The 60,948-nt window shown below is 39.6% G+C and overlaps 2 protein-coding genes across 3 annotated transcripts; both read left to right on the plus strand.

The window, feature by feature from the left end:
• Window positions 1-23,755: 23,755 nt before the first annotated feature.
• Window positions 23,756-42,654, plus strand: LOC128780244 (tumor necrosis factor-inducible gene 6 protein-like). Of its 2 annotated transcripts, none has more exons than XM_053918659.2 (7): window positions 23,756-23,945; window positions 27,107-27,244; window positions 29,043-29,204; window positions 34,167-34,392; window positions 36,198-36,238; window positions 39,250-39,339; window positions 42,371-42,654. In XM_053918659.2, the coding sequence occupies exons 1-6, from the start codon at window positions 23,852-23,854 to the stop codon at window positions 39,315-39,317; spliced, it is 729 nt and encodes a 242-aa protein (XP_053774634.1). In that variant the 5' UTR covers window positions 23,756-23,851; the 3' UTR covers window positions 39,318-39,339; window positions 42,371-42,654. The 2 variants fall into 2 exon arrangements, with proteins under 2 accessions (XP_053774634.1, XP_053774633.1); XM_053918658.2 differs by having other exon boundaries at window positions 23,757-23,945; window positions 42,375-42,654.
• A 5,055-nt stretch (window positions 42,655-47,709) lies between these two features.
• Window positions 47,710-60,452, plus strand: TNFAIP6 (TNF alpha induced protein 6). The gene is made up of 6 exons (XM_053918657.2): window positions 47,710-48,032; window positions 51,213-51,350; window positions 52,934-53,095; window positions 56,172-56,400; window positions 58,162-58,202; window positions 59,757-60,452. The coding sequence occupies exons 1-6, from the start codon at window positions 47,939-47,941 to the stop codon at window positions 59,924-59,926; spliced, it is 834 nt and encodes a 277-aa protein (XP_053774632.1). The 5' UTR covers window positions 47,710-47,938; the 3' UTR covers window positions 59,927-60,452.
• The last annotated feature ends 496 nt before the right edge of the window (window positions 60,453-60,948 follow it).

Genomic DNA, 60,948 nt, shown 5'->3' on the forward strand with positions numbered 1-60,948 from the left:
TCAAAAGAAGCAACTCAGTGAAGTTTCACAATACCAGGGACCAAAAGAAGACTTAACAAGATTCTGAGGGTGAGGAGACACAAATTCAGGAATCAAAATATCATCGGACTTTTCAACAGCAACACTGGAAACTTGAAGCGATGAAGCAATGCCATTAAAATTCTGAGGACGATTATAACTGAGAATTCTATAAATTATCAACCCAGCAAATCAGCCAGAATCCTAGCAGGAAAAAGATGGTGCACTCTGGGGAGCAATGGAGTAACGGAGGTGGTTTAACAAAAAGACTGGTTGTAAAGGTTTGGGTAGAGCATCATTACCTCTGAGGCACAAGGGAGAAATGAGTCACTAGCACCCAGGAGCTGGACACAGTGCCACAAGACAAGATCTGTGTCCTTCAGTAGAGTTGTCGAAAAGGAGGCCAGCAAACATTTTCCCCAACCCCCCTCCTCCTGCCTTCCTCCCATCTCCTGCCCGCGGTTGACCAGGCACCTTGAAGGCCAGATTGCCAGCAACTCCAACAACATTGTCTACAAACCTCTGCCTACCAGGAAACTGAGTAAGGTAGCAACTGGTAGAGTAAGTTACAGACTAAATTTGTTAAAATGTATAAAACCTTCAGAAAAATGCCCATCGCCTTTTCAACATTCAAAATATCTCAGCTATTATTATTGTTAATTTTATCATCATTATTGTCATTAAGAGGAAACTATAAAAGTTCACACTGAACATTGACAAACTTTCTAGTCATTTTCTAAATCTTTGTCTTTTTTCTTTAATAAGATTCTTCAACACAAGTATATAAAATGTATTGTAAAATTCTATTAATGTAAAAAAAAAATCTTTCCGCTGACTCCCAGGGAATTTTTTAATTTTCTCCAGATTTACTAGTGACACATCATTTGGAAGAAGCTTTTATTGGACTTACTGGTAGTGATGTGTAATTCAGAAGTACTGTGACTGGATAGAGAAATGATTTTCCAAGAAAATGTTATGTCCTTAAGAGTATCTTCCCGTGAAGTAACTTAATCAGATTACCATAGTGCAATACTTTGCAAAATAAACACCATAATCCCCAGAACTGCTGAATAGGATGAGTTAAGAAGATGGGGTGGATGGGGCACATATCATAACATAACAGAACTGAATCAGTCTCAACATATGATTAGTTCAAAACACAAATAGCTATTACTGTACAAAACATACAGTTCAATATTTCCTCTCAAAAGTAATCAGTGAGACATAAGTTTAAATAATAATGGTATGCTAATTTTGGTGGACCAAATTAGCAAAAATTTCTAAAATTATGCTCTCTGGTGTTTGTTGGAGTAGAGAAAAATGGTGCTCCTGCTGAAGGTGGAGTGTACATTAGTGCAATCCTTTCAGGGGGCAAGCTGGTATCACAGTCTAGTGCAGGACACAGGTATGGTACAAGGTATCATCCTATGCATAGCAGAGATGTGTCCCGTGTGCTATAGGAACACAGAGGCAGAAATAATTCAAGCAATTACTTGCTCAAGAGAAGCAAAGATCACTTCACAACAGAGATGCCATTTGGATAGATTTTGGAGAAATAATAGAAATTCACCTGGCAGAGAGAAAAATTTCAGGAGTAGCCACACTTCTTGTGAATTACACATCACTATGCAAAAGTACAGAGGCATGGGAAGCTCAGGCATTTCATCGACACTGAAACTTTTGATATGGCTAGAAAGGTGGGAGATAGTGTCTAAAGCCAAAATGTCATCATTTGACAACCAATGGACAATGAAGAAAGGAAAAGCATGTGCCTTTCTAATTAGATGAATATTGTTTTTAAAATAAAAATAAAAAGTACAAACAGTAAAATGACAACCAACAACCAAAGTTAAAAGAAACAAAAACAAAAATGAACTAAGCAAAAACTAGAACAGGAACAGATTCACAGAAATGGAGATCACATGGAGGCCTATCAGTGGGGAGGGAGAGGGGGGAGAATGGGGGGAAAAGGTACAGGGAACAAGTAGCATAAATGGTAGGTACAAAATAGACAGGGGGAGGTTAAGAATAGTATGGGAAATGGAGAATCCAAAGAACTTATATGTACGACCATGGACATGAACTAAGGTGGGGCAGGATGCTGATGGGAAGGGGTACAAAGCAGAGGGGAATAAAGGGGAGAAAAAAATGGGACACCTGTAATAGCATAATCAATAAAATATATTTTAAAAATAAAATAAAATCACAATGTAGAGAGAAGTAGCAATTGCCCATCTGCAACATCCCCTCCCCACAACCAGCAAAAACTCCCAATCTGGCCAAAAAGAAAACAAGAAGTCTGACATACAAAAAAATATTTAGGAAGCTAAAGTAGAGTTTGTTCCATGCAAAAAAGCAACCAGATTAGGAAGGACTGAAAGAGCAGGCATGAAATGGTCAGTGGCAAGTAACCTGAGATGCCACACTACCACTTAAAATTATATTATGTTTTTAAGACAAAAATAATTGTTTATTTTATAATTATATTGACTGTTTTGAGAAAAACTTCCATTTTACTAAAGAAGTAATATGTTGTGTACATAACACATAGACACAGACAGCAGTGTGGTGATGTCCAGGGGGAAATGGGGGCAAAGGGGGCAAAGGGGGGCGATGGAGGTGAGCAAAGGGGGGATGGGGATATCGACATCTGTAATAGTGTCAGCAATACAAATAACATTTAAAAAAACAAAGTCCGGCAGGTGGTTTGGTTGGTTAAAGTATCATCCCAATATGCCAAGGTAGCACGTCTGATCCTGGTCAGCCCATGCAAGCATCAATCCACGACCGCATAAATAAGGACAACAAATCGATGTTTCTCTCTCTCCCTCCCCTCCTCTCTCCTGTTCCTCTCTTTCTCTAAAATCAATGAAAAAAAAAGCCTTTAAAAGTTTTAAAGAAGTATTTGCCACTTTTACAAGTGAACTTTTATAGACATTCATCCATAAGCATACCCAGAGGGGTACCTGACATACATCAGAAGAATGTGAAAGAGATTTAAAAAAAATGCCCAGCAAGATCTAAATGCAGCAGAGAGCAGTTGGTAATAACTGGTAACTAAGAGAAAAAAGAGCAGCAGAGATCTGTCGGCTGAGTTTCCTTTCTTCTTCTTTCCTGATTTACAGTGATATTCTGTCTCCTCCCTCAAAAATCTCCCTTCCGTCTCCCCCTGTCTTCTCATTTGGGAAATCCCTGATAAGGAGGGTTTGGGCCAGAAGTAAAGAGCAGTGTCCTTCAGGACACCCCTGCCCCTCACATTCTTCCCTGCACATTTTCTCTGACACAGTGGGATGGACAGAAAACAGGAGTGGAAAGAAAGAAAGGAAATTCCACTTGAAGAATCCTAAATGCATTACTATCTCCAGAATGTCTCGCTTCTCCTTATTTTCTCAGGCAACCTGTGTGTGTTTGTGTGTGTGTGTGAGAGAGAGAGATGGGGAGAAGGAGGAGGGAGGGATGAAGAGGGAATTTGAAGTTTTTCAGTTGCCGAATGGTTTGCAATCCTGCTGCCATCTCCACCCTGCTCTTTTGGTGAGGAGGAAAAATATAAGGAGAATTGCTAGCTATGGGTTTGGGTTCTTGTCTCTTGATATAAAAGAATTTAAACCAGGGACACTGATAAAAGCAAAGGCAGATTTACTGAATGAAGCCCTGCAGACAGCAAGAACACTTGAGATGGGGTCCCAGGTTCTTTGTGCCAAATGTGGGGCTTAGGAGTTTTTATTGCTTGGAAACAAAGATGTTGCTGGGGTTAACCAATCAAGGAATAGGTTAGCAGGCTTCTCCTTTTTCGGAACACTGATGTCTGGGTATATGTCAGCAAAGCGAAGCATTGTGGGATTGTGCAGCACATATTATGGGACTCAGGAAGGAACTTTCCCAACCTGATATCGAGTTTGTCTCTGGGATCTGTGGCTTGGGTTTAGATCTGAAAAACAAACTTAAAAGAAGTCAGGATAGTTCCTGGACCATTGCTTTACAGCTACCTATGGATAAGTGCCATAGTTCCAGCAGGGCTTGACTCAGTGAGCAATTTGTTCTGGTAGGGCTTGACTTGATGGAGCAATTTGGGGAAACACTTTACTCTATGTTACAGAATGACAACTTAAATGGAAAGCCTTTTAAAATAAGGACTCATGTTTTATTCTAATTTGCAAATGAAATATTCAGAGACTAGTTGTCATGTACCATAACTACCGGTAGTTTTCCAAAACTAAGAATGTTAGATGAATTGTGATTCTCCAGTGAAATACTTGATGAGGACTTTGAAAAATGTGTCCTAAAGCACCCAGGAATCAGCATTCCCTACGTGGCTGTTGTATAACATATCTAGTACCGGAAGGACTTAGCTCACTTTTTAGCTCACTTAAGTCTCAAAAACTGTGCAAAGCATGTACAGGATGGAGCATAAGTAGGTTTATAGTTGTTCATATAGAAAATAATGCAATATTTACTAAATAATAGTACAAGAATAAACTCGGTGTTCTTGGTACTCACACCTATAAACCTACTTTTGCCCCACCTATCTTTTACAGACAAGAAAAGTGAAGTTCAATGAGATTAAAATAACAAGTTCACACCCTAGTTGGTGTGGCTCCATGGGTTCAGCGCCAGCCTGTGAATCAAAAGGTTACCAGTTTGATTTCAGGTCCAGGCACACGCCAGGGTGGCAGGCCAGGTCCCCAGCTGAGGGCACGCGAGAGGCGACAGATCATTGTTTCTCTCACACATCATGTTTCTCTCCTTCTCTTTCTCCCTCCCTTCCCCTCTCTCTGAAAATAAATAAAATCTTTTTTTCTTTTTTCAATTTTTAAATTATTTTATCATTGTTCAATTACAGTTGTCTGCATTTTCTCCCCACCTTTCTACCCCACCCCAACCAAACCCACCTCCATACCCTGCTTCCACCTTCCCCCTTGGTTTTGTCCATGTGTCCTTTATAGTAGTTCCTGAAATCCCTTCTCCCCACTATCCCTCCCCTTCTCCCCTCTGGCTATTGTTAGATTGTTCTTAACTTCAGTGTCTCTGGTTATATTTTGTTTGCTTTTTTCTTCTGTTGATTATGTTCCAGTTAAAGGTGAGATCATATGATATTTGTCCCTCACCACCTGGTTTATTTCACTTAGCATAATGCTCTCCAGTTCCATCCATGCTGTTGCAAAGGGTATAAGCTCCTTCTTTCTCTCTGCTGCATAGAATTCCATTGTGTAAATGTACCATAGTTTTTGGATCCACTCATTTGCTGATGGGCACTTCGGTTGCTTCCAGTACTTGGCTATTGTAAATTGCGCTGCTATGAACATTGGGGTGCACAGATTCTTTTGGATTGGTGTTTCAGTGTTCTTAGGGTATAATCCCAGCAGCGGAATTACTGGGTCAAAGGGCAGTTCCATTTTTAGTTTTCTGAGGAAATTCCATACTGTTTTCCACAGTGGCCTCACCAGTCTGCATTCCCACCAACAGTGCACGAGGGTTCCCTTTTCTCCACATCCTCTCCAACATTTGTTTGTGGATTTGTTTATGTTGGCCATTCTGACTGGTGTGAGATGATACCTCATTGTGGTTTTAATTTGCATCTCTCTGATGGCTAGTGATGCTGAGCATCTTTTCATATGTCTCTGGGCCCTCTGTATGTCTTCCTTGGAGAAGTGTCTGTTCAAGTCCTTTACCCATTTTTTAATTGGGTTGTTTGTCTTCCTGGAGTGGAGTCGTGTGAGTTCTTTATATATTTTGGAGATCAGGCCCTTGTCTGAGGTATCATTGGCAAATATGTTTTCCCATACTGTTGGTTCTCTTTGTAATTTGGTGCTGTTTTCTTTAGCCCTGCAGAAGCTTTTTATTTTGATGAGGTCCCATTTGTTTATTCTTTCCTTTATGTCCCTTGCTTTAGGGGATGTGTCTGTGAGGATGTTGCTGCGTGGAATGTCTGAGATTTTTCTGCCAATGTTTTCCTCAAGGACTTTTATGGTGTTATGACTTATATTTAAGTCTTTTATCCATCTTGAGTTTATTTTCGTGTATGGCGTAAGTTGGTGATCGAGTTTCATTTTTTTGCACGTAGCTGTCCAGATCTCCCAACACCATCTGTTGAAGAGACTGTTTTTGCTCCATTTTATGCTCCTGCCTCCTTTGTCAAATCTTAATTGATCGTATAGGTTTGAGTTTATTTCTGGTCTCTCTATTCTGTTCCATTGGTCTATGTGCCTGTTTTTATGCCAGTACCAGGCTGTTTTGATTACAGTGGCCTTGTAATACAGTTTGATATCAGGTATTGTGACCCCTCCTGCTTTGTTCTTCTTTCTCAAAATTGCTGCTGCTATTCGAGGTCGTTTATGGTTCCATATGAATTTCTGCAATGTTTGTTCTATATCTGTGAAATATGTCATGGGTACTCTAATAGGGATTGCATTGAATCTATAAATTGCTTTGGGTAGTATGGCCATTTTGATGATGTTAATTCTTCCAATCCATGAACATGGTACATGCTTCCATTTGTTTGTATCTTCCTTAATTTCTTTCTTCAGTGTTGTGTAGTTTTCTGAGTACAGGTCTTTTACCTCCTTGGTTAGGTTTATTCCTAGGTACTTTATTTTTCTTGTTGCTATATCGAATGGGATTTTTTTCCTGATTTCTGTTTCTGCAGTTTTGTTGTTGGTGTACAGGAATGCCTTTGATTTCTGGGTATTGACTCTGTATCCAGCTATTTGCCAAATTCATTTATTAGGTCTAGTTTTTGAGTGGAGTCTATAGGGTTTTCCATGTACACTATCATGTTGTCTGCAAACAGTGACAGTTTCATTTCCTCCTTTCCAATTTGGATGCCTTTTATTGCTTTTTCTTGTCTGATTGCTGTGGCTAGGACTTCCAATACTATGTTGAATAGGAGTGGTGAGAGAGGGCATCCTTGTCTAGTTCCTGATCTTAGTGGGAAAGATTTTAGTTTTTGCCCATTGAGTGTGATGTTGGCTGTAGGTCTCTCATATATGGCCTTAATTATGTTGAGGACTGCTCCCTTTATTCCCACTTTGCTGAGTGTTTTTATCAGAAATGGATGCTGTATCTTATCGAATGCTTTTTCCGCATCTATTGATATGATCATGTGATTTTTGTCTTTGCTGTTGTTGATGTGATGTATTATGTTTATTGATTTGCGAATATTGTACCATCCTTGCATCCCTGGGATGAGTCCCACTTGGTCATGGTGGATGATCTTTTTAATATATTGCTGGATGCGGTTTGCCAATATTTTGTTGAGAATTTTAGCGTCTATGTTCATCAGCGATATTGGCCTGAAGTTTTCTTTCTTCGTTGTGTCTTTATCTGGTTTTGGGATTAGGATGATGTTGGCTTCATAAAAAGAGTTTGGGAGTCTTCCATCAGTTTGGATTTTTTCGAATAGTCTGTGAAGGATAGGGGTTAGTTCTTCCTTAAATGCTTTGTAGAAATCTGTGAAGCCATCTGGTCCAGGGCTTTTGTGTGATGGGAGTTTCTTGATGACTGCTTCAATTTCCTTTGCTGATATTGGTCTGTTCAGGTTTTCTGCTTCTTCTTCAGTCAGTTTTGGAAGATTATATTTTTCTAGAAATGTGTCCATTTCATCTAGGTTTTCAAATTTCTTAGCATACAGGTCTTCATAGTAATTTCTTACGATCCTTTGTATTTCTGTGGTATCAGTTGTAATCTCTCCACTTTCATTTCTAATTCTGTTTATTTGGATCCTCTCTCTTTTCTTCTTGATAAGCCTACTTAAAGGCTTGTCGATTTTGTTTATCTTTTCAAAGAACCAGCTTCTGGATTCATTGATCCTTACAATTGTGCTTTTAGTCTCTATGTCATTTAGTTCTGCTCTGATCTTGGTTATTTCCTTCCTTCTGCTTGCTCTGGGCTGTCTTTGTTGTTGTTCCTCCAGTTCTTGTAGGCATAGGGTTAGGTTGTTTGTTTGAACTGTTTCTAACTTCTTAAGGTAGGCCTGTATTGCTATGAACTTCCCTCTCAGGACTGCCTTTGCTGTGTCCCATAGGTTTTGGACTGTTGTGAGTTCATTTTCATTTGTTTCCAGAAACTTTTTGATTTCTTCCCTAATCTCATTCTTCACCCAATCATTGTTTCATAGCATGCTATTCAATCTCCATGTTTTTTTAGTGTTTTGGGTTTTTTCCTTGAGGTTTGTTTCTAATTTCAGTCCCTCATAGTCAGAGAAAATGCTTGATATGATTTCAATTTTCTTGAACTTGTTGAGGCTTGTTTTGTGTCCTATCATGTGGTCTATCTTTGAAAATGTTCCATGTGCATTTGAAAAGAATGTGTATTTTGCTTCTTTGGGGTGAAAGGCTCTCTATATATATCAGTTAAGTCCATTTCACCTGGGGCATTGTTCAATGCCACAATATCTTTGTTGATATTTTGTTTGGAAGATCTGTCCATCTTTGACAGTGGGGTGTTAAGATCCCCTACTATAATTGTGTTGCTGTCAATATCTTTCTTGAAGTCCTTCAAGATTTTCTTTATGTATCTGGGTGCTCCTATGGTGGGTGCATATGTATTTACAATGTTTATGTCTTCTTGGTGGATTCTTCCTTTGAATATTATGAAGTGACCTTCTGGATCTCTCTTTATGGCCCTTTTTTTGAAGTCTGTTTTGTCTGATATGAGTATTGCTACCCCTGCTTTTTTTTCCTGTCCATTTGCTTGGAAAATTTGTTTCCAGCCCTTCACTTTCAGTCTGTGTAGGTCTTTTGTCCTGAGGTGAGTCTCTTGTAGGCAGCATATGTGTGGGTCATGTTTTCTTATCCATTCAGCTATTCTATGTCTTTTGATTGGAGCATTTAATCCATTTACATTTAAGGTTATTATTGATAGGTACTTATTCATTGCTGATTTTTTGTACCTATGTTCCTCTCTTTCTCTCTCTTTTCCTTCCTTTCCTTAAAGCAGTCCCTTTAGCATCTCTTGTAGAGCTGGTTTGGTGGAGGTGTATTCTTTTAGACTTCTTTTGTATGGGAAACTCCTTATTTGGCCTTCTATCTTGATTGAGAGCCTTGCTGGTTAAAGTAGTCTTGATTGCAGGCCTCTGGTTCTCATTACTTGGAATATTTTTTGCCATTCTTTTCTGGCTTGGAGCATTTCCATTGAGAAGTCAGTTGCTAACCTTATCAGGGCTCCCTTGTATGTTACTTCCTGTTTCTCCCTTGCTGCCTTTAGGATTCTTTCTTTGTCTTGGAATTTTGCCATTTTAATTATGATGTGTCTTGCAGTGGGCCTCTTTGGGTTACTCTTAATTGGGACTCTCTGTGATTCCTGGATTTGTGTGACTTTTTCTCTCCTCAGATTAGGGAAGTTTTCCATCGTTACTTTTTCAAACAGGTTTTCTATCCCTTGCTCTTCCTCTTCTCCTTCTGGTATCCCTATTATACGGATATTATTACATTTCATGTTGTCCTGCATTTCCCTTAACCCCTCTTCATTTTTTCTGAGCCTCTTTTCCTTTTCTTGCTCATTATGGGTGTTTTTTTCTACCTTGTCCTCCAGTTCACTGATCCAGTCCTCTGCTTCATTGAGCCTGCTTTTGATTCCTTCTACTGTGTTCTTCAGTTCAGAAATTGTATTCTTCATTTCCTCTTGTCCCTTGTTGATAGTTTCTACTTCCTTTTTCATGTTGATATAGTTTGCAGTGAGTTCATTGTAGTTTCCCTGTAGTTTTTGGTAATTCTGTGTGAGCTCATTAAGCTTCCTTATAACCACTTCTTTGAACTCAACATCTGATAGTTGATTTGCCTCTTTTTCATTTAGCATTGTTTCTGAGACTTCCTCCTTTCCTTTCATTTGGGGATTGTTTCTTTGTCTTTCCATTGTTTGTGTGACTCTTCCTGTTAGCCTCTGCTTCTTAAGCTGCTCTGTTCTGACCCCCTGGATTTATGGTGTAAACTTCTGTGGTAGAATACCTGTGAGAGTCAGTGGTACAGTCTCCTTGATCTCCCGATCTTACTGATTTTGGGCTGTGGTTTATGTTGGCTCTGTGTATGTCTTTGATTTTTGGTTGTTGTTCGGTCTTTCTTTGGTGGGTCCTTCCCACCAGCTGGTTACCTGAGGGTCAGTCTGTACCCACCTCTTGTTTTCTGTTGTGCAGATGTGGGCAGGTTGTGTTGGAGCTGGTTCTTCTGTGTGTACAAGGTTTTGAGGCTTTTCTCTTGCTCTTGTTCAGTTGTTTGTTCTGAGTAATTTCTTCACTATTTAGTTGTATTTCCAGATAGGTTCTGGGTTGAGTTAGTGTGACTTCCACTCCCTCCTTCACCTTCTTCTGTTCTTAACTGTTGGGTTTCCTCTTCCAGGAGGTATCCTGGTTTTCACAGCTTCTACCTACTCTTTTTTTGTGATAGGTTGTAGGGGGAAGGTGAAATGGTTTAAGACAGGAGGAGTGTATTATATGATATTTAAAGTACCAGCCCTTAGAGAAGAGATAGGAGATCCTTTGGATATGTATTGTGTTAACCGTGATAATTCACCCACCTAGCCACTTTTTAGAAAGGGTGGAAAGAAGATAAGACTCTTGTTGTGTGTGTGGGGGGGGGGGGGTAGGATTGTGAGTTGGATCTAGAAAGGTATGAGCTTGTGAGAGGTCAGATTATGAGGTAAAGTGAGAGTAAAGGGTAGAAAATAGGTGTAATATGTGAGAGAATAGAGTTAACCACACCAGTAATATTCAGGAAACAGTGAAGTGGTCCGAGATCTGGGAGGGGTTCTGTGTAGTATTTACAAATGTATGGAACAGCTATTATTTAAAGTAATGGAGCAACAGTCATATGACAGAATCTATGTGATCTGGAAACTGGAATAGGGAGTATAGGTCCTAGAATAGTGTGCTAATGGAACACAAGTGAAGTGAAAGACAGTTAATTAACAATACACTGTGAGAGAGAGAACAAGGGGAAACCAGTCACACAATGCAAATTAACCAGTCAAGCAAAGAAGACTAAACAGAAAGATACAAAAATACTAATAAAATGAGTGATGTAAGAATAATGAAAAAATAATAATAGAAATATACAATAACTTGCAAGTTCTCTGGAGTAGCAAAGTGAAATTTGTCTCACTGTCTCAGCTGTTGGGATGCCCCCTCTTTGGGTCCAACTCTGGTCTTTTCACAATTCCAGGTTTTATTGTCTCACTTGTGGGGATTAAAAAAAAAAAGATGGAAGGAAGAGATATAAAGGGAGAGAAAGAAGGAGTAGGACAAGAAAGGAGGAAAGAGAGGAAGAAGGTGTTAAAAGAAAGAAAAAATAATAAAGAATTACTTTAAAAAAGAAAAAAAGCAAGCCTGCTGGTTTCAAACTGGCCAAGCCAGTTTTGCTGGTCTTTTTGTCTGTAGCCAACTCAGGGGCCCTAGCCCAGCGCTTCTCTGAGCAGCACTTGGGCAGCCTCAGGCCCAGCTCTCCAGGGCTCCCAGACCCATAGATTCAGGCACCCATCCTCCTCGGGTCTATGGGTGTGTGCAAAGTAGGCCTTCCTTGATTCGCACTCTCCCCGGTGCTTGTGGTCTCAGCTCCCCTTGCCCCCGTGAGCACTCGCCCCGGTGCTTTGGATTTGGGCTCAATACCCACCACAGCCCCCAGGGAGAGCCGTGTGGGCAGCAGGGTGGAGAGGAGACTGGAGATGTTGCTGCAGGGGTGTTCCCCAAAGTGCCCCCCAGGGTCTTTTTCTTTTTGGGAAAATCCTCCTGCTCAATCCTACGGCTCCCTCCTACAAGGAAGGGCCTGTCCTCTAGCACAGCCCACCTCTCCAGCTAGACCGGGGACTGTCCTGGTCAGGGTCTCACACGGCCCAACTCTCCACTCTCCCCAGCCCGTGCCCACAGTCTCCGTGGGTTTACCACTTCTTCCTTATTCCCCTCCCTGCGACCTCAAGCAACCAGGTCTCTCTTGGTGCTGCTCAAGCCTTGTTTGGCAGGGGAGGGAGCCATTAGCTCAGCTCTCTCCCAGGAGTCCTGCAGCAGGCCCGGGCAGGCCTGGGGCTGCAGTCGCTCTGGTCCCTGCGCTGGTCCCAGGGACCTTTTTGTCCTGAAGCTATCCCCTTACCATCTGTTTTTTCAGTGTTCTCTATACTTTTTGGTCTCCTATCTTCATAAACGCTGGGGTGCTGTTGGCTGTTCGCTTTGTTCCTTAGTAGATTGGCTAGGTGTTTCACCCATGTGGGTGAAGTGGACTCCACTTCCCACCTATCTCACTGGCATCTTAAGAATCAGAAATAAATAAAATCTTAAAAAAAAAAAATGACAGCTTCAGGATCACAAAGCGAATTCATCTAACCAGAGATCTGTTCTCTTCCCAGAACTGTATAGTCTCTCTCTCTTATAAATGATCGCTATTATGATTGGTAAGTCTCTCAGGGTGAGAGCGTTATTTTTCAAGCCACACCTATGAATTCAATGGAATAACTGCTATGCTGTGGCAGGGCTTTTCCAAACAGTGTTATTTTCAAAGAATATTTTTCATTCACTCAACAAACCTTATCATGCGTCATGATGTGCCTGACTGCACTTTTGATTCAGAAAATACTGTTATCATAAGAATGAACTCTTTTTAAGAAAGTCTGAAACAAATTCTTTCTACCTGGGGAGGATAAAGGAAGGTTTCAGAAAGGATAAGGAGCAAAATTTTGCATAGTAAATAGATTTTTTCTGATGAAAGGAGGGGAAACATAGATGCATATGGTATGCTTGGAAGCAGCAAATAGCAATACCCCAGAGGGAAAAGGCAAAAGTCACTTGAGAAGCAATGTGCAGGCCTCCGGGTCCAATGGCATGAAAAAATGAAATGTGGAAATATGTCAGTGTGAGACCTGAAATCCCTTTTATGTTCTTAAGGTAGATTCATGAGGGCTGACACTCGTGACCTTCATTTCCTCCTCCCCAGGCCAAAAAGAGATAAAGAGCGCACAGTTCTGGGAGTTCCTGATTGGAGGGATTCCACCTTCTTACAGGAAGCAGAGATTACCAAACTTTAGATATGTTTTCATGATAACTATGAGATACAGTAGAAAGCTCCCCGCCTTGCAACATTGTGTCCTTGACCTTCTGCAAAGATAACCTCAGATGACTTGCACAATGACTTGTGCAAGTGTGAGTCCTTATTCTTGTCAATTCTTACAGCCTGATCGGCTTTAGTGGTTCAACCTAACATAAGGTAGGGAGGGGAGGAGGGACAACCCAGAAAACTGTACTCGAACAACAATAAAAAAAATGTTAAAAAAAAAGAAGTTCCAGGGCTAGAAATACAAATGATCAACAAACATATGAGACTATATTCAGCCTCATTGTTGTATATCTACCTAAATACATATGAAAACTATGGACCTATAAAGTCAGGACTCAACATTTCTCCTACTTTTCATGTTTCTATCCTTTTTATTAGGCCTTGACATAACTCCTCTTTTAATTCCCCAGCTCTTATTCAGTCTTCAGTTGCCTACATTCTGCTATTCAGCTCATTTACTGAGTTTTTGTTTCACTAATTACATTTTTTCATTGCCATCACTGTTCATTATTCTCTTTCATAATATTCTGTTCTTGTTTCATGGTTATTAGTTGAGTTTGCACTTTCCTTTCATGGTTGTGATTTTTCCTTTAATGGCTGATGATACCTGGTTTTCATTTCATCTGTGTCTTTGAGATCCCATGTTTTCCTGTCTGAGAATTATGCTTCTGTTCCAGAGTCTGCACAAGTTATTGTTGGGAAGGGGTAGAATCTGATGCCTAATCTGATGTTACAGTAGCTTATCCTTTGGAAATGCCAGTTCCCCTTCCTTTCTGAGGGTAAACGATCTCCCAAGGTATCGTCCTGCCTCTGGCCAACTGCTCACCTTCGCTGCTCCACGTGGGGGTAACGAGTTCTGTTGTCTTCCTCCTGCCAGGACAGTGCTGACTCAATAGACCATTTCACAAGCTGCCCCAATCACCAGAATGATTGCTGGGGGCATCCTTTTCAACCCTGAGAGGCAGTGTTGTGCACTCAGAGCAAACTTGGACTTAACCCACCTTCAATAGAACTACACTCCTTATATATTCTCCTTTTCCTGACTAACCACGTCTGTTTCTCTTTAGAATTTTTCAAAATTTATGCTTGATGATAGCATTATTCCTAGTTCTTAGTCATTTTATGGATGTATTCTTTTTGAACTTTTTCTTAAATGGCAGCTGTGGAATTTCTATATAAGAGAGATTTAAGGGCTAAGAAGGGGACTTTTAAATCCAATGGTATGCATTGGATGCTGTTGAAGCATAGGTAAATAAATAATTCCTTTAAAATATAAACATGTTTTTCCTTGATTATATTTTTATTTATTTGTTGCTTTGTTGGTTTATTTATTTATTTATTCATTCATTCTCCCAACAGGGATGGCAAGGTATACCAATATATGGTAACATGCACACACCCACACACTTTTCCATTGCATTGACAATTCTCTCCCTTTCAAACACTGCAGTCCTTTGCCTGGCCAGGTGGTTCAGTTGGTTAGAACATTGTCCCATACTCCAAACGATTGCAGGTTTGATCTCCAGTCAGGGCACATACCTCGGCTGCAGATTTGATCCCCAATAGGAGTGTACACAAGAAGCAACCAATCAATGTTTATCTTTCACATCCATGTTTCTCCCTCGCTCCCTCTCTGTCTCTATCTCTCTGTGTCTCTCTCTGTTAAATCTCAAATAAATGTATAAAAGTGGTCCAAAGAGCCACAGGAGTTCATGAACAAGAAAGGACTCTTGAAAACAGGAGTCTGGCAGGTTGAATTAAGGAAAGAAACCTGTTGTAGACAGTTTCTTGACCCCTAAGAGGTGCCCTGTAACTTCCAGGATAATTTCAGACCCCTTAAGTTTGCAAAGACTTGGCTTGTGCTTCTATTGTGCCCTGTTCCCCAGCTCTGCTGAAGAGCTTGCTGCCCCTCAAAGCAGTCAGCTGTTTCAGTCTCCAAACCTCCATGTGTGTTTCCCTTGGCTGGGAACTTTCTGGCCCTGGCAAGTTTATGTCATCCAAATAGTCACAATGTTTAAAGATAATTCCTTGTTTAAAAATGTAATTGCTGGTTTGTTTACTGCAATCAGCTACCATGTTTCATCTCATTATACGCAACACTATTTTCCTTTTCAAGAATGCCGCGAAATTTCTTGCAGGGCAGCCTCTCCCCGATCCCAAGGCCATCAACAACTCAGAGCCTAGCTGTGCAGCGACGGGGCATTAGGTATGTATCAAGGCTTTCAGAAAACACCCCACCTCCACACTCCAGGAGATAACATGTTGACTTTATTAATGGTATGGGAACAAGGTTCTACAGACTTGAGCCTTAGTCCAGATTCTTACCAATTTAACCTGGACAAGCTAAGACAGTTTATTTCTCTGGGCCTCGGTTTCTACACAGAGGGAGTATCCTCTACATGAGGGTGTTAGAAAGAGGCTCACAAGCTCTCTCCCAAGTTTCAAATTAGATAGCAGATCAAATAGTTTGTTCTTAATTTTTAGATTAATTTAATTACTCAGTAACCCCATTGTCATTTAAACACTCAAATAATACTGATTAAAAGATGTTCCCCTTCAATCCTGGAATTCTTCCCTCTAGTTCTTTACACTGCCAAAAGCCATCATTTATTTAGTTACTCTTTTGTTGATTGACATCGTGGTTGCTTCTAATTTGTCTTATTATATACAGTGTTGCAGTGAATATCCCGGTAAGAAGTTGTATGTTCTCTAATGTATCTCTGCTTTACTTAGAGCAAAAGTCTGTGTTCTGGGCTTTGTCCCCAACACAAATGCAGATGAAAGTCCCTTGACATGGGAAGTAGAGAATAGTAACAAAGTATTTTCTGTTGATGCCAAAGGAAATCTAGCAACTGTAACCAGGAGCTAAGTGGACATCAGCTGTGGGCAGCGTTCCCTTGGAAAAAGATGTCAGGGCTGACATGTAGGGTGCTGCCTCCTCCAAGGTTTGGGCCAAGGCTGAGCACAAAAAGGGGCTTAGACAGGGGAGTTAATCCTTAAGAGAACCCCAGAACCTCACAGCAAGGTGAGCGCCTTGGTTCGTTGAGTCACTCAAGCCATAAAGACAGTACACAGCAGGGAATCTCTTCTCTCGCCCCTAATATAGCACCGTGGGGCTTGTAGTCACTGACCAGAGCAAGAAGAAAATTGGAAACTTCACTTCTGCCAGCAGGAAAGTTGCTAAGGTCAGTGACCACACTGACCTGGTGAGGAAGAAGCTCGGGACAAGGGGAGGGCGGCACTGCAGCACAAAGACAACAAATAAATAAATAAATCAGAAAACCAATCTTCTCTGAAGTTTCAAACGAGCCAAAGAGAATTGGTAACCTGACTTGAAGTGCAACAGGAACTCTACAGACCCAGCACTACTGAACACCAGCGTGGTGCTAAGGGCTTTTACAGTCAACGTGTCCTGGGGCCCTCACAAGTACTCTAAAAGGGGTGTTTTCACGTATCCCCACCGGACATGTGAAAACACAGACACTCAAGGAGGTCCATTCTATCTCCCTCTCTCCACCCCTGCACCCTTCCATCCCCTTCACCCAACCGCCCCTTCCACAAAGATTTGTTCAGAGTCTATGACGTAGCAGGTACTATTCTTGGCCCTGTGGATACAGAGGTAAGCCAGGAGATAAGGTCCCTGGTTTCATCATCCTATAGTCTAGTAGGTGACAAATAATACAACAACAAATGAGTAAAAATACAAATAAACACACAAACAAGAAAGAATATTAGACTGCAATAAATTTAATGTGGAGATTCAAACTACGGTGATAATGAAGGAACTTCAGTGCAGTGATGGGAATGCTCCACATTTTGATTACGGTGGTTCCACAATCGCATGTAAATTATATCTCAAAAAACCTGACCTTTGAAAACTAGAATCCTGCAACAAAAATTGATGGGAGGCTACCTTAGAGTGGGCAACAGAAGCTTCGTTGAGAGGGTGATAATTAAGTTGAGATATGAGGACCAGAAAGAAATGAAGGGAAAGCTTATTCCAGAGAAAGGGAACAGTAACTGGAGAATCCTTAGCATGGGAATGAGCTTGGTGGATGAGGTGGGAGGTGCTGACAGGAACCGGAAAATGGCAGGTTTTAGAGTCAAGATCCAAAGATCGATGTTATTTTTAGTGCCACAGGGAAACTTGGATCTTTAGCAGAGGACTCCAACTTTTGACTTACACTGTCAAAAGATCATTCAGGCTGCTATGCAGAGGATGACTTGTAGGAAGCAAGAGTAGAAGGTGGAAACCAGGGGGCTATGTAGCAGTCCAAACAAGAGACTATGGTGTCGGGCACGGGGGTGGAAGGATAAAGGTACAAGGAGGTGGGTACTCTTCAGTCCCCCTTCATTCACAGGGCGTAAGTTCCCCAGACGACCAGTGGATACCTAAGACCAAACATATTACCAAATCCTATAGATACTCTGTTTTTTCCTATATACACACATACCTATGATAGTCTAATTTATAAGTTGCACACGGTAAGAGATTAACAACAGAAACTAATATTAAGAACAATGATAACAATATACTGCAATAAAAGCTATGTGACTGTGGTCTCTCTCTGATAACTGAGCTGATACCCAAGCTGGCTGCTGAGTGACTAAGAGGTGGGCAGCACACAAAGCCTCCGTGCCCAGGACAAAGGGATGGTTTGCAACCCAAGCAGGATGGAGGGGGGCAGCCCGAGACTTCTTCACACTACTCAGAATGGCAGGCAACTGAAAACTTACGAATTATTCCTTTCTAATGTTCCATTTAATACTTTTGGACCACAGTGACCGCAGGTAACTGAAACCTCGGAGAGTGAAACCGAGGATGGGAGGACTACCGTACTGCAGGGTGATGCTGTTAGTCGGGGTACAAGTGAGTCCCACCCTCAGTGGCTGACAGAGTAGAGTTTTATTCTGAGTTTCCCACTGGTCTGCTTCTCTACCTGGTCACATAGACAATGAGACACCATCTACCTTTTCACTCTATTCTCCCGTAAGGCCACAAAAGTCCTCCTCATTCAGTCATCAGAGGGCAAAGAGGTGACCACATGTGGGAGATTTCTGGGAACCTGGTCTGCCACTGTTATACATCAAGTTAACCCACACTCTATTAATGAGGCACATGCTAATTGCACCTAACTGCAAAGGAGGCAGAGAAATGTAGTCTATGATGTGTCCAGGTGCAAAGGGAACTTGGTGTGGTAATTTCTAATGATCTCTGCCACCATTTTGTTTTGGAGGTAGAGACCACAGAAGAAGGAAATGGATTGGATGAAACTGCTGAGAGGAAGAGAGGATTCAGGAACAGAATGAAGCCTTGGGCCTGGCCGGGTGGCTCAGTTGGTTAGAGCATCATCCCCATATGCCAAGGCTGCAGGTTTGATCTCCAGTGGGGCACACACAAGAAACAACCAATGAACGCATAAATAGTTGGAACAACAAAATTGATGTTTCTCTCGCTCTCTTCCCTCTTCCTCTCTCTCACTAAAAGTCATTTAAAAAGAATAAAAAAGAATGAAGCTTCGGACTTTTCTCACTAGTGATGCTTGGTAACAGTGGTGAAAGAGGATCTAGGAAGTATACTTGATTCCTCTCCTTCATGCAGTCTCATCTGTTGTACTGAAAGAAGGGACCATGACTGGAAGGGGTCACAACGCAATTTGAAGACTTAGTCAGAGGTATAGGGAACAGTCTGATTGGAATGAATGCACATGGGGGAGTACTGGTGAACAAATTTAGAAGGCAGCTCAGAGACCGCTTGGGGAGCTCTGTGTTGTAGGAGGTGGGATGGTGGAGAGAGGGGATAGTAAGTGTATTAATTATTGTTTCCTTCCCTTTTTCCTCATCACCTCCTTTTCCTCTTTCTCCTCCTTGTAGTAACTTTCCTATCTGAATGTCCCTAGACCCCCAACCTTCTCAAGTCATCCTTTGCTTTAATGTCTGTATAAGCTCACTTCTTCCTATAAATCAGAACGGATTAAGTGTTGCTAACAGTAACAAACAACCCCGAAATATCAGTGACTTAAAACAATAAAGAGTTATCTTTTGTTCATGCTTCATAGCATTAGACATCAGTTAGGGCTTCAGGTGATCAGGCAGCCGCCTTCTCCAATGTCACCCTCCATACCAGGGGAAAGAGAGTTCTGGAGCATTGGCAATCAAATGCTCATCTCTGAGATAACACGTCTAATTTCTGCTCACAATTTTTTGGCCAGAAATAATCACACGACCCCACCAAACCACAGAGAGCCAGGGAATACAATGCTACTGTGCTGCCCGCAGGTGGAGAACCAGAAATGCTTGGTGGGCATTACTAATGACTCTCACACCATATACCTATGGAAAGTTCCATGGCAACTTCACATCTCTTTCTGACACATGTTTTCTCATAAACTTGAAAGCACATTATTCTATTCAGTGTCATATTCCCTTTTAAAAGGTGTTTGATGTAAAATAGTTAAATGTTTCACTTTTCCGTACACTTGCCATTGTTTTATATCGGCTCTATCCTGTTTACCGGCCCCGCAAAGGCTTGCAGAGTTCTACTTCAAGATTCTTGTGTATGTGTTGAATGAATGAGTGGGATGCCACGCATTTCATTTCCTTAAAGTTATTCTGTGCTATGCACTAGAATTTCTCTCCAGTCGCATTAAATCACGCTGAAAGAGAATGAGCTTTATGTTTCATGTTGCCTTTACCCCATCCTAGTCCCTTCGGAGATGGTCAGGTGAGTGGGGCATTCCTGCCTTGTAATTTCATGGCCGCTGGCAGTGTTCGTGAAGACGTCCTCTGCTGACATATTTTGTAAGTCACAGAGCTCCACCCTTTTCTTTCCTTCTCCTCTTGCGTTTTCTTCCTCTTTCCAACATTGCAAAATATAATCAATAAATGATACAATTTGTTTTATTTTCATACTATTTGTCCAAGAATTTCACTTTCCTACAATGTGTTGGTATTCAAATCCAGTCTTTTTTTTTTTTTCTGCTTTTTAAAAACTCCTGTTTATTCTATTACAGTTGTCCCAAGTTTCCCCCCTTTGCCCTCTGCCATCCAGCTGCTCCCCACCCCCACAGTCCATCCCCACACTGTTGTCCAAGTCCATGGGTCATTCATACATGCTCTTTGACTAATCCCTTCCTCTTCTTTCCACATTTCTCCGCCCTCCTCCTTCCTCTGGCAGCTGTCAGTCTGTTTCCTCATGTTTCCATGTTTGTGCAAATCCAGTCTTGAAGTAAAATGTGATCTCTTAGAACTTGTTTCTCTTTCCTCTCTTCCTTTCTTGAGTCTGTCCCCAAGCCCCTGACATTTGTCCATACATTTTCCCTCTCGGCAGAGACTGAGCGGTAAGTCAGAGGGAAAAGGACAAAACCGGTGTGATCTCACTCATATGTGGGATGGAAAACAAAGAGTAACAAAAGGACTAACGAAGCAGAACAAAACAAACTCAGTGATTACCAGAGGGGGTGGATGGGAGAAACTGGGTGAAGGAGGTCAAATACATGGTGTTTGGAAACTAGAGGAAAACTAGACTTTTGGAGGTAAATACACACTAGAATATACAGACATTAACCTATATCTGTAATTGTATATGGCATAATTATATAAGGGTTGTATATATGACATTTATGTTATAAACCAATATAACCTCAATAAAAAATAAATAATTAAAATTTTAGAAAAGGATTTAAAAGGCCTCATCCTCTCGCCTTCTGAAATTCTACTTTAGAGTTCATTTTTTTAAGAGTGTTTGTGTGATAGTGACGTCAATAAGGGAGTGCCAACTGAGGAGATCCTAATCTTCTTGTTCAGGGCAGGCTCAACCCAAAGCAGATGTGGACTTCCCCCAACCATGTCTTTAGGCATCAAGTAGGTGCTTACGCTTATGGGCATAGGAACGTGGCAGGAAAGCAACCAAAAGGGGAGCTGCCTCTGCAAAAAGCAAACAAGAAAACAGTCTTGCTGGCTTCTCAGCCAGTCACTGGCATGTGCAGAAGGAGCCAGTGTACACCCGGTCCAACAGATCAAGAGATGTGGCGGACAGGGTGGGGAAGGTAAGTTGAGGGCGTGGTGGCATTTAACCACGAAGGCAGAGCATTTCACTGGCAATTTTCTAAGCCCTTGAAAGGAGTTTTTACCCAGTGTATCTTCTCTCTGCTCCTCAGACACATCCTAGGTCATGTGTACTGGGAGTTGGGTGGGGTGCCCACTTTTCTTCAGCAACTTCCAAGGTAGGTTCGTTGGTAACACTCCTGCTGCTTCTCCCTCTTATTCTCCCCTGTTTGCCACCTACACCCACACTGCATCTTTTCCACACAAAATCTCACTCTCCTTTCTTCCACAATAGAACTGAACACCCCCTTGTGAACAAAAAAAGGGACACATACTAAACCTGATAAGCTCAGGGGAGGCCAGCATGGCAGGCCCTACAAACTCAGAGACTGAAAATAACCACAGAGGGTGGTCTGAACATAAAAAAGTGGGTCAAGTAGGGTATTCATGTGCTAGGTCTGTAGCTTCCTGGACAAAGGTCAATCTTTACCTTAAGTGAGCCTTCCCCATTGTCCTTCTGTGTCTAGGATAACATATCTTTGAATTGTCAGAGTAATTCCCCTTTCCAGACCCCTCAAGGCACACATCCCAGAGCTCCACGCCACAGAACCCTCCACTGTTGTCTTGTTTCCCACTTACCATCTCTACCTGCTGTAAGGTTAGCAACTATCCTGCACCTGCCAGTGTGACAGAAGTATGTGTCTCTCTGCTTTACTTTTTATCTAATCACAGAGATTCCCCAGCTTTGCTTTCTCTTGCCTCCTTAATCAATCACCAATGGATTTCATGCCATGTCCTTATGTTTGCACCTTTGATTCTAATGTATAAAATAAGCTGTAAAACTGCCACCTTCTGGAGCATTTTCTCAATTCATTGAGATTTTGCTTCTTGGCAAAATTATGGTCAGTTTAGTTCAGATAAACTCATGAACTTCTCTACAGTTTTAGACATTTCTTAACCAACCCTCAAAACCAGAGCCCATATCATTAGGCAGTTTTTCAACTTGCGGATGAGAGGAAGGACAGGGTGTCCAAACTTTGTAGGGAGAAATCCTTGTCCTCTGCATGGAGAGCTGGGAAAAGGGAAGAGAAATTGTGCACCCTCGATTGGGTTAACCCATCAAAACAATCGTTAAATTTCATATTAAAATAAGATGAACATTCACACCCTGCTGTACCTGGACCTTCATTAAAATGCAAATAAATAAAGGATGTGTATCTGTTGTTAGTTATTTGACCTAAGTAAAGATTCATTTCTAACCTTCCCTGAGAGTAATGTTTGATAAATGAGAACAAGGGACATGGGTACTTGAAGAGATGCAGAGAGGGCAAGGCCAGTGGCTGTAACCAGGCAAAGACTAGGGAAGGCTGGGAGGGTTTTGCTGTATTCCTGTGCAAGGAAAGTTATATTTACTTCTTAAGCCACAAACTTAAAATACTCATGTAATGCTTCTTTCCAAAGCAATATCACAGTTTGTGCCTTCCAACTGTCCATTAGTCCTTTCTTGCTGACCACGCCTAAACTTTCTAACCCTGTCAGTGAACTGGGATACAGTTCTCTCATCTCTCCTTTGCTGTGGGCCCCAAATAGAGATTTTGAACCCTCATAACGTTATGCATACCTCAGGGAGCATCCAATAAATTCTGCACCCCCAACCTATATCCCCTCAACTGCTTTTCTGAGGAGAGAGGAGACCAAGACAAGCCTTCAATATTCAATGCAGTGAGGTCTACGGGATTGAAGGCTAACTTCAGACCGGAACATGTCCAGAAATCTGGTTTTTTCAAAGAATTCCTATCACTGAGAGAACTGTGAAAGTGTTCAAGATGAGAGAAACAAACATAATGGAAGCAAATGGGAAGCAGTTGGGCAGCAAGAGTAGAGACACTAAGTAGCAAAGAACGACTTACAAGAAAGGCAAAAGCTGCCAAAAATTGGCTGTCAGTCAACAGGAAATGTCACTAACATCAGAACACTGGGGTTATCGCCAGACATATTATCAAAGGACCCTTCACATAAGGAGAACAAAGTTTGGGATATTTTAAGGCGTATTTTGGGATATTTTACTATGGGAAGTATTACCTGCTATTTTGATCATCTTCAAGGTTAGAGTGTTGGGAAAAGTAGGACCATAATTTTATTAAGTGTGACTATCTACCCACCCACATTTCCCCCCCAGATTTCAAGGATTTGTGCCTGGGGGAAATTTGTGTTAAAATGCTGCTGGAATGTCTTAAGGCTCTAAAACTGGACTACTTTTCTGGGAGCTGATGTATTTACCTGCTGACCACAATAAACCAAGGATGCAACCGACTCTGCCCCAGGAGAAAAGCAGACAGAAGGTAAAGAAATCCTACATCCCTGGAGATGGATTAGGATCTGCCAAATTGTGCACACTTTTTGTTTTAAATCACTGCTGAATCTGCATCAAGTTACACCAACTTCCTAATAGAAAAGTGTCTGTGATGCTCAGAATTAATGAACACCTTCTGGTGTAAGTGAATTTTAGAGTGTAGATGATCACTATATCCTCAGTTGTAGTTGCCAATGCAAATGAGCCAGAGGATTTGGTTCAGACACTGAGTTAATTGTGAAACTCTGCAGCGGGAAATGCCATTGGAGAATAGTTGCTGACCTCACAGTTGAAAAAACCATTTAAAAGATATGGAAACCAAATGTTCCAGTCGCACGGCAGCCTCTGCTCTTAGAATTTAACCTGAGGAACCCCTAATACGCTATTACTTCTCAACGACCAAGATATGATCTTCTTAATATACTTCTTTGTCTTGCTGTGGGTAGGGGCTCACGGATGGGGAAAAATGAACGATATTTTTGACACATCCATAGAGCTTGGTAAGAAACTTCATTTATTGAGCTTCTTGTTGGGAATGTCACTTCTTTGAATTGATGGAGAAGTGAATCAAAGCAGTGGTTTTTTCTGTTATGTTCAAGCCTGATGTTTTCAAAGAAAATGCTTAGGAAAGAGAGCTTTCAGAATGCCTATACCACTTTTAAATAGTGTTCCTGTCTTCTAAACTTTAAAAATAGCTTTTTATAAATTGTTCAGTAAGAAATAGAGGTTAATATTTATGTTCCATATGAAAATATATTTTAAATTTTTCATAGCAGATGTGGTGGTATAGTGGGGCATGTTCTGTAAAAAAAAAACAAAAAAACCACCAATATATTATTTTGCTTTTATTTCAATGCATTTGCAGTCAGATTTTATAGCAGGTAATAGTACCAGGACCATAACAGGTAAAATGGAATATACAATAACTATAATCATTGCTCCAGGCATTCTGACCTGTAGTACATAGCTTGCTTTTTCCAAACAACTTTTGATTAGTTTGACAAAGCCAGCTTGTAATACAGAAAAAAAACATATAAAGTTTGTATTTCTGAATGCTGTCTTACCACTTTGATTCCTTTTCTTAAACTATCCATGTACTTTCTTACCCCTTTAGTTAGACAGGAGAAGTTGCTTTTTTGTTTGTTTTGTTAAATATAAGTGAGGAATGACATGGGCCTCATGGTGACTATGAACAATAGACCGAAAAAGCCAAATACTCAAAGCCCCAAATACCCTTAATAGTATTCTAAACAATGCTTTCATTTTCATGATACAAATTAATATGGCTTCATGCCCATTATTGTGTTTGACAGTAAAAATATTTTGAATTCTCAAGAAGGAAATTGAGGGATTCTCGTATAAAATAAAGAAATAAAGTGAAAGCAAAATTAACCTACATCCTGGTTTTATGCTTGCTAAGCAGCCCACAGTTATAGAATATTCCAGCCTGTTTCTCCCTGGTAATAATAACTGCAGTCAGGCGGATTTCATTAAAACGCTTGATTTGCAATGCACGGCCTTGCCCCCTCTTTTTGCAGCTGGAGCCAGTGAGCTAGTTTCGTGCCGAACAGTGAGATCCATTTGGCCAAGATGGGGCCTGGGATTCACTAGAGGAATGAACAAGTCTGTTTATTGTCACTGCACACAATCAAACTTTGGAAACATGCACATATTTTTGAGACATGACAAAGGCTGTCATGAAGCTAGGAAGGATGAAACCCACATGGACGAACTTTGAAATGCTGAAAACTTTCAAGTAATGATCAAGTAATGATGATCAAGTAATTTGGAGCTATTGTTGGTTTTCTTAAAAAGCAATTTTGTATTTTACAACAATACAAACCCAAATAATAGAAGTGCAGTCCCAGAGGTAGAGAGAGCAAACCCGATGTTTGTTAACAGTGTGCTGTGAATTTGAGGCTTGGGGTAATGGCACATTGCTTCAATGTGGGACAAATTATTGACCAGTCAACCTAGCACAAATTATTTATAGTCGGTTAGATCCATACAGTATTAGAAACTATTTAAGGAGGAAAGGGAGTTGGATTAGAAGGCAAGAATCAGAGAGCAACTATCAAGAACAAGGGCTTTTAAACCCTTGGTCTCAGTTCCACCCTGGTAAGAGGAGAAGGCTGACATAGAGGACCCCTAAGGTTGATTTTTAACTCTGGTATCCTAAGTTGAACCAGCATAAATGGGGACCACCTGTGCTTGCACTGCCCACTAGTGTCCAAGGTGCTTGGGCACAGGACTTGTCCCATGGCACCTGGCAAAGTACGTCACAGTATATGCTGAAAACAAGCAGATTGGTAACAGTGAAAGTGCAGTTACTGAGGCTTTACCATAAAAAGGGGAAAGTGACCTCGTGTTCTCTGACTTAGAAGTATCAGATTAAGGTCTTCGGTAATGGGCCTTTACCATGTAATGTATAAGAGGATCCCCTGCAGTCCAGAAAACCAGGGGAAACACCAAACAGCATCCCCTCTTCAACTGTGGCAATGTCAGCTTCAGCCTAGGGAGGAGAGCAAGGAACAGTATTTCTAACAGAGCTGGCTTCATGTCACCGCGTGCCAAGATATATGTGTTCTCGTTGAAAGTGGTCTTGATGGTAGCTGATGCACAGTTCAGGGTACAGGGACTGGACCCTTATGACAGTCTACACGGGACTGTTAGAGCTGTCTGATGAAAATTGTCCTGGGAATCCTTCCACATTGTTTCCATGGCAAAATGCACTCCCAACTCAAAACAAGCAGTCTAAATAGTGATCTACTGGGAGACAACTCATGTATAATTTAACACCACCAAAAATATGTTGGGAACAAATGTGAGCTAAAAGAAAACAAAACAGACAAAGAACTTAGGAACCAGTAGTTAGGTGTGCCCAGGTTTTCCCCTGCTGTGTTTGAATCTAGTTGTTTTTCTTAACTTTTTTGTTTATTGATTTGAGAGAGAGAGGAAAGAAGAGAGAGAGAGAAACAGCTCTTGTTGTTCTACTTATTGATGCGTTCATTCGTTCATTCTTGTATGTGCCCTCACTGGGGATGGAACACACAACCTCCGCGCACTGGGGACGAGGCTCCAACGAACTGAGCTTACCCAGCCGGGCAGTCTTCTTTTCTTAAAAGCAGTATTTGTTTGCTTTAGATTCATTCAAACTTTCCCTCGGCTTTGATTTGTTTACTAAATTCTCAATTATATTGCATTAGTCATTTCCCTCGAATGGATATTTTGGCTTATTTTTCTCCATCACTGTGAGCCTACACAATGGATCGATTTTCATGGTTTCCTTTGCCTTCACCTCCTTTTTTTCTCCTATGAGTTACCTTTCCAAGTTTTTATGTGACTTAAAGCCAAAAAAAGTAAAATCTTTTCCACCTTTGGTAGTGTAGAAATACAATGTGCTAAAATATTGCCTGCTGTCAGTTCAGAAGCATAATTTAGCCTTGAATTTCTATGCCATGAGATTCCATGAAAATCCCATCATCCATAGTTTTTCCCCAAAGCTTTCTAATAATGAAAAATGTAGTTACCCAAGGCAGCTGAACTAGGGAACCCTTTGGCAAGAACAATAGCTGATGTAATCTTCTGGCTGAAGTCGCAAAATTTCCCTTGTTCTGCAAGAATTATAGTAGTGCATTAATGACATTTTGTGAATTCACAGAACAAGTAGGAGGCGTGTGCCACATAAAAGCTCCGTCTGGCAAATACAAGCTCACCTATGCAGAAGCAAAGGCGGTGTGTGTATATGAAGGTGGCCATCTCGCCACTTATGAGGAGCTAGAAGCAGCCAGAAAACTTGGTAAATGACTTGACAATGACTTTCTTTCTCTGTTACCCTTGGGGAAAAAGTATTCCTCCTTTCCTGTAACTCCTCAGTAAATCTTCTCTATTCTACCCTGCTAACCTTTCTCTAAGCCCCTATGCCCCCTCTGACCTCTGACTCTTCCCATCTTTTCTGCCTAGAGCTAGCTACTGGAAAGTCCCTAGTACTAGCAACTTATTTGAGGTCACAATCCACTGTGAGATAAAAAAAAAAAACTACTAAGAAAATGAATACATTAACTCAATATCATTTAAATTCCTCATACATTTAAAGCCATTGTTATTCATCTTTAATATTCTTCAATCTGTTATTGACTTCTGAGTATGGGTTTCCTCAGCAGTTAAATGATGTTCCTACATCAAATTTTACAAGGAAATTTACTTGGCAGAAAAAAAAAACACTGAATTTAGTGGCCTTTTTCTAATTTTTTCGGTATTTTTTTTTAACATTGAGTGGGAGAATGCATTTGTATTTCAGGATTAAAAGCTATGAGGAAAGGGAGGATAAGCAAGTTATAAAATGGCAGGAGAAAGGAGAAAGGAGAAAGGAAAAGACCTGGTAAAAACCCAATAATTAACTCGTGCTTTTTGTTTCTTTATTTGAAAAAAATGGCCTGTCTCTCTTGGGCTTTCAGGAGTCTCCAAAAGGCCATTCACATTTTGAACTCTTCTCCATTGAAGAAACCCCTTTGTTGATAGGGAAATAGCTGACAAAGGTTGTGCTATTATTGTACATTACCCAAGGCAAAAATACAGGTGTCCTCTAAACGCCCCAAAGTCTTCCCAGATAACTGCTCATTCTGATCCCACAGGACTGAGTGACACAGTAACTGGAATGATGGATACAAAAGCCAGAGCCATTACTAGCTGCCCTGGACTTCAAGTAAAATTGTTCTTGGATGGCACTGGCAAATATTTGAACAGCCTCCGGAGCTGAGCAAGAAAAATAGGGCTGAGACCTTGTTTGAAATTTATGAGTGCTTTTATCCCTCTTCAAATTTTTAAAAATATTAGCAGTATCTTTTTTTTAAAGATTTATTTATTCATTTATTTTTAGAAAGGGGAAGGGAGGGAGAAAGAGAGGGAGAGAAACATCAATATGTGGTTGCCTCTTGTGTCCCCCCTACCGGGGACATGGCCTGCAACCCAGGCATGTGCCCTGAGTGGGAATTGAAGTGGCAACCCTTTGGTTCGCAGTCCAGCACTCAACCCATTGAGCCACACCAGCCAGGGCAATATTAGCAGTATCTTAATTGGCCCTGAAATAGAAATTAATTAAACTATCATCTGAAAAATTTTTTTATGATTGATAGTCATTTCAGAAATTATCTCATTGCACTAGATAGGTTGTTGGTGAAAAGCCAGCTCGGGACATGCATTGTTTTGATATTCATTGTATTATGTTTTCTAGTTCATCTGCATCTTATTTTTTAAGATGTCATTTTCTAGTAAAAGTCAGATGTTGTATTTTATAGGTGTTCCAGTTTTATTTTATTTTTTTAAAAGAACAATTTTTCCCCTCGCCACTTACAAGCAGCTAGAGGCAGCCAGAAAAATTGGTAAATGATTTGACAATGACTTTCTTTCTCTGTTGCTCTTGGGGAAAAAATATTCCACCTTTCCTGTAACCCCTCGGTAAATCTCTTCTACCCTGCTAACCATTCTCTAAGACCCTATGCCCCCTCTGCCCTCTGGCTTAGGGGCCATCATTGTAAAGATGAGCTTCTCTCAGCTGCGTAACCAGTTAAGTGTAAAACCCATTTATTCTCTTGCAGGATTTCATGTCTGTGCTGCTGGGTGGATGGCCAAGGGCAGAGTTGGATACCCCATGGTGAGGCCAGAGCCCAAGTGTGGATTTGGAAAAACTGGTATTATTGATTATGGAGTCCGTCTCAATAGGAGTGAAAGATGGGATGCTTATTGCTACAACCCACATGGTTTGTTAAAAATAATAATTTTTATATTTTGCAAAAAGTTACTTTACTGTGAGCTTGTGAAAACAAAATAACTTCTTTTTCTAGAGATAAATCAATTTAGTGATGATAATTTCCAATAACTACCATGCATTGAGTGATTATCCATGTCAGACACCGATTTATGTTCCTTAATCTACTGTCACTCAGTATTCACCACCCCACAAGGAAGCATTTTTGCACCCAGTTAAAAATTTTAAAAATGTTTCTTGAGTTGAGAGAGAGAGAGAGAGAGAGAGAGAGGAACACCAATGAGTTGTCTCCCATCCCCATCCCCACTGGGGATCAACCTGTAAACTAGGTGCCCATATTTTGCCATGTATAATGCACACCTATGTTTTTGGCTCAAACTTTCAGGAAAAAAATCTTTGTTTTAATTTCTTAACTAAATTATTCACTTATTTTTATATAGATACTTCTTTTTTGTATTATAAACAATTTTAATGTTTATTTTTGAACATATTTTGGTACAAGTACAAGAACTTTTATGTGCCAGTAGCAAATTTGTGGTATTTATGCATCCTGGGAGGCCAAGAACTCTTCATCACTGTCAATGTCAGAAGTATCATCTTCTTCAATTTCTACATTACATTATAAACATAAATAAAAGAATTAAAAACATTTATATAGGTACAGAATTAGTACTACCCATGCATAATGCACATCCTTATTTTTCCCTCAAAAATTGGGGAAAAATGCGCACATTATAGACAGCACAATACAGTATGTGCCCTGACAGGAAGTTGGACCTTGAACCTTTTGGTGTACAAGATGATGCTCCAACCAACTGAGCCACACTGGCCAGAGCTATACTGTTTTAGAAATCAGGAAAGGGGTTTAAGAGCTTAAGTAATTGCCCTGGCTGAGTGCTCAGTTGGTTGGAGTGTGGCCCCTTACACCAAGAGGTTGCGGGGTCGATCCTGGTTGGGGCACATATGGAAGGCAACCCATTGAAGTTTCTCTCTCAAATCAATGTTTCTCTCTTTGTCTCTCTGTCCTTCTCTGACTCTTTCCTCTCTCTCTAAAATCAATAGAAACTTATCCCCGGGTGAGGATTAAAATATAAATGAATAGCCCTCACTGGTGTGGCACAGTGGGTTGAGTGCTGGCCTGAGAACAGAAAGGTCATGGGTTCCATTCCCAGTCAGGACATGTGCCTGGATTGCAGGCCAAGGTTCCCAGGTGGAGGTGTGTGAGATGCAACCAACTGATTTTTTTTTTCCTCTGGCACATTGATGGTTCTCTTCCTTTCTTTCTTTCTCTCTTCCCCTCTCTCTAAAGTACATATATACATACATATATACATAAAATCTTACCAATAAATAAATAAATAGGAGACTTTCGGCCAAGATGGAGGCGTAGGTAGACACACTGTGAGTCCTCACACAACCAAAAGAAGGACAACTACTTCAAAACAAAAAACAATCAGAAAGTTGAACTGAATGGAAGTCCGACAACCAAGGAGATAAAGAAGAAACATTCATCCAGACCAGTAGGAGAGGCGGAGAGGGCAGAGAGGACTCACGGCAGGGCGGTGGCTGGTAGACCCAGGGAGGTGGTGGATTGTGGAACCTGGTGGGCAAAGCTGCAGCTGGCCGGTGAGGCAGCAGCGGGTAGAACAGGTGACAGACCACAAAATCCAGAGTTCCAGTGTGGGGAAATAAAGCCTCAAACTGCTGACTGAAAACACCCATAGGGTTTGAGGTGGCAGCAGGAGAAACTCCCAGCCTCACAGGAGAGTTGTGGGAGAGACCCACAGGGGCCTAGAATGCTCACAAGCCCACCCACCCAGGAAGCAGCACCAAAGGGCCCAATTTGATTGTGGGTAGTGGAGGGAGTGACTGAAAACTGGCAGAGAGTGGAGCAAGTGCCATTGCTCCCTCTCGGACCCTCCCCAACATACAGAGTCACAGCGCAGCGACCAGCGTTACCCTGTTCTGGTGAACACCTAAGGCTCTGACCCTTTACATAAGAGGCATGCCAAGACAAAAAAAAAAAAAAGGCCCAAATAAAAGAACATATCAAAGTGCCAGAAAAAATGCAGCTAAGCGACAAAGAGATAGCCAACCTATCAGATGCACAGTTCAAAACACTGGTAATCAGGAAGCTCACAGAATTGGTTGAATTTGGTCACAAATCAGATGAAAAAATGAAGGCTGTGCTAAGAGAAACAAAGGAAAATGTACAGGGAACCAACAGTGATGGGAGGGAAACTGGGACTCAAATCAATGGTGTGGACCAGACGAAGAAAGAAACATCTAACCGGAAATGAAGAAACAAGAATTCAAAAAAATGAGGAGAGGCTTAGAAACCTCCAGGACATCTTTAAACATCCCAACATCCAAATTATAGGGGTGACAGAAGGAGAAGAGGAAGAGTAAGAAATTGCAAACTTATTTGAACAAATAATGAAGGAGAACTCCCCTTATCTGGCAAATGAAATAGACTTCCAGGAAGTCCAGGAAGCTCAGAGTCCCAAAGAAGCTGGACCCAAGGAGGAACACACCAAGGCACATCATAATTCCATTACACAAGATTAAACAGAAGGAGAGAATCTTAGAAGCAGCAAGAGAAAAGGAGACAGTTACCTACAAAGGAGTTCCCATAAGACTGTCAGCTGATTTCTCAAAAGAGACCTTACAGGCAAGAAGGGGCTGGAAAGAAGTATTCCAAGTCATGAAAGGCAAGGACCTACACCCAAGATTGCTCTATCCAACAAAGCTATCATTTAGAATGGAAGGGCAGATAAAGTGCTTCTCAGATAAGGTCAGGTTAAAGGAATTCATCATCACCAAGCCCTTATTATGTAAAATGTTAAAGGGATTTATCTAAGAAAAAGAAGAAAAAAAATATGAACAGTAAAAATGATATCAAACTCACAGCTATTAACCACCACGCCTAAAACAAAAACAAAAGCAAACTAAGCCAACAACTAGAACAGGAACAGAACCACAGAAATGGAGATCACATGGAGGGTTATCAACTGGGAAGTGGCAGGGAAAGAGAGGGGGACAGTACAGAGAATAAGTAGCATAAATGGTAGGTAGAAAATAGACATGGGGAGGGTAAGAATAGCATAGGAAATGTAGAAGCCAAAGAATTTATATGTATGACCCATGGACATGAACTATAGGTGGGGAATGTGGGAGGAAGGGGGTGTGCAGGATGGAGTGGAGTGAAGGGGGGGGGGGAAATGGGACAACTGTAATAGCATAATCAATAAAATATATTTTTAAAACATAATAAATAAATAAATACCTTGAATAACTTATCCAAACTTAGGGTAAGTCCTCAGAGACCTAGTCAACTTTGTGAATCTATTATTTTCAAAATAAAAACATGAGGCAATAACTATATGTAAAATAAAATATCCAGCTGAATAGATATAGCTAAATAGACAACCAAAATTCTTCAATATTTGAATTTTTATCCTAACCTAATAATGTATACAACAAAGAAAGGACTTTGTGGGACAGAGCGAGTCGCTCCAAAAGCTGGCACTGTACAGACTTAAGTACACATACAAACTATGCATTGTATAAATTTTAGTAATGGAATAGGAATAGCTTGCATTTTGTATAACATTCTTAAGTCATCTTCCCTATTTTATCCTCAGAATAATCCTGTGGGAAGTGATAGGAGAAACGTGATTATGCTTACTTTCCCAGTGAAGAAACTGAGATCTGGGGTGCTCACAGAGCACTCGGACTTGACCTCCGATCTTTGTCACTCCCCAACCTTTCTAAGACCCTATTCTACCTTGGAGATAAGCTTCCTTAACATCTGTGGCAGTAAAGATGCTAATAAAAAATTTTAAATAGTTACTTTAAAGGAGAATATTCTTGGAAGAAGCCCGAAATGGATAAAATGAAAAATACCGACTGCTACCAGAGTCAGCACTACCCAGATTATTTTTGAGTTTCCAGGTTTTGTTTTATTTTTCAAGACACTAGACCCTTACTTGATATGGAATTAAAATTAATCAGGGACCATGCAGCTTTGCCTCTAGGTCATACTACAAGTCATTGGTTCTGGCAGAGGTTGTTCTTTTGACAGGTTATGTGACACAATATAAATCTATAAAAGAAAAAAAAATGAGTGCTGGCTGTGTAGTTCAGTTGGTTAGAGCCTTGATCTGTTATGCCAGGGCCGTGGGTTCCATCCCTGGTCAGGGCACATACAGCAATCAGCCAATGAATGCATAAATAAGTGGAACAAAAACTGATGTCTGTCTTTCTCTCTCCCTCTCAAATCTATAAATACTTGTTTTTAATTTAAGAAAAATGACTTAACAAATAAACATAAATATGTGGCCCAAATTCTCAAATAAGATTAGGTGTTAGTTTAAAACCCATAAAAAGAGTATTAAAAGATTATAAATTATTCCTTTTAACTGGATTAGAGTGACCTTCAAGGTCTCTTGTACTCATGAAATTCTATAATGATTTTCCAAACAAAATTTATTAGACTCTTTATTCTAAATATTCAAGTCCCTGAAGACACAGGGATGACACCCTAGGACAAAAAAAATCCCTGCCATCTTGCCTGAGCTGTTGGTAGCATGAATGTATGTATTTGTCAAAGCATGTGGATGTATACTATTAGGTTTGTGCATTTTATGCTGAAATGATAAAAAGAAGCAAAAAATGTGACCTGGAGCACTATTAAATTACTATATTTTATTGCTGCTTTATTTTTTAAAAATTCATAAGTGTCTGTTTATTTTAGAGGATTGAGCAATTATTGATGAAAAATACATTTATTCTTTAGCTGCAAGAATACATTATAACTATAAGTGATGTATTTAAGCTATTTCTTTACTATTTCATAAAGAGTAATAAATAGATGAACACTAAGATGTGAATGTCATTTTAAAGTACCAATAATTTTTCTCTAATGCTTTCTTATCTTTTTTCCCCTTTTTAGCAAAAGAATGTGGTATTGCCTTTACAAATCCAAAGAAAGTTTTTCAACCTCCAGGCTTCCCAAATGGGTATGTCGATAACCAAGTCTGCTACTGGTACGTTAGACTCCAGTACGGTGAGCCTATTGAACCGAGTGTCCCGGACTATGACAAGGAAGGTGACCAAAATGACTTGGCTACAGATGATCTATATGACAGTTACGATGATACCTCTGAGGATGTGGGAAGGTATGTGTTGTTTCCCCTTACATGAAGTTAAAGGAACATTCGATATTGTGTTTAATGTTTCTTTAATTTTCCCCAACTGTCCCTACAATATTCATTTTCCAGTGTTTCTACACTCCTACAAACCATATGCTTTTTAAACGAAGATTTTTCGTAGCATGCTAAATCACCGTCAGCTGGTACTTATTTTTAAAATAGTGATAGCCTCCTTTTGATTATTGTTAAACTCTAACAATTAGTTTTATAGTCTATTTAGAAAGACCTCAGGATTAACTAACAACAGGAGGAAGAAGGATGTGAGATGGGAAATTCGTTGAGGTTTTGAATGTTCTAGTTTCTGTCAACCTCTAAAAATAATGATAAATTCAGTAACTGGTGCCTTTCTTCTGTGTACAAAGCATTGTGCTAAGTACTATGGGTATAAAGTAAATACGCAAATCACAGTCTCTTCTTTCACACAGTGCAGCTAAACCTACAATAGGAAGCTTCTTAAAAGTAGCTTTCTTTGTCATAAAAAGCAACTGCTCCTTTCCTCAATATTTCTCCCTTGGTTTTCAACATGTGTGTCGGGACACAATATTTTTATGTTTCACTCCCCCCCACAGTTAATATAGTTTGAATTTTGAAAGCCTTAGAAAATATTGCAATTTAAAGAGTGAGCAATTAGGTGTTTTCTAAATACAGGTCACTATTTAGTAATGTATATTTTAGACCATCCTTTGTCCATAGACTAACAGTTATCAATTCTCCATTCTCCATGACAGTTACCTAATAAAAGAATGTGATATTGGAGAACATTCAAAATGACAAACTCCACACAACTGTAATTGAATAACAATAAAAAATTTTAAAAAAAGAAAGAAAATGACAAACTCAATAGTTTTTACATTGACTTTGAAATGTGTAATTAAATACAAAGAAAAACAAAGGCGTTTCTTGCATGAATGAACAAGTTTTTGGAGAGAAGTGTTTTTTGCTTTGTTTTGTTTTGTTCTTTGGCTGAGACACTGCTACATAAAAAATAAAATAGTTTTTAAAGTAGTTTCAAAAAGACATGAAGTGGGTTGAAGGAATTAAGGACAAAATATTTTTTGAAAGAACATACCTCCTCCCTTGGATTTAGGATGATGTTTTTATATTAAACCTAGTTTCACAAATCAATTACAGCCCTAGATTAATTTTAAAAAAACCATTTACCATTTTTAAAGTATTTCAACAGGTTATATAAATTTATATGGCGTAATTTACCTTTGTAATAGACTTCCCACCACTATGAAATAAATTACCCTTTTAGAAACTGCCAGAGCCCTTAGCTTTTACATAATGTGCAAGGGAGTCCCTTTCAAGGCATGATTTTTATTAAAATCAAACCCTCTTATAAGTTCCAATGTAATTTTCCCATGTTTAAATCTGTATAATCTAGAATTTTAAAATATAATATCACTAACTACACATCCATTGTCTTTCTACTGTGAAGAAAACTTTATGAGATTAATCAGAAGCAAATTTTTAATTTTTCCAAGAAGATTCAATTTGTCTGCTACACAAATAGTTTTGTAGGTACAGAGAGTAGAAATGCCACATATCCTTTCTTAAGAATCTCATTAGTTCTTTGAGAAGATTACTTCAAATAACTTTTTATCCTCTTCTCCCTAACAAATTCAAATTTTAAAAAGACAATAAAATATTAGTAAAATGAGCCATTACTGAGGGGAAATAAAGCACTTTAGTTATCAATAAGAGCTACTTGCAATTGCGATATAATATTCATTCATGTGACCTCTCCTTTTAATAAAATTCCTTTTCAGTGACTCTGATGAAGACATTCTACAAGGCTCCAGTAGTACAGGTAATGGCTCTAAATTAAGGGACAAAAAACTATAATTGCTTCTCTCAGGGTCATTGAAAGTGAAAGGCCCAGCAGCCATTACTATTTACTTTTTCAGGTTGAGAGAACTGTGGACAGATGTAGCTTGCTGGCTTGTAAAATTCAAAGTGTTTATTTATACTTAAAGAAAGATTTATGCCAACTTCTTACACTGAAAATGTGTAGACTCTTGCTATTTGCAGAAAATGCAGTCTGAGATACGTGTGAATCTGCAAATCCATGAATACTGCTGTGGCTTATGATTTCCATAAATGTAATAAAAGGCCAACATTTTTCATTGATAAACAATTGAAGTAATTTATAAAGTAGTTAAAAAATACCTTCTGTTGCCCCAGCTGGGTGGCTCAGTTGGGTGGAGCATCATCCCATTCACCAAAAGGTTGTGCTTTGACGTCCTGTCAGGGCACTTGCCTAGGTTGTGGACTCCATCCCCAGGCTGGGCAAGTATGGGAGGCAACCCACTGATGTTTCTCACATGGATGTGTCTCTTTCTCTCTCTCTTTCCCTGCCCCTCTCTCTAAAATCAATAACCAGGGCCTCAGGCAAGGACTGAAAAAAATACCTTCTGCCACTGAAACAATTTTACAACTTAGTTACTGCATTTTTTAATCTTAGTATAGCATTTCCCAGAGAGAGTTGTGAAGAGCATAGTACTGTGAAAAGTTTTTAAGTAGGTGCCACATGAGAAAAGGGCTCTGAGGTCAAATAAATTTGGGTAACATTGGGTTCAATAATGTTAAACAGGTTTCTTTACTGGAAGACAGCAAAGACCTTTTAATGTGCTTATTGTGCATAGTGCATCTCAAAAGGCTACCTGTGGCGGGCAACGCTTTTCAAATGGTTTTCCTCCTGCAAATTATTTTGTGTGCCTTTGTTCCACGAAATGTAACCTCGAGAAATGTCCTTGTAGTAGCATAAACTTATCTCATTAAGCAATACCACTGCTCTTAACCCAAACTGCTATTTTCTGGCTAAGAACGTTTATTTTCTTAGATGTCATTTTTTCTTTTTATTTTCATCACCAGCATTAGTACTTGGCATTTTACACGCTATATTTTTCCTTCAGGCCATAAAATTATCACAATGCTTATGCAATTAAAAGCAACAGTCCTCAAGCTCAGATACTATTAGCTCCATTACTCACACACCCTAGCCTTGCACACAATTCTCATTTATTCATCATTATCAGAAAACATTGAACTACTTGTTCAATTCTTGAGTGAATAGTGCTTCAAACTTATGAATTCATTACTCTGTTACAATCTCCCAAGGAAAAACAAACTTTTAAAACCTTTTGTTCATCTGGTATTCTTGTCTTAAGGACATATTTTGTTAACTGAAAGTTAAAGGAAGACATCTTATGAGCTGTAGGAGGTAGATGGGGGCTGAGAACCCCGTTTTTAAAAAGGAGGGAGGGAGAGCCAAAAGGAAGCCCTGAAAGGACATTTTTGTTGGCTAAACTGAAGGAGAGACTAACATCTTTGTTCTTTTGCATCCTCTTCCTCCCCAGGAAATGTCATGACCTTAAAGTTTCTAAGTGACGCTTCCGTGACTGCAGGAGGTTTCCAAATCAAATATGTAGCAGTGGACCCTCCATCAAAATCCAGTCAAAGAAAAAATACGAGTACTATCGCCACCGGAAATAAAAACATTTTAGCTGGAAGATTTAGCCATTTATAAAACAAAAAAAGGACATTTAGTATTTATGTTAGTATCTTATGGAGCCCCTTGGATACTACTTTTATATTATTATTATTATTATTATTATTATTATTGTTATTAGCATTTATTTATTAACCCTCTTTAACCCTGAGAGGCAGTGTTGTGCACTCAGAGCAAACTTGGACTTAACCCACCTTCAATAGAACTACACTCCTTATATATTCCCCTTTTCCTGACTAACCACGTCTGTTTCTCTTTGGAATTTTTCAAAATTTCTGCTTGATGATAGCATTATTCCTAGTTCTTAGTCATTCATGGATGTATTGGTTTTGATCTTTTTCTTAAATGGCAGCTGTGAAATTTCTATGTAGGAGAGATTTAAGGGCTAAGAAAGGGACATTCAAATCCAATGGTATGCATTGGATGCTGTTGAAGCATAGGTAAAAATAATTACTTTAAAAATGTATGTATGTTTTTCCTTGATTATATTTTTATTTATTTGTTGCTTTGTTGGTTTATTTATTTATTTATTCATTCATTCTCCCAACAGGGATGGCAAGGTATACCAATATATGGTAACATGCACACACCCACACACTTTTCCATTGCATTGACAATTCTCTCCCTTTCAAACACTGCAGTCCTTTGCCTGGCCAGGTGGTTCAGTTGGTTAGAACATTGTCCCATACTCCAAACGATTGCAAGTTTGATCTCTGGTCAGGGCACATACCTCGGCTGCAGATTTGATCCCCAATAGGAGTGTACACAAGAAGCAACCAATCAATGTTTATCTTTCACATCCATGTTTCTCCCTCGCTCTCTCTCTGTCCCTGTCTCTCCGTGTCTCTCTCTGTCAAATCTCTCAAATAAATGTATAAAAGTGGTCCAAAGAGTCACAGGAGTTCATGAACAAGAAAGGACTCTTGAAAGCAGGTGTCTGGCAGGTTGAATTAAGGAAAGAAACCTGTTGTAGACAGTTTCTTGACCCCTAAGAGGTGCCCTGTAACTTCCAGGATAAAATTCAGACCCCTTAAGTTTGCAAAGACTTGGCTTGTGCTTCTACTGTGCCCTGTTCCCCAGCTCTGCTGAAGAGCTTGCTGCCCCTCAAAGCAGTCAGCTGTTTCAGTCTCCAAACCTCCATGTGTGTTTCCCTTGGCTGGGAACTTTCTGGCCCTGGCAAGTTTATGTCATCCAAATATTCACATTGTTTAAAGATAATTCTTTGTTTAACGAATGCAATTGCTGGTGTGTTACTGCAATCAGCTACCATGTTTCATCTCATTATATGCAACACTATCTTCCTTTTCAAGGATGCCGCAAAATTTCTTGCGGGGCAGCCTCCCCTCGATCCCAAGGCCATCGACAACTCAGAGTGTAGCTGTGCAGCGACGGGGCATTAGGTATGTATCAAGGCTTTCAGAAAACACCCCACCTCCACACTCCAGGAGATAACATGTTGACTTTATTAATGGTATGGGAACAAGGTTCTACAGACTTGGGCCTTAGTCCAGATTCTTACCAATTTAACCTGGACAAGCTAAGACAGTTTATTTCTCTGGGCCTCGGTTTCTACACAGAGGGAGTATCCTCTACATGAGGGTGTTAGAAAGAGGCTCACAAGCTCTCTCCCAAGTTTCAAATTAGATAGCAGATCAAATAGTTTGTTCTTAATTTTTAGATTAATTTAATTACTCAGTAACCCCATTGTCATTTAAACACTCAAATAATACTGATTAAAAGATGTTCCCCTTCAATCCTGGAATTCTTCCCTCTAGTTCTTTACACTGCCAAAAGCCATCATTTATTTAGTTACTCTTTTGTTGATTGACATCGTGGTTGCTTCTAATTTGTCTTATTATATACAGTGTTGCAGTGAATATCCCGGTAAGAAGTTGTATGTTCTCTAATGTATCTCTGCTTTACTTAGAGCAAAAGTCTGTGTTCTGGGCTTTGTCCCCAACACAAATGCAGATGAAAGTCCCTTGACATGGGAAGTAGAGAATAGTAACAAAGTATTTTCTGTTGATGCCAAAGGAAATCTAGCAACTGTAACCAGGAGCTAAGTGGACATCAGCTGTGGGCAGCGTTCCCTTGGAAAAAGATGTCAGGGCTGACATGTAGGGTGCTGCCTCCTCCAAGGTTTGGGCCAAGGCTGAGCACAAAAAGGGGCTTAGACAGGGGAGTTAATCCTTAAGAGAACCCCAGAACCTCACAGCAAGGTGAGCGCCTTGGTTCGTTGAGTCACTCAAGCCATAAAGACAGTACACAGCAGGGAATCTCTTCTCTCGCCCCTAATATAGCACCGTGGGGCTTGTAGTCACTGACCAGAGCAAGAAGAAAATTGGAAACTTCACTTCTGCCAGCAGGAAAGTTGCTAAGGTCAGTGACCACACTGACCTGGTGAGGAAGAAGCTCGGGACAAGGGGAGGGCGGCACTGCAGCACAAAGACAGCAAATAAATAAATAAATCAGAAAACCAATCTTCTCTGAAGTTTCAAACGAGCCAAAGAGAATTGGTAACCTGACTTGAAGTGCAACAGGAACTCTACAGACCCAGCACTACTGAACACCAGCGTGGTGCTAAGGGCTTTTACAGTCAACGTGTCCTGGGGCCCTCACAAGTACTCTAAAAGGGGTGTTTTCACGTATCCCCACCGGACATGTGAAAACACAGACACTCAAGGAGGTCCATTCTATCTCCCTCTCTCCACCCCTGCACCCTTCCATCCCCTTCACCCAACCGCCCCTTCCACAAAGATTTGTTCAGAGTCTATGACGTAGCAGGTACTATTCTTGGCCCTGTGGATACAGAGGTAAGCCAGGAGATAAGGTCCCTGGTTTCATCATCCTATAGTCTAGTAGGTGACAAATAATACAACAACAAATGAGTAAAAATACAAATAAACACACAAACAAGAAAGAATATTAGACTGCAATAAATTTAATGTGGAGATTCAAACTACGGTGATAATGAAGGAACTTCAGTGCAGTGATGGGAATGCTCCACATTTTGATTACGGTGGTTCCACAATCGCATGTAAATTATATCTCAAAAAACCTGACCTTTGAAAACTAGAATCCTGCAACAAAAATTGATGGGAGGCTACCTTAGAGTGGGCAACAGAAGCTTCGTTGAGAGGGTGATAATTAAGTTGAGATATGAGGACCAGAAAGAAATGAAGGGAAAGCTTATTCCAGAGAAAGGGAACAGTAACTGGAGAATCCTTAGCATGGGAATGAGCTTGGTGGATGAGGTGGGAGGTGCTGACAGGAACCGGAAAATGGCAGGTTTTAGAGTCAAGATCCAAAGATCGATGTTATTTTTAGTGCCACAGGGAAACTTGGATCTTTAGCAGAGGACTCCAACTTTTGACTTACACTGTCAAAAGATCATTCAGGCTGCTATGCAGAGGATGACTTGTAGGAAGCAAGAGTAGAAGGTGGAAACCAGGGGGCTATGTAGCAGTCCAAACAAGAGACTATGGTGTCGGGCACGGGGGTGGAAGGATAAAGGTACAAGGAGGTGGGTACTCTTCAGTCCCCCTTCATTCACAGGGCGTAAGTTCCCCAGACGACCAGTGGATACCTAAGACCAAACATATTACCAAATCCTATAGATACTCTGTTTTTTCCTATATACACACATACCTATGATAGTCTAATTTATAAGTTGCACACGGTAAGAGATTAACAACAGAAACTAATATTAAGAACAATGATAACAATATACTGCAATAAAAGCTATGTGACTGTGGTCTCTCTCTGATAACTGAGCTGATACCCAAGCTGGCTGCTGAGTGACTAAGAGGTGGGCAGCACACAAAGCCTCCGTGCCCAGGACAAAGGGATGGTTTGCAACCCAAGAAGGATGGAGGGGGGCAGCCCGAGACTTCTTCACACTACTCAGAATGGCAGGCAACTGAAAACTTACGAATTATTCCTTTCTAATGTTCCATTTAATACTTTTGGACCACAGTGACCGCAGGTAACTGAAACCTCGGAGAGTGAAACCGAGGATGGGAGGACTACCGTACTGCAGGGTGATGCTGTTAGTCGGGGTACAAGTGAGTCCCACCCTCAGTGGCTGACAGAGTAGAGTTTTATTCTGAGTTTCCCACTGGTCTGCTTCTCTACCTGGTCACATAGACAATGAGACACCATCTACCTTTTCACTCTATTCTCCCGTAAGGCCACAAAAGTCCTCCTCATTCAGTCATCAGAGGGCAAAGAGGTGACCACATGTGGGAGATTTCTGGGAACCTGGTCTGCCACTGTTATACATCAAGTTAACCCACACTCTATTAATGAGGCACATGCTAATTGCACCTAACTGCAAAGGAGGCAGAGAAATGTAGTCTATGATGTGTCCAGGTGCAAAGGGAACTTGGTGTGGTAATTTCTAATGATCTCTGCCACCATTTTGTTTTGGAGGTAGAGACCACAGAAGAAGGAAATGGATTGGATGAAACTGCTGAGAGGAAGAGAGGATTCAGGAACAGAATGAAGCCTTGGGCCTGGCCGGGTGGCTCAGTTGGTTAGAGCATCATCCCCATATGCCAAGGCTGCAGGTTTGATCTCCAGTGGGGCACACACAAGAAACAACCAATGAACGCATAAATAGTTGGAACAACAAAATTGATGTTTCTCTCGCTCTCTTCCCTCTTCCTCTCTCTCACTAAAAGTCATTTAAAAAGAATAAAAAAGAATGAAGCTTCGGACTTTTCTCACTAGTGATGCTTGGTAACAGTGGTGAAAGAGGATCTAGGAAGTATACTTGATTCCTCTCCTTCATGCAGTCTCATCTGTTGTACTGAAAGAAGGGACCATGACTGGAAGGGGTCACAACGCAATTTGAAGACTTAGTCAGAGGTATAGGGAACAGTCTGATTGGAATGAATGCACATGGGGGAGTACTGGTGAACAAATTTAGAAGGCAGCTCAGAGACCGCTTGGGGAGCTCTGTGTTGTAGGAGGTGGGATGGTGGAGAGAGGGGATAGTAAGTGTATTAATTATTGTTTCCTTCCCTTTTTCCTCATCACCTCCTTTTCCTCTTTCTCCTCCTTGTAGTAACTTTCCTATCTGAATGTCCCTAGACCCCCAACCTTCTCAAGTCATCCTTTGCTTTAATGTCTGTATAAGCTCACTTCTTCCTATAAATCAGAACGGATTAAGTGTTGCTAACAGTAACAAACAACCCCGAAATATCAGTGACTTAAAACAATAAAGAGTTATCTTTTGTTCATGCTTCATAGCATTAGACATCAGTTAGGGCTTCAGGTGATCAGGCAGCCGCCTTCTCCAATGTCACCCTCCATACCAGGGGAAAGAGAGTTCTGGAGCATTGGCAATCAAATGCTCATCTCTGAGATAACACGTCTAATTTCTGCTCACAATTTTTTGGCCAGAAATAATCACACGACCCCACCAAACCACAGAGAGCCAGGGAATACAATGCTACTGTGCTGCCCGCAGGTGGAGAACCAGAAATGCTTGGTGGGCATTACTAATGACTCTCACACCATATACCTATGGAAAGTTCCATGGCAACTTCACATCTCTTTCTGACACATGTTTTCTCATAAACTTGAAAGCACATTATTCTATTCAGTGTCATATTCCCTTTTAAAAGGTGTTTGATGTAAAATAGTTAAATGTTTCACTTTTCCGTACACTTGCCATTGTTTTATATCGGCTCTATCCTGTTTACCGGCCCCGCAAAGGCTTGCAGAGTTCTACTTCAAGATTCTTGTGTATGTGTTGAATGAATGAGTGGGATGCCACGCATTTCATTTCCTTAAAGTTATTCTGTGCTATGCACTAGAATTTCTCTCCAGTCGCATTAAATCACGCTGAAAGAGAATGAGCTTTATGTTTCATGTTGCCTTTACCCCATCCTAGTCCCTTCGGAGATGGTCAGGTGAGTGGGGCATTCCTGCCTTGTAATTTCATGGCCGCTGGCAGTGTTCGTGAAGACGTCCTCTGCTGACATATTTTGTAAGTCACAGAGCTCCACCCTTTTCTTTCCTTCTCCTCTTGCGTTTTCTTCCTCTTTCCAACATTGCAAAATATAATCAATAAATGATACAATTTGTTTTATTTTCATACTATTTGTCCAAGAATTTCACTTTCCTACAATGTGTTGGTATTCAAATCCAGTCTTTTTTTTTTTTTCTGCTTTTTAAAAACTCCTGTTTATTCTATTACAGTTGTCCCAAGTTTCCCCCCTTTGCCCTCTGCCATCCAGCTGCTCCCCACCCCCACAGTCCATCCCCACACTGTTGTCCAAGTCCATGGGTCATTCATACATGCTCTTTGACTAATCCCTTCCTCTTCTTTCCACATTTCTCCGCCCTCCTCCTTCCTCTGGCAGCTGTCAGTCTGTTTCCTCATGTTTCCATGTTTGTGCAAATCCAGTCTTGAAGTAAAATGTGATCTCTTAGAACTTGTTTCTCTTTCCTCTCTTCCTTTCTTGAGTCTGTCCCCAAGCCCCTGACATTTGTCCATACATTTTCCCTCTCGGCAGAGACTGAGCGGTAAGTCAGAGGGAAAAGGACAAAACCGGTGTGATCTCACTCATATGTGGGATGGAAAACAAAGAGTAACAAAAGGACTAACGAAGCAGAACAAAACAAACTCAGTGATTACCAGAGGGGGTGGATGGGAGAAACTGGGTGAAGGAGGTCAAATACATGGTGTTTGGAAACTAGAGGAAAACTAGACTTTTGGAGGTAAATACACACTAGAATATACAGACATTAACCTATATCTGTAATTGTATATGGCATAATTATATAAGGGTTGTATATATGACATTTATGTTATAAACCAATATAACCTCAATAAAAAATAAATAATTAAAATTTTAGAAAAGGATTTAAAAGGCCTCATCCTCTCGCCTTCTGAAATTCTACTTTAGAGTTCATTTTTTTAAGAGTGTTTGTGTGATAGTGACGTCAATAAGGGAGTGCCAACTGAGGAGATCCTAATCTTCTTGTTCAGGGCAGGCTCAACCCAAAGCAGATGTGGACTTCCCCCAACCATGTCTTTAGGCATCAAGTAGGTGCTTACGCTTATGGGCATAGGAACGTGGCAGGAAAGCAACCAAAAGGGGAGCTGCCTCTGCAAAAAGCAAACAAGAAAACAGTCTTGCTGGCTTCTCAGCCAGTCACTGGCATGTGCAGAAGGAGCCAGTGTACACCCGGTCCAACAGATCAAGAGATGTGGCGGACAGGGTGGGGAAGGTAAGTTGAGGGCGTGGTGGCATTTAACCACGAAGGCAGAGCATTTCACTGGCAATTTTCTAAGCCCTTGAAAGGAGTTTTTACCCAGTGTATCTTCTCTCTGCTCCTCAGACACATCCTAGGTCATGTGTACTGGGAGTTGGGTGGGGTGCCCACTTTTCTTCAGCAACTTCCAAGGTAGGTTCGTTGGTAACACTCCTGCTGCTTCTCCCTCTTATTCTCCCCTGTTTGCCACCTACACCCACACTGCATCTTTTCCACACAAAATCTCACTCTCCTTTCTTCCACAATAGAACTGAACACCCCCTTGTGAACAAAAAAAGGGACACATACTAAACCTGATAAGCTCAGGGGAGGCCAGCATGGCAGGCCCTACAAACTCAGAGACTGAAAATAACCACAGAGGGTGGTCTGAACATAAAAAAGTGGGTCAAGTAGGGTATTCATGTGCTAGGTCTGTAGCTTCCTGGACAAAGGTCAATCTTTACCTTAAGTGAGCCTTCCCCATTGTCCTTCTGTGTCTAGGATAACATATCTTTGAATTGTCAGAGTAATTCCCCTTTCCAGACCCCTCAAGGCACACATCCCAGAGCTCCACGCCACAGAACCCTCCACTGTTGTCTTGTTTCCCACTTACCATCTCTACCTGCTGTAAGGTTAGCAACTATCCTGCACCTGCCAGTGTGACAGAAGTATGTGTCTCTCTGCTTTACTTTTTATCTAATCACAGAGATTCCCCAGCTTTGCTTTCTCTTGCCTCCTTAATCAATCACCAATGGATTTCATGCCACGTCCTTATGTTTGCACCTTTGATTCTAATGTATAAAATAAGCTGTAAAACTGCCACCTTCTGGAGCATTTTCTCATTTCATTGAGATTTTGCTTCTTGGCAAAATTATGGTCAGTTTAGTTCAGATAAACTCATGAATTTCTCTACAGTTTTAGACATTTCTTAACCAACCCTCAAAACCAGAGCCCATATCATTAGGCAGTTTTTCAACTTGCGGATGAGAGGAAGGACAGGGTGTCCAAACTTTGTAGGGAGAAATCCTTGTCCTCTGCATGGAGAGCTGGGAAAAGGGAAGAGAAATTGTGCACCCTCGATTGGGTTAACCCATCAAAACAATCGTTAAATTTCATATTAAAATAAGATGAACATTCACACCCTGCTGTACCTGGACCTTCATTAAAATGCAAATAAATAAAGGATGTGTATCTGTTGTTAGTTATTTGACCTAAGTAAAGATTCATTTCTAACCTTCCCTGAGAGTAATGTTTGATAAATGAGAACAAGGGACATGGGTACTTGAAGAGATGCAGAGAGGGCAAGGCCAGTGGCTGTAACCAGGCAAAGACTAGGGAAGGCTGGGAGGGTTTTGCTGTATTCCTGTGCAAGGAAAGTTATATTTACTTCTTAAGCCACAAACTTAAAATACTCATGTAATGCTTCTTTCCAAAGCAATATCACAGTTTGTGCCTTCCAACTGTCCATTAGTCCTTTCTTGCTGACCACGCCTAAACTTTCTAACCCTGTCAGTGAACTGGGATACAGTTCTCTCATCTCTCCTTTGCTGTGGGCCCCAAATAGAGATTTTGAACCCTCATAACGTTATGCATACCTCAGGGAGCATCCAATAAATTCTGCACCCCCAACCTATATCCCCTCAACTGCTTTTCTGAGGAGAGAGGAGACCAAGACAAGCCTTCAATATTCAATGCAGTGAGGTCTACGGGATTGAAGGCTAACTTCAGACCGGAACATGTCCAGAAATCTGGTTTTTTCAAAGAATTCCTATCACTGAGAGAACTGTGAAAGTGTTCAAGATGAGAGAAACAAACATAATGGAAGCAAATGGGAAGCAGTTGGGCAGCAAGAGTAGAGACACTAAGTAGCAAAGAATGACTTACAAGAAAGGCAAAAGCTGCCAAAAATTGGCTGTCATTCAACAGGAAATGCCAATAGCATCAGAACACTGGGGTTATCGCCAGACATGTTATCAAAGGACCCTTCACATAAGGAGAACAAAGTTTGGGATATTTTAAGGCGTATTTTGGGATATTTTACTATGGGAAGTATTACCTGCTATTTTGATCATCTTCAAGGTTAGAGTGTTGGGAAAAGTAGGACCATAATTTTATTAAGTGTGACTATCTACCCACCCACATTTCCCCCCCAGATTTCAAGGATTTGTGCCTGGGGGAAATTTGTGTTAAAATGCTGCTGGAATGTCTTAAGGCTCTAAAACTGGACTACTTTTCTGGGAGCTGATGTATTTACCTGCTGACCACAATAAACCAAGGATGCAACCGACTCTGCCCCAGGAGAAAAGCAGACAGAAGGTAAAGAAATCCTACATCCCTGGAGATGGATTAGGATCTGCCAAATTGTGCACACTTTTTGTTTTAAATCACTGCTGAATCTGCATCAAGTTACACCAACTTCCTAATAGAAAAGTGTCTGTGATGCTCAGAATTAATGAACACCTTCTGGTGTAAGTGAATTTTAGAGTGTAGATGATCACTATATCCTCAGTTGTAGTTGCCAATGCAAATGAGTCAGAGGATTTGGTTCAGACACTGAGTTAATTGTGAAACTCTGCAGCGGGAAATGCCATTGGAGAATAGTTGCTGACCTCACAGTTGAAAAAATCATTTAAAAGATGTGGAAACCAGATGTTCCAGTCGCATTGCAGGCTCTGCTCTGAGAATTTATCGTGAGGAAACCCTAATACGCTACTACTTCTCTGCGATCAAGATATGATCTTCTTAATTTACTTCTTTGTCTTGCTGTGGGAAGGGGCTCACGGATGGGGATACAAGAACGGTATTTTTCACAACTCCATATGGCTTGGTAAGAAACTTCATTTATTGAGCTTCTTGTTGGGAATGTCACTTCTTTGAATTGATGGAGAAGTGAATCAAAGCAGTGGTTTTTTCTGTTATGTTCAAGCCTGATGTTTTCAAAGAAAATGCTTAGGAAAGAGAGCTTTCAGAATGCCTATACCACTTTTAAATAGTGTTCCTGTCTTCTAAACTTTAAAAATAGCTTTTTATATAGTAAATTGTTCAGTAAGAAATAGAGGTTAATATTTATGTTCCATATGAAAATATATTTTAAATTTTTCATACCAGATGTGGCGGTATAGTGGGGCAATTTCTGTAAAAAAAATAAATAAATAAAAAACCCACCAATATATTATTTTGCTTTTATTTCAATGCATTTGTAGTCAGATTTTATAGCAGGTAATAGTACCAGGACCATAACAGGTAAAATGGAATATACAATAACTTTATAATCATTGCTCCAGGCATTCTGACCTGTAGTACATAGCTTGCTTTTTCCAAACAACTTTTGATTAGTTTGACAAAGCCAGCTTATAATACAGAAAAAAAAATTTAAAGTTTGTATTTCTGAATGCTGTCTTACCACTTTGATTCCTTTTCTTAAACTATCCATGTACTTTCTCACCCCTTTAGTTAGACAAGAAAAGTTGTTTTTTTGTTTGTTTTGTTAAATATAAGTGAGGAATGACATGGGCCTCATGGTGACTATGAACAATAGACCGAAAAAGCCAAATACTCAAAGCCCCAAATACCCTTAATAGTATTCTAAACAATGCTTTCATTTTCATGATACAAATTAATATGGCTTCATGCCCATTATTATGTTTGACAGTAAAAATATTTTGAATTCTCAAGAAGGAAATTGAGGGATTCTGGTATAAAATAAAGAAATAAAGTGAAAGCAAAATTAACCTACATCCTGGTTTTATGCTTGCTAAGCAGCCCACAGTTATAGAATATTCCAGCCTGTTTCTCCCTGGTAATAATAACTGCAGTCAGGCGGATTTCATTAAAACGCTTGATTTGCAATGCACGGCCTTGCCCCCTCTTTTTGCAGCTGGAGCCAGTGAGCTAGTTTCGTGCCGAACAGTGAGATCCATTTGGCCAAGATGGGGCCTGGGATTCACTAGAGGAATGAACAAGTCTGTTTATTGTCACTGCACACAATCAAACTTTGGAAACATGCACATATTTTTGAGACATGACAAAGGCTGTCATGAAGCTAGGAAGGATGAAACCCACATGGACGAACTTTGAAATGCTGAAAACTTTCAAGTAATGATCAAGTAATGATGATCAAGTAATTTGGAGCTATTGTTGGTTTTCTTAAAAAGCAATTTTGTATTTTACAACAATACAAACCCAAATAATAGAAGTGCAGTCCCAGAGGTAGAGAGAGCAAACCCGATGTTTGTTAACAGTGTGCTGTGAATTTGAGGCTTGGGGTAATGGCACATTGCTTCAATGTGGGACAAATTATTGACCAGTCAACCTAGCACAAATTATTTATAGTCGGTTAGATCCATACAGTATTAGAAACTATTTAAGGAGGAAAGGGAGTTGGATTAGAAGGCAAGAATCAGAGAGCAACTATCAAGAACAAGGGCTTTTAAACCCTTGGTCTCAGTTCCACCCTGGTAAGAGGAGAAGGCTGACATAGAGGACCCCTAAGGTTGATTTTTAACTCTGGTATCCTAAGTTGAACCAGCATAAATGGGGACCGCCTGTGCTTGCACTGCCCACTAGTGTCCAAGGTGCTTGGGCACAGGACTTGTCCCATGGCACCTGGCAAAGTACGTCACAGTATATGCTGAAAACAAGCAGATTGGAAACAGTGAAAGTGCAGTTACTGAGGCTTTACCATTAAAAGGGGAAAGTGACCTCGTGTTCTCTGACTTAGAAGTATCAGATTAAGGTCTTCGGTAATGGGCCTTTACCATGTAATGTATAAGAGGATCCCCTGCAGTCCAGAAAACCAGGGGAAACACCAAACAGCATCCCCTCTTCAACTGTGGCAATGTCAGCTTCAGCCTAGGGAGGAGAGCAAGGAACAGTATTTCTAACAGAGCTGGCTTCATGTCACCGCGTGCCAAGATATATGTGTTCTCGTTGAAAGTGGTCTTGATGGTAGCTGATGCACAGTTCAGGGTACAGGGACTGGACCCTTATGACAGTCTACACGGGACTGTTAGAGCTGTCTGATGAAAATTGTCCTGGGAATCCTTCCACATTGTTTCCATGGCAAAATGCACTCCCAACTCAAAACAAGCAGTCTAAATAGTGATCTACTGGGAGACAACTCATATATGATTTAACACCACCAAAAATATGTTGGGAACAAATGTGAGCTAAAAGAAAACAAAACAGACAAAGAACTTAGGAACCAGTAGTTAGGTGTGCCCAGGTTTTCCCCTGCTGTGTTTGAATCTAGTTGTTTTTCTTAACTTTTTTGTTTATTGATTTGAGAGAGAGAGGAAAGAAGAGAGAGAGAGAAACAGCTCTTGTTGTTCTACTTATTGATGCGTTCATTCGTTCATTCTTGTATGTGCCCTCACTGGGGATGGAACACACAACCTCCGCGCACTGGGGACGAGGCTCCAACGAACTGAGCTTATCCAGCTGGGCAGTCTTCTTTTCTTAAAAGCAGTATTTGTTTGCTTTAGATTCATTCAAACTTTCCCTCGGCTTTTGATTTTTTTATGAAATTCTCAATTATATTGCATTAGTCATTTCCCTCAAATGGATATTTTGGCTTATTTTTCTCCATCACTGTGAGCCTACACAATGGATCGATTTTCATGGTTTCCTTTGCCTTTACCTCCTTTTTTTCTCCTATGAGTTACCTTTCCAAGTTTTTATGTGAGTTAAAGCCAAAAAAAGTAAAATCTTTTCCACCTTTGGTAGTGTAGAAATACAATGTGCTAAAATCTTTCGTACTGTCACCTCAGAAGCATAATTTAGCCTTGAATTTCTGTCTCTGCCACCAGATTCCCCCAAAGTTCCCCCTCTTCCACAGTTTTTCCCCAAAGCTTTCTAATAATGAAAAATGTAGTTACCCAAGGCAGCTGAACTAGGGAACCCTTTGGCAAGAACAATAGCTAATGTAATCTTCTGGCTGAGGTCACAAAATTTCCCTTGTTCTGCAAGAATTATAGTAGTGCATTAATGACATTTTGTGAATTCACAGAACAAGCAGCAGGCGTGTACCACAGAGAAGCTCGGTCTGGCAAATACAAGCTCACCTATGCAGAAGCAAAGGCGGTGTGTGAATATGAAGGTGGCCGTCTCGCCACTTACAAGCAGCTAGAAGCAGCCAGAAAAATCGGTAAATGATTTGACAATGACTTTCTTTCTCTGTTGCCCTTGTGGAAAAAGTATTCCACCTTTCCTGTAACCCCTCAGTAAATCTTCTCTATTCTACTCTGCTAACCTTTCTCTAAGCCCCTATGCCCTCTGCCCTCAGACTCTTCCCATCTTTTCTGCCTAGAGCTAGCTACTGGAAAGTCCCTAGTACTAGCAACTTATTTGAGGTCACAACCCACTGTGAGATTAAAAAAAAAACAAACAACTACTAAGAAAATGAATACATTAACTCAATATTATTTAAATTCTTCATACATTTAAAGCCATTGTTATTCATCTTTAACATTGTTCAATCTGTTATTGACTTGTGAGTATGGGTTTTCTCAGCAGTTAAATGACGTTCCTACATCAAATTTTACAAGGAAATTTAATAGGCGGGAAAAAAAAACCCACTGAATTTAGTGGCCTTTTTCTAATTTTTTCGGTGTTTTCTTTTTTTTTTCCTTAACATTGAGTGGGAGAATGCATTTGTATTTCAGGATTAAAAGCTATGAGGAAAGGGAGGATAAGCAAGTTATAAAATGGCAGGAGAAAGGAGAAAGGAGAAAGGAAAAGACCTGGTAAAAACCCAATAATTAACTCGTGCTTTTTGTTTCTTTATTTGAAAAAAATGGCCTGTCTCTCTTGGGCTTTCAGGAGTCTCCAAAAGGCCATTCACATTTTGAACTCTTCTCCATTGAAGAAACCCCTTTGTTGATAGGGAAATAGCTGACAAAGGTTGTGCTATTATTGTACATTACCCAAGGCAAAAATACAGGTGTCCTCTAAACGCCCCAAAGTCTTCCCAGATAACTGCTCATTCTGTTCCCACAGGACTGAGTGACACAGTAACTGGAATGATGGATACAAAAGCCAGAGCCATTACTAGCTGCCCTGGACTTCAAGTAAAATTGTTCTTGGATGGCACTGGCAAATATTTGAACAGCCTCCGGAGCTGAGCAAGAAAAATAGGGCTGAGACCTTGTTTGAATTTATGAGTGCTTTTATCCCTCTTCAAATTTTAAAAAATATTAGCAATATCTTAATTGTCCCTGAAACAGAAATTAATTAAACTATCATCTGAAAATTTTTTATGATTGATAGTGATTTCAGAAATTATCTCATTGCACTAGATAGGTTGTTGGTGAAAAACCAGCTCGGGACATGCATTGTTTTGATATTCATTGTATTATGGTTTCTAGTTCATCTGCATCTTATTTTTTAAGATGTCATTTTCTAGTAAAAGTCAGATGTTGTATTTTATAGGTGTTCCAATTTTATTTTATTTTTTAAAAGAACAATTTTTCCCCTCGCCACTTACAAGCAGCTGGAAGCAGCCAGAAAAATTGGTAAATGATTTGACAATGACTTTCTTTCTCTGTTGCTCTTGGGGAAAAAATATTCCACCTTTCCTGTAACCCCTCGGTAAATCTCTTCTACCCTGCTAACCATTCTCTAAGACCCTATGCCCCCTCTGCCCTCTGGCTTAGGGGCCATCATTGTAAAGATGAGCTTCTCTCAGCTGTGTTAAGCAGTTAAGTATAAAACCCATTTATTGTCTTGCAGGATTTCATGTCTGTGCTGCTGGGTGGATGGCCAAGGGCAGAGTTGGATACCCCATTGTGAAGCCAGGGCCCAACTGCGGATTTGGAAAAACTGGTATTATTGATTATGGAGTCCGTCTCAATAGGAGTGAAAGATGGGATGCTTATTGCTACAACCCACATGGTTTGTTAAAAATAATAATTTTTATATTTTGCAAAAAGTTACTTTACTATGAGGTTGTTAAAACAAAATAACTTTTTTCTAAAGAGATAAATCAATTTAGTGATGATAATTTCCAGTAACTACTATGCATTGAGTGATTATCCCGTGTCAGACCCGATTTACGTTCCTTAATCTACTGTCGCTCAGTATTTACCACCCCACAAGGAAGCATTTTTGCACCCAGTTAAAAATTTTAAAAATGTTTCTTGAGTTGAGAGAGAGAGAGAGAGAGAGAGAGGAATACCAATGAGTTGCCTCCCATCCCCATCCCCATTGGGGATCAACCAGTAAACTAGGTGCCCATATTTTGCCACGTATAATGCATACCCATGTTTTTGGCTCAAACTTTCAGGAAAAAAATCTTTCGTTTTAATTTTTTAATTAAATTATTTATTTATTTACATGTAGATACTTCTTTTTTGTATTATAAAGAAATTTTAACATTTATTTTTGAACATATTTTGGTACAAGTACAAGAATTTTTATGTGCCACTAACAAATTTGTGGTATTTATGCATCCTGGGAGGCCAAGAACTCTTCATCACTGTCAATGTCAAAAGTATCATCTTCTTCAATTTCTACATTACATTATAAACATAAAGAAAAGAATTAAAAACATTTATATAGATACAGAATTAGTACTACCCATGCATAATACACATCCTTATTTTTCCCTCAAAAATTTGGGCAAATTATAGACAGCACAATACAGTATGTGCCCTGACAGGAAGTTGGACCTTGAACCTTTTGGTGTACAAGATGATGCTCCAACCAACTGAGCCACACTGGCCAGAGCTATACTGTTTTAGAAATCAGGAAAGGGGTTTAAGAGCTTAAGTAATTGCCCTGGCTGAGTGCTCAGTTGGTTGGAGTGTGGCCCCTTACACCAAGAGGTTGCGGGGTCGATCCTGGTTGGGGCACATATGGAAGGCAACCCATTGAAGTTTCTCTCTCAAATCAATGTTTCTCTCTTTGTCTCTCTGTCCTTCTCTGACTCTTTCCTCTCTCTCTAAAATCAATAGAAACTTATCCCCGGGTGAGGATTAAAATATAAATGAATAGCCCTCACTGGTGTGGCACAGTGGGTTGAGTGCTGGCCTGAGAACAGAAAGGTCATGGGTTCCATTCCCAGTCAGGACATGTGCCTGGATTGCAGGCCAAGGTTCCCAGGTGGAGGTATGTGAGACGCAACCAACTAATTTTTTTTTTCCTCTGGCACATTGATGGTTCTCTTCCTTTCTTTCTTTCTCTCTTCCCCTCTCTCTAAAGTACATACATACATACATACATACATACATACATAAAATCTTACCAATAAATAAACAGCTTGAATATGTTATCCAAACTTAGGCTAAGTCCTCAGGACCTAGTCAACTTTGTGAATCTATTATTTTCAAAATAAAAATATGAGGCAATAACTATATGTAACAAAATATCCATCTGAATAGATATAGCTAAATAGACAACCAAAATTCTTCAATATATTTGAATTTTTATCCTAACCTAATAATGTATACAACAAAGAAAGGACTTTGTGGGACAGAGCGAGTCGCTCCAAAAGCTGGCACTGTACAGACTTAAGTACACATACAAACTATGCATTGTATAAATTTTAGTAATGGAATAGGAATAGCTTGCATTTTGTATAACATTCTTAAGTCATCTTCCCTATATTATCCTCAGAATAATCCTGTGGGAAGTGATAGGAGAAACGTGATTATGCTTACTTTCCCAGTGAAGAAACTGAGATCTGGGGTGGTCACAGAGCATTCGGACTTGACCTCCGATCTTTGTCACTCCCCAACCTTTCTAAGACCCTCTTCTACCTTGGAGATAAGCTTCCTTAACATCTGTGGCAGTAAAGATGCTAATAAAAAATTTTAAATAGTTACTTTAAAGGAGAATATTCTTGGAAGAAGCCCGAAATGGATAAAATGAAAAATACCGACTGCTACCAGAGTCAGCACTACCCAGATTATTTTTGAGTTTCCAGGTTTTGTTTTATTTTTCAAGACACTAGACCCTTACTTGATATGGAATTAAAATTAATCAGGGACCATGCAGCTTTGCCTCTAGGTCATACTACAAGTCATTGGTTCTGGCAGAGGTTGTTCTTTTGACAGGTTATATGACACAATATAAATCTATAAAATAAAAAAAAAATGAGCGCTGGCTGTGTAGTTCAGTTGGTTAGAGCCTTGATCTGTTATGCCAGGGCCGTGGGTTCCATCCCTGGTCAGGGCACATACAACAATCAGCCAATGAATGCATAAATAAGTGGAACAAAAACTGATGTCTGTCTTTCTCTCTCCCTCTCAAATCTATAAATATTTGTTTTTAATTTAAGAAAAATGACTTAAAAAATGAACATAAATGTGTCAACCAAATTCTCAAATAAGATTAGGTGTTAGTTTAAAACCCATAAAAAGAGTATTGAAGGATTATAAATTATTCCTTTTAACTGGATTAGAGTGACCTTCAAGGTCTCTTGTACTCCTGAAATTCTATAATGATTTTCCAAACAAAATTTATTAGACTCTTTATTCTAAATATTCAAGTCCCTGAAGACACAGGGATGACACCACAGGACAAAAAAATCCCTGCCATCTTGCCTGGGCTGTTGGTAGCATGAATGTATGTATTTGTCAAAGCATGTGGATGTATACTATTAGGTTTGTGCATTTTATGCTGAAATGATAAAAAGAAGCAAAAAATGTGACCTGGAGCACTATTAAATTACTATATTTTATTGCTGCTTTATTTTTTAAAAATTTACAGTTTTCTGTTTATTTTAGAGGATTGAGCAATTATTGATGAAAAATACACTTATTGTTTAGCTTCAAGCTAAAGAATATATTATATTCTATAATATAGAATAATGTATAAATAATACATTAAATACTATAAGTGATTATTTAAGCTATTTCTTTACTATTTCAAAAAGAGTAATAAATAATGAACACCAAGATGTGAATATCATTTTAAAGTAGGAATAATTTTTTTTCTAATGCTTTTTTTTTTTTTTTTGCCATTTCAGCAAAAGAATGTGGTGGTATCTTTACAGATCCAAGGAGAGTTTTTAAATCTCCAGGCTTCCCAAATGAGTATGATGATAACCAGATCTGCTACTGGCACATTAGACTCCAGTACGGTCAGCGTATTCACCTGAGTTTCTTGCACTTTGACCTTGAAGATGACCCAGCTTGCTTGGCTGACTATTTTGAAGTATATGACAGTTACGACGATATCCATGGCTTTGTGGGAAGGTATGTGTTGTTTCCCCTTACATGAAGTTAAAGGAACATTCGATATTGTGTTTAATGTTTCTTTAATTTTCCCCAACTGTCCCTACAATATTCATTTTCCAGTGTTTCTACACTCCTACAAACCATATGCTTTTTAAACGAAGATTTTTCGTAGCATGCTAAATCACCGTCAGCTGGTACTTATTTTTAAAATAGTGATAGCCTCCTTTTGATTATTGTTAAACTCTAACAATTAGTTTTATAGTCTATTTAGAAAGACCTCAGGATTAACTAACAACAGGAGGAAGAAAGATGTGAGATGGGAAATTCGTTGAGGTTTTGAATGTTCTAATTATTGTCAACCTCTAAAAATAATGATAAATTCAGTAACTGGTGCCTTTCTTCTGTGTACAAAGCATTGTGCTAAGTATTGTGGGTATAAAGTAAATATGCAAATCACAGTCTCTTCTTTCATACAGTGCAGCTAAACCTACAATAGGAAGCTTCTTAAAAGTAGCTTTCTTTGTCATAAAAAGCAACTGCTCCTTTCCTCAATATTTCTCCCTTGGTTTTCAACATGTGTGTCGGGACACAATATTTTTATGTTTCACTCCCCCCCACATTTAATATAGTTTGAATTTTGAAAGCCTTAGAAAATATTGCAATTTAAAGAGTGAGCAATTAGGTGGTTTCTAAATACAGGTCATTATTTAGCAATGTATATTTTAGACCATCCTTTGTCCATAGACTATCAGTTATCAATTCTCCATTCTCCATGACAGTTACCTAATAAAAGTATGTGATACTGGGGAACATTCAAAATGACAAACTCAATAGTTTTTACATTGACTTTGAAATGTGTAATTAAATACAAAGAAAAACAAAGGCGTTTCTTGCATGAATGAACAAGTTTTTGGAGTGTTTTTTGCTTTGTTTTGTTTTGTTCTTTGGGTGAGACACTGCTACATTAAAAATACAAACAGTTTTTAAAGTAGTTTCAAAAAGACATGAAGTGGGTTGAAGGAATTAAGGACAAAATATTTTTTGAAAGAACATACCTCCTCCCTTGGATTTAGGATGATGTTTTTATATTAAACCTAGTTTCACAAATCAATTACAGCCCTAGATTAATTTTAAAAAAACCATTTACCATTTTTAAAGTATTTCAACAGGTTATAAATTTATATGGCGTAATTTACCTTTGTAACAGACTTCCCACCACTATGAAATAAATTACCCTTTTAGAAACTGCCAGAGCCCTTAGCTTTTACATAATGTGCAAGGGAGTCCCTTTCAAAGCATGATTTTTATTAAAATCAAACCCTCTTATAAGTTCCAATGTAATTTTCCCATGTTTAAATCTGTATACTCTAGAATTTTAAAATATAATATCACTAACTATACACCCATTGTCTTTCTACTGTGAAGAAAACTTTATGAGATTAATCAGAAGTAAATTTTTAATTTTTCCAAAAAGATTCAAATTGTCTGCTACACAAATAGTTTTGTAGGTACAGAGAGTAGAAATGCCACATATCCTTTCTTAAGAATCTCATTACTTCTTTGAGAAGATTACTTCAAATAACATTTTATCCTTTTCTCCCTTACAAATTCAAATTTTTAAAAAACAAAAAAATATTTATAAAATGTTTAAAAACAGTTAAAATATTGTTTGTAAAAAAACAATACAATAAAGCACTTTAGTTACCAATAAGAGCTACTTGCAATAGCCATATAATATTCATTCATGTGACCTCTCCTTTTAATAAAATTCCTTTTCAGATACTGTGGTGATGAGCTTCCAGAAGACATCATTAGTACAGGTAATGGCTCTAAATTAAGGGACAAAAAACTATAATTGCTTCTCTCAGGGTCATTGAAAGTGAAAGGCCCAGCAGCCATTACTATTTACTTTTTCAGGTTGAGAGAACTGTGGACAGATGTAGCTTGCTGGCTTGTAAAATTCAAAGTGTTTATTTATACTTAAAGAAAGATTTATGCCAACTTCTTACACTGAAAATGTGTAGACTCTTGCTATTTGCAGAAAATGCAGTCTGAGATACGTGTGAATCTGCAAATCCATGAATACTGCTGTGGCTTATGATTTCCATAAATGTAATAAAAGGCCAACATTTTTCATTGATAAACAATTGAAGTAATTTATAAAGTAGTTAAAAAATACCTTCTGTTGCCCCAGCTGGGTGGCTCAGTTGGGTGGAGCATCATCCCATTCACCAAAAGGTTGTGCTTTGACGTCCTGTCAGGGCACTTGCCTAGGTTGTGGACTCCATCCCCAGGCTGGGCAAGTATGGGAGGCAACCCACTGATGTTTCTCACATGGATGTGTCTCTTTCTCTCTCTCTTTCCCTGCCCCTCTCTCTAAAATCAATAACCAGGGCCTCAGGCAAGGACTGAAAAAAATACCTTCTGCCACTGAAACAATTTTACAACTTAGTTACTGCATTTTTTAATCTTAGTATAGCATTTCCCAGAGAGAGTTGTGAAGAGCATAGTACTGTGAAAAGTTTTTAAGTAGGTGCCACATGAGAAAAGGGCTCTGAGGTCAAATAAATTTGGGTAACATTGGGTTCAATAATGTTAAACAGGTTTCTTTACTGGAAGACAGCAAAGACCTTTTAATGTGCTTATTGTGCATAGTGCATCTCAAAAGGCTACCTGTGGCGGGCAACGCTTTTCAAATGGTTTTCCTCCTGCAAATTATTTTGTGTGCCTTTGTTCCACGAAATGTAACCTCGAGAAATGTCCTTGTAGTAGCATAAACTTATCTCATTAAGCAATACCACTGCTCTTAACCCAAACTGCTATTTTCTGGCTAAGAACGTTTATTTTCTTAGATGTCATTTTTTCTTTTTATTTTCATCACCAGCATTAGTACTTGGCATTTTACACGCTATATTTTCCTTCAGGCCATAAAATTATCACAATGCTTATGCAATTAAAAGCAACAGTCCTCAAGCTCAGATACTATTAGCTCCATTACTCACACACCCTAGCCTTGCACACAATTCTCATTTATTCATCATTATCAGAAAACATTGAACTACTTGTTCAATTCTTGAATGAATAATGCTTAAAATTTATTAATTCATTACTCTGTTACAATCTCCCAAGGAAAAACAAACTTTTAAAACCTTTTGTTCATCTGGTATTCTTGTCTTAAGGACATATTTTGTTAACTAAAAGTTAACAAAAGGAAGACGTCTTATGAGCTGTAGGAGGTAGATGGGGGCTGAGAACCTCGTTTTTTATAAAGAGAGGGAGGGAGAGCCAAAAGGAAGCCCTGAAAGGACATTTTTGTTGGCTAAACTGAAGGAGAGACTAACATCTTTGTTCTTTTGCATCCTCTTCCTCCCCAGGAAATGTCATGACCTTAAAGTTTCTAAGTGACGCTTCCGTGACCGCAGGAGGTTTCCAAATCAAATATGTTGCAGTGGACCCTCCATCAAAATCCAGTCAAGGAAAAAATACGAGTACTATTGCCACCGGAAATAAAAACTTTTTAGCTGGAAGATTTAGCCATTTATAAAACAAAAAAAGGACATTTAGTATTTATGTTTGTATCTTTTGGAGCCTCTTGGATCTCACTTTTATATTATTATTATTGTTATTAGCATTTACTTATTACTTTTCTAAATGTAAATGCAATACCTAATAATTTTGAGAAAACTGGAAAATGTAACAGTGTACAGATGATGCGTTGTAAAAAATACAGAAAACTTTAAAGGAATAAAATCTCTCACAATCCCCTAGATGAAAATAACAGGTATTAACATTTACATATTTTTTTAGTCATTTTTTTATTTGTGGTATCTGTGTATGTGCATTTGTATTTGAAATTTTGGGATTCCGTTGTATATTTTATATTGTTTTTTAACCTTGAAATATATAGCTGAAGCATTTTCCCATATCATTGAGTATTATGCAAAATCATGATTTTGAACAGCTGTAAAATATTCCATGGTATGATTGGTCCTTACTTTATTTTAGCCTCTATTATGGGATCTTTAGGTTGTTTTTCACAAATATTGCTTCAATAAACATCTTTGAACATATGCATTTGTACATCTCTCTAATTATTTGGGGTAGGGTGCTAGAAGTAGCCTTACTGGGTCTCAGATAAATTAAAATAGAATTTCTTTTTTGATAAGCAAAAATAACATAACATTGTGGTTTGAATTTGCAGTGTGATTAATGGTTGATTTATATATTATTTGTCCAGTTTCATTTCTTTTGTGAATTATTATTCTTTTTTACTTTTTTAGTATATTTTATTCATTATGTTATTACAGTTGTCCCACCTTATCCCCTTTTGCCCCCTTCCACCCAGGACCCACCTTCCCTCCAGCAATCCCCCCTTAGTCCATGGGTCATGAACTTTGGCTTCTCCATTTCCTATACTGTCCTTAACATCCCCCTGTCTATTTCGTACCTACCAGTTATGTTTATTATTCCCTGTACCTTTTCCTCCATTCTCCCATTTCCCCTTCCCCATTGATAACCCTCTAAATGATCTCCGTATATATATGACTCTGTTCCTGACCTGGTTGT

The sequence above is a fragment of the Desmodus rotundus genome, chromosome 2 (genome assembly GCF_022682495.2).
Source record: "Desmodus rotundus isolate HL8 chromosome 2, HLdesRot8A.1, whole genome shotgun sequence".
NCBI lineage: Eukaryota > Metazoa > Chordata > Mammalia > Chiroptera > Phyllostomidae > Desmodus > Desmodus rotundus.

Excerpts from the sequence above, each read along its gene's own strand:
- TNFAIP6 (XM_053918657.2), top strand. The coding sequence starts at position 47,939 with ATGATCTTCTTAATTTACTTCTTTGTCTTGCTGTGGGAAGGGGCTCAC. Across the intron at positions 51,351-52,933 it reads AGAAGCAGCCAGAAAAATCG|GATTTCATGTCTGTGCTGCT; the intron begins GTAAATGATTTG and ends ATTGTCTTGCAG. Across the intron at positions 56,401-58,161 it reads ATCCATGGCTTTGTGGGAAG|ATACTGTGGTGATGAGCTTC; the intron begins GTATGTGTTGTT and ends ATTCCTTTTCAG.
- LOC128780244 (XM_053918659.2), top strand. The coding sequence starts at position 23,852 with ATGATCTTCTTAATATACTTCTTTGTCTTGCTGTGGGTAGGGGCTCAC. Across the intron at positions 27,245-29,042 it reads AGAAGCAGCCAGAAAACTTG|GATTTCATGTCTGTGCTGCT; the intron begins GTAAATGACTTG and ends ATTCTCTTGCAG. Across the intron at positions 36,239-39,249 it reads ACAAGGCTCCAGTAGTACAG|GATGCCGCAAAATTTCTTGC; the intron begins GTAATGGCTCTA and ends TTCCTTTTCAAG.